Source organism: Somniosus microcephalus, unplaced genomic scaffold (genome assembly GCF_052327205.1).
Source record: "Somniosus microcephalus isolate GS21.2 unplaced genomic scaffold, FLI_Smic_1.0 unresolved_chr1, whole genome shotgun sequence".
Lineage (NCBI taxonomy): Eukaryota > Metazoa > Chordata > Chondrichthyes > Squaliformes > Somniosidae > Somniosus > Somniosus microcephalus.
Genome location: NW_028225179.1, coordinates 69,731,441 through 69,803,339, shown reverse-complemented (window position 1 = coordinate 69,803,339; position 71,899 = coordinate 69,731,441). Strand labels below are relative to the sequence as shown.

The window sequence follows — 71,899 nt, the reverse complement described above, 5'->3', positions numbered from 1 at the left end:
GATGACGTCATCGGTGTGCGCAGCGTCCCGGTTGCCATGCCGACGGGCCCCAGCGCCGAAATTCAGTTGCGGCCGCCTCGCCCGTGACAGCCGCAACTAAGACTCTGGCAACAGAGTCTTACGAGTCTTTGCGCCGGCGCATTAAAGGCCCCGCGGCGGCCGGCCGCTTTCCCGCCGGCCGCCTGGCCGCAGCTCCCTCCCCGGACTTCCCCCCGCCCCCCCCCCGGAACAGAAGCAAGCCCGGCACTTGTCCGAGGTGCCGGGCTCATTTTTTAAAAGATTTTCGCGGGCCGCGATCGGGTGCAGGCAGCTCCTCCTTAAGGGAAGGAGGAGGCCTGCACTTCCCGAGCCTGCCGCACCGCATCGGGTGCCGCAGCGCCGGAATTGCGGCGCGAAACGGCAGTTAGCGCCGATGTACCGCCGCAAAGACCCTTCAGTAGCGCCGGCAGCCGTTTGGGCGCGGCCCTGCTGAATTTTTGGCGCGCGCAGGGGGACTTAGCGCCGGCACTAACTTCCGGCGCTAAAGCCCTGGCTAAGCCAAAACTCAATTTCTAGGCCTTAGTCTTTATCTATTCCATGCTGAACCTGCCCTGGGAGTGTTTGATGGGGCAGTGTAGAGGGAGCTTTACTCTGTATCTAATCTGTGCTGTACCTGCCCTGGGAGTGTTTGATGGGACAGTGTAGAGGAAGCTTTACTCTGTATCTAACCCGTGCTGTACCTGCCCTGGGAGTGTTTGACAGGAGAGCATAGAGAGAGCTTAACTCTGTATCTAACCCGTGCTGTACCTGCCCTGGGAGTGTTTGATAGAGGCAGTGTAGTGATAGTTTCACTCTGTATGTATCCCATGCTGTACCTGCCCTGGGAGTGTGCTTGACGGGGACAGTGTAGAGGTAGCTTTGCTCTTTATCTAAAATAGAAACATAGAAACATAGAAGATAGGAGCAGGACTAGGCCATTCGGCCCCTTGAGCCCGCTCCGCCATTTAATGAGATCATGGCTGATCATCCCAATTCAGTACCCTGTCCCTGCCTTCTCCCCATATCCCTTGATCCCTTTAGTCTTAAGAATTATATATTTAACTCATTCTTGAATATATTTAATGAATTGGCCTCAACTGCCTTCTGTTGTTGAGAATTCCACAGGTTCACCACTCTCTGGGTGAAGAAATTCCTCCTCATCTCTGTGCTAAATGGCTTACCCCATATCTTTAGACTGTGACCCCTGGTTCTGGACTCCCCGACCATTGGGAACATCCTCCCTGCATCCAGTCTGTCCAGTCCTGTTAGAATTTTATAAGTTTCAATCAGATCCCCTCTCGTTCTTCTAAACTCCAGCGAATATAAGCCCAATCGACACAATCTCTCTTCATACGTCATTCCTGCCATCCCAGGTATCAGTCTGGTGAATCTTCGCTGCACTCCCTCCATGGCAAGAACATCCTTCCTCAGATAAGGTGACTAAAACTGCACACAATACTCAAGGTGTGGTCTCACCACACCTGTACAACTGCAGCAAGACATCCTTGCTCCTGTACTCAAATCCTCTCGCTATGAAGGCCAACATACCATTTGCCTTCTTAGCCGCCTGCTGCACCTGCATGCTTACCTTCAGCGACTGGTGCACAAGGACACCCAGGTCTCGTTGCACTTCCCCTTCTCCCAATCTATTGCCATTCAGATAATAATCCGCCTTCCTGTTTTTGCCACCAAAGTGGATAACCTCGCATTTATCCACATTGTACTGCATCTGCCATGTTTCTGCCCAATCACCCAACCTGTCCAAATCATACTGGAGTTTCTCGGCAGCCTGCTCACAGCACACACGCCCACCCAGCTTTGTGTTGTCTGCAAACTTGGAGATATTACATCTATTTCCCTCGTCTAGGTCATTAATATACATTGTGAATAGCTGGGGTCCTAGCACCGATCCCTGCGGTACCCCACTAGTCACTGCCTGCCACTCGGAAAAAGACCCGTTTATTCCAACTCTTTGCTTCCTGCCTGCCAACCAGCTCTCTATCCAAGTCAGTACCTTACTCCCAATCCCATGTGCTTTAACTTTACATGCTAATCTCTTATGCGGGACCTTATCGAAAGCCTTCTGAAAGTCCAAATACACCACATCCACTGGCTCTCCCTTATCTATTCTACCAGTTACATCCTCAAAAAATTCCAGTAGATTAGTCAAGCACGATTTACCTTTTGTAATTCCATGTTGACTTTGTCCAATCCTGTCACTGTTTTCCAAGTGCTCTGCTATTACAACTTTTATAATGGACTCTAGCATTTTCCCCACTACCGATGTCAGGCTTTTTCTCTCTACCACCTTTTTTGAATAGTGGGATTACATTAGCTACCCTCCAATCCATGGTAACTGTTCCAGAGTCTATAGAATTTTGGAAGATGACCAGCAATGCATCTATTATTTCTAGGGCCACTTCCTTAAGTAGCCCAGGATGTAGATTATCAGGCCCTGGGGATTTATCAGCCTTCAATCCCGTCAATTTCCCAAACACCATTTCCCTACAAATACTGATTTCATTCAGTTCCTCCCTCTCATTAGACCCTACATTCTCCAACATCTCTGGGAGGTTATTTGTGTCCTCCTTCGTGAAGACAGAACCAAAGTATATATTTAATTGGTCTGCCATTTCTTTGTTCCCCATTATAAATTCCCCTGATTCTGACTGCAAGGGATCTACTCTTGACTTCACCAATCTTTTTCTCTTCAGATATCTACAGAAGCTTTTACAGTCAGTTTTTATGTTCCCTGCAAGCTTACTCTCATACTCTATATTCCCCCTCTTAATTAATCTCTTTGTCCTCTTTTTTGAATCCTAAACTGCTCCCGATCCTCAGGTTTGTTGCTTTTTCTGGCCAATTTATATGTCCTCTTCTTGGATCTTATGCTATCTCTAATTTCCCTTGTTAGCCACAGTTGAGTCACCTATTTTGTTTTATTTTTACGCCAAACAGTGATGAACAAATTCTGTAGTTCATCTATGTGATCTGTAAATGTTTGCCATTGCCTATCCACCGACAACCCTTTAAGTAACCTTCCTGAATCCATCCTAGCCAACTCACGCCTCATACCATCGTAGTTTCCTTTATTTAAATTCAGGACCCTAGTCTCTGAGTCAAATACTTCACTCTCCATTTTAATGAAGAATTCTATCATATTATTATCGCTTCTCCCCAAGGAAGGTGCTGTACCTGCCCTGGGAGTGTTTGATTGGGCAGTGTAGAGGGAGCTTTACTCTGTATCTAACCAGTGCTGTACCTGCCCTGGGTGTGTTTGATGGGACAGTGTAAATGGAGCTTTACTCCTTACTATCCCATGCTGAGCCTGCCCTGGGAGTGTTTGATGGGACAGTGTAGTTGGAAATTTAATCTGTATCTAACCCGCGCTGTACCTGCCTTGGGAGTGTTTGATGGGACAGTGTAGAGGGAGCTTTACTCTTAGGCTAAACCGTGCTGTACCTCCCCTGGGATTGTTTGACGGGACAGTGTAGCGGGAGCTTTACTCTGTATCTAACCCGTGCTGTACCTGCCCTGGGAGTGTTTGACGGGACAGTGTAGAGGGAGCTTTACTCTGTATCTAACCCGTGCTGTACCTGCCCAGGGAGTGTTTCAAGGGACAGTGTAGAGGTAGCTTTACTCTGTAACTAATCCGTGCTGCACCTGTCATGGGAGTGTTTGATGGGAGTGTGTAGAGAGAGCTTTACACTGTATCTAATCCTGTGCTGTACCTGCCCTGTGAGTGTTTGATGGGACAGTGTCGAGGGAGATTAACTCTGTATCTAACCTGTGCTGTACCTGTCCTGAGAGTGTTTGATAGGACAGTGTCGAGGGAGCTTTACTCTGTATCTAACCTGTGCTGTCCCTGCCCTGGGAGTGTTTGACGGGACAGTGTAGAGGGAGCTTTACTCTGTATCTAATCCATGCTGTACCTGTCCTGGGAGTGTTTGATGGGACAGTGTAGGGGTAGCTTTACTCTGTATCTAAGTCATGCTGTACCTGTCCTGGGAGTGTTTGATGGGACAGTGTAGAGCATGCTTTACTCTGTATCTAACCCATGCTGTACCTACCCTGAGAGTGTTTGGTGGGACAGTGTAGAGGGAGCTTTACTCTGTATCTAACCCATGCTGTACCTACCCTGAGAGCGTTTGGTGGGACAGTGCAGAGGGAGCTTTACTCTGCATCTAACCCGTGCTGTACCTACCCTGGGAATGTTTGATGGGAGCGTGTAGTGGAAGCTTTACTCTGTATCTAACCCATGCTGTACCTACCCTGGGAGTGTTTGGTGTGACAGTGCAGAGGGAGCTTTACTCTGTATCTAACCCATGCTGTACCTACCCTGAGAGTGTTTGGTGGGACAGTGCAGAGGGAGCTTTACTCTGTATCTAACCCATGCTGTACCTACCCTGAGAGTGTTTGGTGGGACAGTGTAGAGGGAGCTTTACTCTGTATCTAACCCATGCTGTACCTACCCTGAGAGCGTTTGGTGGGACAGTGCAGAGGGAGCTTTACTCTGCATCTAACCCGTGCTGTACCTGCCCTGAGAGTGTTTGATGGGAGCGTGTAGTGGAAGCTTTACTCTGTATCTATCCCGTGCTGTACCTACCCTGGGAGTGTTTGATGGGAGCATGTAGTGGAAGCTTTACTCTGTATCTATCCCGTGCTGTACCTGCCCTGAGAGTGTTTGATGGGAGAGTGTAGAGGAAGCTTTACTCTGTATCTAACCCGTGCTGTACCTGCCCTGGGAGTGTTTGATGGGACAGTGTCGAGGAAGCTTTACTCTGTATCTAACCCGTGCTGTACCTGCCCTGGGAGTGTTTGATCTGTAAGGGGTGGTGTGTGCGGTCAGCTTCACCTCTGACTCCCTGAGCAGTTTGAATCGCTCCCACTCCCCTGGTTCTAGACTTTGGACTTATTTGGGGGTTGTAATGAAATTGCCGCAGACACCTGAGTTGGTCAAAAGAATTGAGATTTTTATTTTGAGACAGGAAAATAGACACGACAATAAATCTTATATTCTAAAAGGGGGGAACACTTTGGAATATGCGAAGGAGAATGACAATAGACAGAAATACCTTACCCTCCCAATCCCACTACACTAACTAGGTTGAATTCCAGAGGACCAGGAAATGCTCACCAAACAACTTTCTTGACAGATTGTAGAGGTTCACGGTTTTGGGGTTCTCTTTAGTTGCGGCGGTTGGGGCCTGCCGTACCCCGGACGCGGTGGAAGACTGCACCTGTGTTGGGTTTTCAGTCTTCGCCTGTCTGCTGATGTGGTTGGATGCGTAGTTGGATTTATCGGGTAAGTACCCAATTTCCTTTGGTTAGGTATAGTTTTTAGAGTCTTTTGTGTCAAATCTTACCCAGGGGTAAGTCAGGCTCGCTTGTAGAGTGGAAACAAACTTGCGAAGTTTCGACTTCTTGTTGGTTGGTTTCTTGTTGGTCGCGGTGGCCCAATATTACCTCATTCGTGGTAATATTGTTAGTTGTTGGTTTCTTAAGGCCTTTGGTTGCCGCGATTTCCTTTTCCTTCCGTTTCGTTCTTCTTTCCTCAAGTCTCCGATCCTCCGACTATGTACGGTGATGATGATAATGAGTAATACCTTTTTCTGAACTGTACTTTCCCTCTCCTATACTGAACTTGAACCTTCTTGAGCTGTGTCCTCAACTGACTCTCTCAACTCGAACTGCACTGTCGAACAGTCTTCTTTCTCAACTGCCTGTTTCAACTGTCTTTTCTGAACAAGCAGGCCTCAATTATACTGTGTTGAGGCCTGGCTTATCTGACCAACAAATCTCCTCTGGTCCATTGTTAATTTTGGCAGGCTCGTTAATTTTAAGATGTTTAAATTCTCATCGAGTTTCGGGCTGGTCCCATCTATTTTTAATTGGTCTTTAACTGGTTTCGGGATTGCTTTGAAATCAGTTTAAATGTGCAAAGAGTTTTTGGAAATCTTTCTGAGTGGTTTTTAAACTGTTGTTTGATTGTTTTCTCCTGCTGAGGCCAGGGTCTCTTTTGTTGACTAGTGGTATGTATTGTATTATTCATGTTCTTGGTGGCCCTGTAGGTTTCGGCGGGAATAGTCTTTTCCTTGGGCTTATTGTCTGAATCTGTATAATGGGACAGTGTAGAGGGAGCTTTACTCTGTAACTAACCCCATGCTGCACCTGCCCTGGGAGTGTTTGATGGGACAGTGTAGAGGATGCTTTACTCTGTATCGAACCCATGCTGTATCTGCCCTGGGAGTGTTTGATGGGACAGTGTAGAGGGAGCTTTACTCTGTATCTAACCCATGCTGTACCTGCCCTGGGAGTGTTTGACGGGAAAGTGTAAAGGGAGCTTTACTCTGTGTCTAACCCGTGCTGTACCTGCCCTGGGAACTGTTCTGTCCGTGTATAATAAGACACAGACTGCGGAGAACGGTACAACAGGTGTTTACTCAACGTGGCTCACACTGCAACTGACCTGTACAGATTACTACTCAGGGCTATATACAGGTGTGGCCACTGCCGGTACTGCAGTATACATGAGCTGTAAAAGATAGTTCCCCACTTAAAGGTATATACATTACAATTCCTCCCCTTTTAGATTAACAGTACCATAACACTCATTTAACAATTAAATATCAAACTAATTACAATGAACATTTTTAACATGCAACATTAGCTGAAAATAGTCTATTTATATATTCAGTCTTTGGGGAGGCTTCCTGATCCTTTCTGGATTGCGCCTTTCCCGAGTGTCTTGCTCTTGGTGCGGAGGCGATTCTGGCCCCCTGTCGTCGGTTGGTTCATCAGCTTCCGATGCTACTGTTTCTGGGGTAGATGCGACCTGTACGTCGGGTTCATCACCAGGTACGTATGGGCGAGGCATGGGGTTGACTTGTTCCTGTGACTCTAGGATCTGGTCAGCATGGCGTCTCACGATGCTCTCCCCAATGTCCACTGTGTACATTAGTGGGCCCTGCCGTGTGCATATCGTTCCTGGCTGCCATTTTTCTGTTCGGTAGTCGCGGGCCAAGACTGGTTGCCCTACATTGAAGCTCCTTGTTGGCTTCTCATGGATGTGCTGGAATTGCTTACTCTCAACATCTCTTCGTACGTTTGGTCTGAGCAAATCCAGGCGAGATCTTAACCTTCGGTTAAAGAACATCATGGCTGGGGCCTGGTTGGTGACTGCATGTGTCGCATTCCGGTAGGTGAACAGGAAATTGTCCACCTTGTGCTGCAGTGGAATTTTTTCATTGTACATAGCCTTTATTGCCTTCTTAAAGGTTTGTACGAACCTCTCAACCAATCCATTTGTGGCTGGATAATACGGGGCGGGTGTGTAATGCCGTACCCCATTCTTTTTCAAGAACCTCCGGAACTCTTCGGACACAAACTGTGGTCCGTTGTCAGAGCAAATCTGTTCTGGCAAGCCATTCCTGGCAAAAATGGTCCGTAGGACTGCAATAGTTTTCTCCGTGGTGGTGGAGGACATTTTGATGACCTCAGGCCATTTCGAGTGCGCACCCACGGCTATTAAAAACATTGAGTCCATGAATGGACCAGCAAAATCAATATGCACCCATTGCCATGGAGATGAGGGCCACTCCCATGGGTGTAGAGGGGCCTGTGGTGGTGCATTTTGGACTTTCTGGCATCCTGAGCAGCTCTTGGTCAGGTCCTCGATTTGGTTATCGATTCTCGGCCACCACACATAAGCCCTGGCTAGGCTTTTCATTTTTACCCCTCCCAGATGACCCTCATGAAGCTCATTGAGCACTCTATCCCTTAACTTGGGTGGAATTACCACTCGGGATCCACACATCAAGGTCCCCCGGCACACTGACAGCTGTTCTCTCCTTGTCGAGAATGCTGGCAACAGTGAGTCGCCATGTGCTGGCCATCCCTTCACCGTCAAATCATATACCTGAGACAGTGTCGGGTCATTTCGGGTTTCATTTTCGATACAAGCGTTAGTTACCGGTAGGTATTCAACTATAGTCGAATGGAATATTTCGACAGGATCCACTGCTGGTGCTTCCTCCGCAGTAGGCAGTGGCAGGCGTGATAGCCCATCAGCATTTCCATGCTGTTTCGTGCCCTTATATTCAATCTCATAGTGGTGCGCCCCTAGAAAAAATGACCATCTTTGTAGCCGTTGCGCAGTCATCACCGGAACGCCCTTGTTCGGATTAAAAATGGAGACAAGAGGCTGGTGATCAGTCAGCAAGGTGAATTTCTGCCCGTGCAGATAGTGATTGAACTTTTTCACTCCCCACACTAGGCTGAGGGCCTCCCTGTCAATCTGGGCGTAGTTCCGCTCGGCTGAGGTTAGTGATCGTGACGCAAAGGCTATTGGCCTCTCTGAGCCGTCCGAGAATTTGTGCGACAGCACCGCTCCAATGACGTAGGGTGACGCATCACATGCCAACCGAATTGGTAATGCTGGGTTGTAATGGGCCAATACCTCTTTCGATGTGATTAGTGCTTTGCTCTTCTGGAAAGCTCATCTACATTTGTCACTCCACTTCCATGGCACCCCAGTTTGCAGTAGGGTGTTCAGTGGGTGTAGTATTGTAGACAAATTTGGCAAGAACTTATGGTAGTAGTTTACCAGCCCGAGGAACGACCTCAGTTGTGACACATTTTCCGGTGCTGGAGCCTTGACTACTGCCTCAATCTTCTCTGGGGACTTATGTAACCCCTCTTTATCGATAACGTGGCCACAATATGAGATCTGTTTTCTAAAAAGCTCGCATTTGGGGCGGTTAGCTCGGAGCCCATATTCCTGCAATCTAGTGAGCACCTGCTCCAGGTTGGCAAGGTGATCACTGTCATTTTCGCCCGTGACCAGGATGTCGTCCAAATAACACTGGGTCCCTGGGATCCCTTGCAGGACTTGTTCCATTGCCCTCTGCCAAATAGCCGGAGCTGATGCTACCCTGAATACCAGCCGGTTGTATTGGTAGAGACATTTATGGGTGTTGATTGTGAGGTATTTTTTTGATGCTTCTTCTACCTCCATTTGCAGATACGCCTGGGCCAGATCAATCTTAGTGAAGCATTTCCCTCCAGGTAGCGAGGCGAAAATATATTCAATCCGCGGAAGTGGATATTGTACGGTATGAAGGACTGGGTTCACTGTTACCTTAAAGTCCCCACAAATGCGAACGTTCCTCGGTTCCCCAGGCGTGCTGCTCAACGACTTTTTCATCACAGGGACGATGGGTGTAGCCCACTCGTTCCAGTCTACCTTGGACAGTACACCTGAATGTTCCAGACTCTCCAGCTCTGCTTCGACGGCTGGGCGGATCGCATAAGGTACCGGTCTGGCCTTAAAAAATTTGGGCTTGCGTTTTCTTCAATTTTAATCGTCGCTGTCATGCCTTTTAGTGTTCTGAGTCCTTGCTGGAACACTTCTTTCGCGTCAGTTAGGATCTTTGACAGTCGCCCAGGTGTGACGTCGTCATCCTTTTTGTCAGCCACAGTCAGTGCCTGTATGGAATGCCAATCCAGTTGTATTTTCTGGATCCATTCACATCCCAGTAATGGTGGTCTTCCATCTTGCAATACATACAGGTCTAATTTTGGTGTTTCCTTACCGTTATATATAACGGTCACCCTTATTTTTCCTTTGGGATAGACTTTTTGCCCCGTGTACATCTTCAAAATAATTTTTGTGTCTCTCAAGGGTATGTGTGAGAATAGCCGCTCGTAGTCCCGTCGGTTTATGACTGTTAGGGCTGATCCTGTGTCCAATTCCATCTTTACCTGGACTCCTGCTATCTTCAGATTGACCCAAATGGTTCGGTGATCCTCCGTTGTGATCACATTATGTAGTTTCAGACAACTCAGTTCCCTGCTTTCGGAGTCGTTATCACTCTTTTGTTCGTCTGAACTATTCTCCGTCATCTTATGTACCTTCTTGTACTTTTCATTGATAGGTTTCTTATTGCTGGTTTTCTTTCCCGACCTGCAGACTCGTGCTATGTGTCCTACTTTTCCACACTGTCTGCACACTTTGTCTTTGAACAAGCAATCATTCTGGTCGTGTGTTGTTCTGCCGCAGCGACAGCACTTCTCTGTTCCATATGACATTTTGTTTGTGCCATATTCTTGCGGTCTCTGTTGTATCTCTGCAGCGCCCCGTGCTGCTGCTTCATATGATACCGCAATACTGAAAGCCTTTTCCAGCGTAAGGTCCTTTTCAGATAAAAGCCGTTTCTGGGTTCCTTCACTTTGAAGCCCACACACAAACTTGTCCCTTAAGGTATCTGCCAGTCCCGCTCCAAACTGGCAGTGTTTTGATAGTTTGCGCAGTTCTGTTAAATAATCAGCATTGCTTTCATCCTTATGCTGGTTCCGTTTGTGAAACTTGAATCTTTCTGCTATCAGCAGCGGTGTGGGGTTTAAATGTTCCTTTAGTATCGTTACTATGTCTTCAAAACTCTTTTCCATTGGCTTCGTTGAGGTTACTAGATTTCGTAATAAACCATACGTCTTTGCACCCATTAAATTTAACAATACCGACGCTTTCTTGTCATCTAACACCTCATTTGCCTTGCAGTATACCTCTATTCGTTCAACATATGTAGTCCAATCTTTAACTTCATTGTCAAATGCGGTGATACTGCCACTCTTCGGCATTTTGGGTGTGGTTTAAAATGGCGTCTCCCAATGGCTTAAAATAGCATCTCCCACGCTTTCCTTCCTCCCCCGCTGCTGCCAACGCCGCTCCCGGTGGTTCTCGTGGCAATGGCGGCGCCCTGTAGGTTTCGCGCGCTTCTCCTGCGCTGCTGCCAGCGCTGCTCTTGGCGGTTCTTGTGGCAATGGCGGCGCCTCGCGGGTTTCTGCGCATCTCTCTCTCCCTCTCTCTGACGCTGCTCAGCCCCTGAACACCGGCTGCGCCCTGTGCGCTCTGCCCTCTCTCTCTCTCCCTCTCTTCGACGCTGCTTGGCTCCTGAACACCGGCTGCGCCTTGTGCGCTCTGCCCTCTCTCTCACTCCCCCGTTGACGCTGCTCAGCCCTTTGCTGTGCTGCTCGGTCGGGCTCTAGCCCGCTGCTGTCCGGGAAGGGTCTGTGCACTACCTGTTGCCAGCCCGTTTCGCTGGACCACCTCGACTGGAAAGCCAAGCCTGGCTCTCGACAGCCTCCCCCGCAATTCTCGAGTCTCTGCTAGATGACTGGGCGGTTGCCCGTGGTCGACGCCCGAGTCTCTGGCCTTGACCTCCAATCCACTGATCTCCAGGAACGAATCCCCGGGAGGTGATGCAGAGTTGCAGGTAGGTTCGAACTTGCCTCGTCGTCAATGTTGTGTCCGTGTATAATAAGACACAGACTGCGGAGAATGGTACAACAGGTGTTTACTCAACGTGGCTCACAGTGGAACTGATCTGTACTGATTACTACTCAGGGCTATATACAGGTGTGGTCACTGCCGGTACTGCAGTATACATGAGCTGTAAACGATAGTTCCCCACTTAAAGGTATATACATTACAGGAACGTCTGATGTTGCGATGTATTTTAGTCGGGTACACGTGTACAGGAAGTAGTTGAGCTTCGCCTTTCACACCTTGGCCCTACCCTTCACTGGAAATAGCAGCAATTTGTTTAATGAGTTCGACCATTAAATGATGAACGTTCTTTGACCCGAAGGCAGCGAGCAGGACGTTCCGGGCTTGCAGGCCAATCTTTGGGTGTGACTGATTCAGAAATTTCCTCATGTTAAAGCAAGTCTGCCAACCACTCCCCCCGCTACCACAATCGATTGTTTTCAAGGATTAAGTTACGAGGAGAGATTACACAAACTAGGGTTGTATTCCCTAGAATTAAGAAGGTTAAGGGCTGATCTGATTGAAGTTTTCAAGATATTAAGGGGAACAGATAGGGTAGAGAGAGAGAAACTATTTCCGCTGGTTGGTGATTCTAGGACTAGGGGGTATAGTCTAAAAATTAGAGCCAGACCTTTCAGGAGTGAAATTAGGAAACACTTCTACACACAAAGGCTGGTAGAAGTTTGGAACTCTCTTCTGCAAACGGCAATTGATGCTGGATCAATTGTTAATTTTAAATCAGAGATTGGTAGCTTTGTGTTAACCAAAGGTTTTCAGGGGTATGGGCCGAATGCGGGTATATGGAGTTAGGTCACAGATCAGCCATGATCTGATTGAATGGTGGAACAGGCTTGAGGGGCTGAATGGCCTCCTCCTGTTGCTATGTTCCTATGTTTGTTCCCAACCTTGGAATGGGGGGAAAGATGGACTGGCAGCATTAGGGAGATTATACAAATCCGTCCGGATAGGGGCAATGCCCAGCCTCTAGAGATTGATCCCCAGGGAGTGGGAACAGGGGCCAACAGGCGGTGAGCACAGACGGGTTGGAGGAATGGGTTGTTTCAATTGCAGTGCGATGGGCGAGGCTGTGGTAACCGGTCATATAGCTCATTCCCTTGTATTTCTAAATCAACTTCCACGATCTCAGGACGTCCCAAAGTGCTTCACAGCCAATGATGTACATTTTTTTTCAAGTGTGGTCGCTGTTGTGATGTAGGAAATGCAGCAGCCAATCTGCGCACAGCAAGATCCCACAAACAGCCATGAGATAAGTGATCAGATCACCTGTTGTTTTTAGTGTTGCTTGGTCGAGGGATACATTTTGGCCCCAGGACACCGGGGAGAACTCCCGCTGCTCGTCTTCCAATAGTGCCCACGGGATGTATTAACGTCCAACCTGAGAGGGCAGACGGGGCCCTTGGGTTTAGCGTCTTACCCCGGAAGACGGCAACTCCGACATTGCGGCGTTCCTCAGTACTACTCCTCCGACAGTGCAGCACTCCCTCAGCACTGCCCCTCCGACAGTGCGGCGCTCCCTCAGTAATGCTCCTCTGACAGTGCAGCGCTCACTCAGTACTGCCCCTCCAACAATGCAGTGCTCCCTCAGCACTGCCGCTCCGACAATGCAGCGCTCCCTCAGTACTGCCCCTCCGACAGTGCAGCTCTCCCTCAGTACTGCCCCTCCGACAGTGCGGCGCTCCCTCAGTACTGCCCCTCCGACAGTGCAGCTCTCCCTCAGTACTGCCCCTCCGACAGTGCGGCGCTCCCTCAGTACTGCCCCTCCGACAATGCAGCGCTCCCTCAATACTGACCCTCCGATAGTGCGGCGCTCCCTCGGTACTGACCATCCAACAGTGCAGCGCTCCCTCAATACTGACCCTCCGATAGTGCGGCGCTCCCTCGGTACTGACCCTCCAACAGTGCGGAGCTCCCTCTGTACTGCCCCTCCAACAGTGCAGCACGCCCTCATTACTGGCATTCACTGGAGTGTTGGCCTGGATTTTGGAACTCAAATTTCTGGATTGGCCTCGAATCCACAATCTTTTGCCTTGCAATCACAAAACTAACAGTATTTTGGCACCACCCAGTGGCTGATGTCTAATATTCAGTCCATAACCTTGGCTCCCATGTTTCCTTTTCTCTCTCACATGGCAGCTGTCGATCATTCTGCCATTGCCATTTACACCTCATCTAGCATCCCCTTTTGCCTTGCACCATCACCCCTTTTGTCTTTTAATCTCTCCTGCCTTCCAGCCTATCACAGACCTTCCCCTTTTGTTCTTTCCATCCCTCCCCCCTTTCCCTGCCTCTGCACTTCCTTAAAAATCTCTAACTTTTTCCATTTCTGACGAAAGATCATCGACCTGAAAGGTTAACTCTGTCTCTCTCTCCACAGATGGGGAATTCAGAAGAAACTTCTTTACCCAGAGAGTGGTGAGAATGTGGAACTCGCTACCACAGGGAGTGGTTGAAGCGAATATTATAGATACATTTAAGGGGAGGTTAGACAAGCATATGAGGGAGAAGGGAATAGAGAGTTACGCTGATAGAGTTAGATGAGGAAAGACGGGAGGAGGCTCGTGTGGAGCATAAACGCCGGCATGGACTGGTTGAGCCGAATGGCCTGTTTCTGTGCCGTATATCCTATGTAATCCTATGATGCTGCCTGACCTGATGAGTGTTTCCAACATTTTCTGTTGTTTCAGATTTCCAGCATCCGCAGTATTTGGCTATTGTATATTATTCAGTGTTTGACTGAGCCCACACAGAGCCGGAAAGGCCCAGGCTCCATCCCTGGCCTAGTGCTGAGTGAGCTGATCTCACCCGGTGTGGGACTGAGCCCAACACACACAGAGCCGGAAAGGCACAGGCTCCATCCCCGGCCTAGTGCTGAGTGAGCTGATCTCACCCAGTGTGGGACTGAGCCCAACACACACAGAGCCGGAAAGGCACAGGCTCCATCCCCGGCCTAGTGCTGAGTGAGCTGATCTCACCCAGTGTGGGACTGAGCCCAACACACACACAGAGCCGGAAAGGCACAGGCTCCATCCCCGGTGTGATGAAATATATTCCATTCATCACTGCCTGCTTTCTGTGTCTTTTCCCTTCCCCCAGTCCTCATGTATTATGTATTGGAATGTGCTGGAACTGGTTGTGTGCAGGGCTCCGCCCATACCTGGCTCCTTTGTAATCTAAGTTCAGTCGGGCATCAGCCTCCTGAAGGAAGACATCTCTCTATTTTACGTGTTATGTTCTGAGTTAATAAAAGCCTTACTTTTGTTCTGCTAACTTCGAGTCTCGGAATAATTGAGGCACATCACCCGGCCTGTGCTGAGTGAGCTGATCTCACCCGGTGTGGGACTGAGCCCAACACACACAGAGCCAGAAAGGCCCAGGCTCCATCCCCGGCCTAGTGCTGAGTGAGCTGATCTCACCCGATGTGGGACTGAGCCCCTCACAGAGCAGGAAAGGCCCAGGCTCCATCCCCGGCCTAGTGCTGAGTTAGCCTGATCTCACCCGGTGTGGGACTGAGCCCCTCACACACACACACACAGAGCAGGAAAGGCCCAGGCTCCATCCCCGGCCTAGTGCTGAGTGAGCTGATCTCACCCGGTGTGGGACTGAGCCCCTCACAGAGCAGGAAAGGCCCAGGCTCCATCCCCGGCCTAGTGCTGAGTTAGCCTGATCTCACCCGGTGTGGGACTGAGCCCCAAACTCATACCCACACAGAGCAGGAAAGGCCCAGGCTCTTAAAGGAGGAGAGAGAGGTGGAGAGGTTTAGGGAGGAAATTAGCAGAGCTTAGGGCCCAGGCAGCTGAAGGCACAACAACAACTTGTATTTATTTAGCTCCTCTCACGTTGCAAAATGACCCAAGGTGCTTCACAGGAAAAGAAAGACTTACATTTATATAGCGTCTTTCACGACCACTAGATGTCTCAAAGCGCTTCACAGCCAATGAAGCACTTTTGAAGTGGAGTCACTGTTGTAATGTGGGAAACACAGCAGCCAATTTGCGCACAGCAAGCTCCCACAAACAGCAATGTGATAATGACCAGATAATCTGTTTTTTTTGTTCTGTTGGTTCAAGGATAAATCTTGCCAAGGACACCAGGGATAACTCCGCTGCTCTTCTTTGAAATAGTGGCCATGAGATCTTTACATCCACCTGAGAGAGCAGATAGGGCCTCAGTTTAACATCTCATCTGAAAGACAGCACTTCTGACAACACAGCACTCCACTGGAGTGTCAGCCTAGCTTTATGTGCACAAGTCCCTGGAGCAAGACTTGAACCCACAACCTTCTGACTCAGAGGCAAGTGTGCTACCAATTGAGCCACAGCTGACACAACTCTGAAGTGTTAGCATACAAAATTTGACACCGAGCCACATAAGGAGAGATTAGGGCAGATTACCAAAAGCTTGGTCAAAGAGGTAGGTTTTAACATAGACATAGAAACATAGAAGATAGGAGTAGGCCATTCGGCCCCTCGAGCCTGCTCTGCCATTCAATGAGATCATGGCTGATCATCCAAATTCAGTACCCGGTCCCTGCTTTCTGCCCATTTCCCTTGATCCCTTTAGCCTTGAGAAATATATCCAACTCCTTCTTGAATATATTTAATGAATTGGCCTCAACTGCCTTTTGTGGTAGAGAACTCCACAGGTTCACCACTCTCTGGGTGAAGAAATTCCTCCTCATTTCTGTCGTAAATGGCTTACCCCTTATCTTTAGACTGTGACCCCTGGTTCTGGACTCCCCGACCATCGGGAACATTCTTCCTGCATCTAGTCTGTCCAGTCCTGTTAGAATTTTATAAGTTTCAATGAGATCCCCTCTCATTCTTCTAAACTCCAGTGAGTATAAGCCCAATCGATCCAGTCTCTCCTCATACGTCATTCCTGCCATCCCAGGTATCAGTCTGGTGAATCTTCGCTGCACTCCCTCCATGGCAAGAACATCCTTCCTCAGATAAGGCGACCAAAACTGCACACAATACTCAAGGTGTGGTCTCACCAAGGCCCTGTACAAGTGCAGCAAGACATCCTTGTTCCTGTACTCAAACCCTCTCGCTACGAAGGCCAACATACCATTTGCCTTCTTAACCGCCTGGTTAAGGAGGAGAGGGAGGAAAGAGAGGCGGAGAGGTTTAGGCAGGGAATTCCAGAGCTTAGGGCCTAGGCAACAGAAGGCACGGCCACCAATGGTGGAGCGATTATAATCAGGGATGTGTAAGAAGCCAGAATTAGAGGGGCCCAGATATCTCGGGGGGGGGTTGTGGGGCTGGAGGAAATTACAGAGGTAGGGAGGGGCGAGGGCCATGGAGGGATTTGGAAACAAGGATGAGAATTGTGAAAGCGAGGCGTTGCTTAACCAGGAGCCAATAGAGGTCACCGAGCACAGAGGGTGATGGGTGAACGGGACGTGGTGCGAGTTAGGACACGGGCAGCCGAGTTTTGGATGACCTCAAGTTTACGTAGGGTGGAATGTGGGAGGCCAGCCAGGAGTGCGTTGGAATAGTCAAGTCTAGAGGTAACAAAGGCATGGATGAGGGTTTCAGCAGCAGATGAGCTGAGGCAGTGGCAGAGACGGGCGATGTTATGGAGATGGAAATAGGCGGTCTTGGTGATGGAGCGGATATGGGGTCAGAAACTCAGCACAGGGTCGAATAGGACGCTGAGATTGCGAACAGTCTATTTCAGCCTCAGACAGTGGCCAGGGAGAGCGATGGAGTCGGTGGAGAGGGAACGGAGTTTGTGGCGGGGACCGAAAACAATATTAAGTCAGAGGAGGTCCCAGAATTACTGAGAGAGAGAGAGATGGTAAAATTCAACTCAACTATTTCCCGAAGCTCAGGGCTGCTCTTGTAATGTCTTGTTCTCCCTCAATTTCTCAAACACAAAGGTCAATCATTCGCCCCATTCCCACCATCGTAGATTAGAGGACCAGGGGGGAGAAATTCAGTTTCGCCCCGTTTGGGGCGCGATTATCGGCCGGGCACAAAGTATAGCGCCAGCTGCTAATTATCGCCTCCAACTGCAAACTTGGCTTTTATCGCCACTGGAGGTGATTGGAGCATTAAATCAGGTGCTACACACCTCTCTTAAGGCGCAAAGGCCGAGGAGCGAGGCGCTACCTCAGAGCGCTGGCGAAGCTCATGTGATGTCAGTCAGCAATGGAACACAGACACACTGGCGCCGGCCAGTTCGTAAAGGGGAGGGTCGATCTTGCGCTCCATCCACATCCTGCTCATTGCAACCTTGAATCTTGGCCTGGAGAGACTGTAAGATTCACAAAATTTGAACATTGTCCTATAAGGGTCTATTGGCAGAAAAGGCCTTAACTTTTAAAGACTGTTTTAAAAGAAGCCCAGAAAAAGGGACACACAAAATGGCCGCCAGGTCCCGTGACCAGCTTTTGGGACACTTTAAATTGGTTCCTGCAGTCCCCAGACAGCTTTTGTGGATTCAGCCCACAGTAAGTTCTGGAAGGCAGTTTCAGGGAAAACGAAACCAGACAGAGCCCCATACATATAGATTGGATGCAGATCCGATCAGATCGGCCTGCAGATAAAGGCCATCTAAATGTTTACCCAGACAAAGGGAAACAGTTTTGAATTCATAGGGGGAACATCAAGACCCGTTAAAGACATCAAGAGGACATTAAAGACAATACAAGGTCATTCCAGACCAGAGATGGCAGTTACCGGCCATCCCGAAGATACTTTTAAAACAAAGACTACCCCGCTGTGCTACAAGCCCGCCAAAAGTTAAACAAAGACTAACCTTGATTTGGCGGGAGATATGGGCCTCTTTGAGAAGTATAACTGGAGTCCCGGGGTAGCCATCGGGAGCTTTTTGGGAGCTTTTGCAGCGTTTGCAGCTTTCGGTATGCTTCTTAGCCTTGGGAAGGCTTGACAATCGGAGAAGGTGGTTCGAAGAAGAAGAAGATGAGACCCGGGGTAGTCATCGGGAGATCATCGACAAAGCTGTTGACGAGAAGAAGAGGAGACGAGACGCCCTACCGATCGGGTAGCCAGCGTCGAGCGCAGGAGCACGGAAAAATCAAGGCGGTGGCCACCATCGTCGTCTGCAGGAGCACCGAGAAGACAGCCGGTGGGCGAAACGATGGACGGCGAGTCCTGCTGACTTAAGGTGGTCGAGACGCCATCAGCCTGGGCCGCCCGCTGCGCCTACAGCCCACTGACCACGTGGAGACAGGACGCCTGAGAGGATCAAAACGCAGACCTCAAAACCTCTATGTTTCTAACTGGGATTGGTGAGCATGTTTCTGGCCCCTCGTAATCTAATCTAGCTAGGCTTAGGGGGTGGGCATTTTGGGTATAATTAACAATGAATTGTTGTCCCTCGATGTTCCGTGTGTTTCCCCATTTCGTGATGACTTTTGTAAAGTATATTATGCCTGTATATATCTTGGTTAGTACTGTATTATGATTTGTTTTTCCCTCCCATGTACGCTCTTATTTGCTTGCAGTGGATTTGTTCCTTTTGCAATAAAATTTCATTTTGTTTTCATTAAACTTGGTCTATAAGAGTATTCTCTGCATTGTAGTTCCTGCCTCAAAGTCCAGTGTATAGAACCTAAGGGGTGAGTGGGTCGAACCACTCGAAAGTTTACTGTGCAAGAGAGAAAGGCCTCTGGAGAGAGAAACCTCTGCGATCTAAGAACCCCTTACAAGACCTGTACATCAAATCTGTTGGAAAGAACAATGGAGAGGCCCAGGGAAAGAGCTCAGAGTGCAGCCCCCATTGTCTCTTCTAAATCGATGCAAGGAAGATCAAATAAAAAAGAACCTGCAAAGTGCCGCACAGTACCCAAAACTCCTCAACACAGCTTTGAATATCTCTTGCAGTCGCTCTCTCTCACTCAGAATGCGTGGTGAAAAAATTTGGCCGACAAAAACAGGCAGGACGCGGTCACCTTTAAATAGCGCACCCCCAGTCCCTTCCCGACTGCAAAACGCTTCCCTCAACCTGTTGTTGCTAGCGGCAGGCGGCAAGACAGGGGGCGCCACTCAATGTCCAGTCCAGGGTGCTACCGGGGCATTGCACGCTCGACTGAAGTCACGATCTGTGAGCGCAGGAGATCGTGGCGGTAGTGTTTAGCTGCAAAATGTCTAGTCAATTTCATAAGCGGTGCAAACATCGCCGCGCACGGGCGCTAGTAGCTTTGCGCCACATTAGCGCCCACATAAGGCGCTAAAGAGAGACGCAAACCAACTGAATTTTTCCCCCGAGGTCCCTGAATCCTGAAACTTTCTCACTGAAAATCGCAAGCACCAGCATCGATGCAGATATCTGTACACTAACTGATATCTCTCAGTCTCTCTCTCTCTCTCAGGAAGATATCTGTATACTGACTGGTGTCTATCATTCCCTCTCTCTCTGAGAGAGATATCTGTGCACTGACTGGTGTCTATCATTCCCTCTCTCTCTCAGGGAGATATTTGTACACTGATTGGTGTCTCTCAGTCCCCTCTCTCTCAGGGAGATATCTGTACACTGATTGGTGTCTCTCAGTCCCTCTCTCCCTCAGGGAGATATCTGTGCACTGACTGGTGTCTCTCAGTCCCCTCTCTCTCAGGGAGATATCTGTACACTGATTGGTGTCTCTCAGTCCCTCTCTCCCTCAGGGAGATATCTGCACACTGATTGGTATCTCTCAGTCCCTCTCTCCCTCAGGGAGATATCTGTGCACTGACTGGTGTCTATAATACCCTCTCTCTCTCAGGGAGGTATCTGTACACTGACTGGTGTCTATCATTCACTCTCTCTCTCAGGGAGGTATCTGTGCACTGACTGGTGTCTCAGTCCCCTCTCTCTCAGGGAAATATCTGTACACTGCCTGGTGTCTCACTCCCTCTCTCTCAGGGAGATATCTGTACACTGACTAGTGTCTCTCAGTTCCCCTCTCTCAGGGAGATATCTGTACACTGATTGGTGTCTCTGAGTCCCCCCCCCCCCGCTCAGGGAGATATCTGTACACTGCCTGGTCATAGAGTTATACAGCACGGATAGAGGCCCTTCGGCCCATCGTGTCCGCGCCGGCCATCACGCCCTGTCTAATCTAATCCCATATTCCAGCATTTGGTCCGTAGCCTTGTATGCTATGGCATTTCAAGTGCTCATCCAAATGCGTCTTGAATGTTGTGAGGGTTCCAGCCTCCACAACCCTTTCGGGCAGTGAGTTCCAGACTCCAACCACCCTCTGGGTGAAAAAGTTCTTTCTCAAATCCCCTCTAAACCTCCCGCCCTTTACCTTGAATCTGTGCCCCCTAGTTATTGACCCTTCTACTAAGGGAAAAAGCTCCTTAGTATCCATCCTATCTATGCCCCTCATAATTTTGTACACCTCAATCATGTCCCCCCTCAGCCTCCTCTGCTCCAAGGAAAACAAACCCAATCTGCCCAGTCTCTCTTCATAGCTGAAGTGTTCCAGCCCTGGTAGCATCCTGGTGAATCTCCTCTGCACCCTCTCCAAAGCTATCACATCCTTCCTGTAGTGTGGTGACCAGAACTGCACACAGTATTCCAGCTGTGGCGTAACCAGTGTTTTATACAGCTCCATCATAACCTCCTTGCTCTTATATTCTATGCCTCGGCTAATGAAGGCAAGTAGCCCATATGCCTTTTTTACCACCTTATCCACCTGTTCCGCCACCTTCAGGGATCTGTGTACTTGCACACCCAGATCCCTCTGACACTCCGTCTTGCCTAGGGTCTTACCATTCATTGTGTATTCCCTTGCCTTGTTAGTCCCCCCAAAGTGCATCACCTCGCACTTTTCCGGGTTAAATTCCATTTGCCACTGTTCCGCCCATCTGACCAACCCATCGATATCGTCCTGCAGACTGAGACTACCCTCCTCGCTATTTACCACACTACCAATTTTTGTATCATCCGCGAACTTACTGATCATACCTTTTACATTCATATCCAAGTCATTAATATAGACCACAAACAGCAAGGGACCCAGCACCGATCCCTGTGGTACCCCACTGGCCACAGGCTTCCAGTCACAAAAACAACCTTCGACCATCACCCTCTGCCTTCTGCCACTAAGCCAGTTTTGTATCCAACGTGCAGATATCTCTCAGGGAGATATCTGCACACTGACTGGTGTCTCTCAGTCCCCCTCTCTCAGGGAGATATCTGTACACTGACTGGTGTCTCTCATTCCCTCTTCCTCAGGGAGATATCTGTACACTGACTGGTGTCTCTCAGTCCCCTCTCTCTCAGGGAGATATCTGTACACTGACTGGTGTCTCTCAGTCCCCTCTCTCTCTCAGGGAGATAACTGTACACTGACTGGTGTCCCTCAGTCCCTCTCTCTCAGGGAGATATCTGTCCACTGACTGGTGTCTCTCAGTCCCCTCCCTCTCAGGGAGATATCTGTAAACTGACTGGTGTCTCTCAGTCCCCTCTCTCTCAGGGAGATATCTGTACACTGACTGGTGTCTCTCAGTCCCCTCTCTCTCAGGGAGATATCTGTACACTGACTGGTGTCTCTCAGTCCCCTCTCTCTCAGGGAGATATCTGTACACTGACTGGTGTCTCTCAGTCCCCTCTCTCTCTCAGGGAGATAACTGTACACTGACTGGTGTCTCTCAGCCCTCTCTCTCAGGGAGATACCTGTCCACTGACTGATGTCTCTCAGTCCCCTCCCTCTCAGGGAGATATCTGTAAACTGACTGGTGTCTCTCAGTCCCCTCTCTCTCAAGGAGATATCTGTACACTGACTGGTGTCTCAGTCCCTCTCTCTCAGGGAGATATCTGTACACTGCCTGGAGTCACTCAGTACCTCTCCCTCAGGGATATATATATGTAAACTGACTGGTGTCTCTCAGTCTCTCTCTCTCAGGAACTTATCTGTACACTGACTGGCATCTCTCAGTCCCTCTCTCTCAGGAACATATCTGTACACTGACTGGTGTCCCTCAGTCCCTCTCTCTCAGGGAGATATCTGTACACTGACTGGTGTCTCTCAGTCCCCACTCTCTCAGGGAGATATTTGTGCACTGATTGGTGTCTCTCATAAGAACATAAGAACATAAGAAATAGGAGCAGGAGTAGGCCAATCGGCCCCTCGAGCCTGCTCCACCATTCAATAAGATCATGGCTGATCTGATCCTAACCTCAAATCTACTATCACTCTACATCCCTCCCGAACCCATGTGATCTCCTGGGAGAGGTGAAAAACCAGGTAAAAAATCCAATGGCCAATTTGGGAGAAAAAAAATCTGCGAAATTCCTCTCCGACCCATCTAGGTGATCAAAACTCGTCCAGGAGATCACTGACCCTATATTTTCTACAGTACTTACCTTCTGTAAAATGTGATCTCCACCCCAGCCAGGAACAGGAATAGTACCATCTCCTGAAATCTAACACATAATTAGAACACAAGAAGTAGGAGCAGAACCAGGCGACACGGCCCCTGGGCCCGCTCCGTTACCCACAGGGCCACAACCGTTCCGAACATAGACTCATGTCTAATTTCCTGCCTGCTCCCCGTAACACCTAATTCCCTTTACTTCTAAGAAACTGTCTATTTCTGTTTTAAATGTATTTAATGATGTAGCTTCCACAGCTTTTTGGGGCAGCAAATTCCACAGACCTACTACCCTCTGAGTAAAGAAGTTTCTCCTCATCTCAGTTTTGAAAGAGCAGCCCCTTATTCTAAGATTATGCCCCCTAGTTCTAGTTTCACCCATCAGTGGGAACATCCTCACCACATCCACCCGATCAAGCCCCTTCACAATCTTATATGTTTCAATAAGATCGCCTCTCATTCTTCTGAACTCCAATGAGTAGAGTCCCAATCTACTCAACCTCTCCTCATATGTCCACCCCCTCATCCCCGGGATTAACCGAGTGAACCTTCTTTGTACTGACTCGAGAGCAAGTATGTCTTTTCTTAAGTATGGACACCAAAACTGTATGCAGTATTCCAGGTGCGGTCTCACCAATACCTTGTACAACTGCAACAATACCTCCCTGTTTTTATATTCTATCCCCCTAGCAATAAAAGCCAACATTCCATTGGCCTTCTTGATCACTTGCTGCACCTGCATACTAACTTTTTGAGTTTTGTGCAGCAGGACCCCCAGATCCCTTTGTACGACAGTACTTTCCAGTTTCTTGCCATTAAGATAATAACTTGCTCTATGATTTTTCCTGCCAAAGTGCATAACCTCACACTTTCCAGTATTGTATTCCATCTGCCAAATCTCTGCCCACTTACTTAGCTTGTCTATGTCCCTTTGCAGGTTTTTTATGTTCTCCTCACTCACTACTTTCCTTCCCATCTTTGTATCATCTGCAAACTTTGATATGTTACACTCGGTCCCCTCCTCCAAATCATTAATATAGATTGTAAAGAGTTGGGGACCCAGCACTGACCCCTGCGGAACACCACTAGTTACTGATTGCCAGTCTGAGAACTGTAGTGTATGTGCCTTTAAGTCAGAACTACTTTTTACAGCTCCTGTATACTGTAGTACCGGCAGTGACCACACCGGTATATAAGCTGTGCGCATGCCTCTGTACCCCAGTCTAGAGATTACCCTCCTCCAGTAAAGACCTGTTATTTGTTAATGTACAGCATCCGTGTGATTATTTATCCACTGAACCATGGATCTAACAGTGGCGACGAGTGTCAATTCGAATCTACCTGCAACATAAAAAAAAAAATAGTCAAGTCCAGGAACACGGGCGTCGACCGCGAGCAACCGCCCAGCAGTCAGGCAGAGATCCAACTTCGCTGGGGAGGCTGTGGAGAGCCGGGCTTGGTTCCCCAGCCACAACGAGCAGTGAGAGACCGACGACAGTTCCAGAGCAGACCCTTCCCGAGCAGCAGCGGCTGGAGCCGACCGACGGCAGAGAGAGAGCCGAGCAGCGTCGACGGGGTACGAAAGAGGGTGAAGAGAGCAGGGCGCAGCCGGGGGTTGATCACCGAGCGGCGTCGAGGAAAAATACTGCAAACCGGAGAGAGAGAGGGTAAGAAACAGCCGGGTTCTAGACTAAGCGGCGTCGACACATATCAAGAGAAGAACGCGCAGAGCACAGCCAGGGATCACGGGCTGATCAGGGTCTGCGGGGCGAAGCAAGGGGAGACGCCATTGAGACGTGGAGAAGCAGGGAGAGCGCGGGAGACGCCATTGAGCCGCGGAGAAGCAGGGAGAGCGCGGGAGGCGCCATTGAGCCGCGGAGAAGAAGGAAGGAAAGCGTGGGAGACGCCATTTTGTGCCAGCGGAGAAGAAGGGGAAGCGCGGGAGGCGCCATTGGTGATAGTTAATGCACAACCAAGGATGCCGAAGAGTGGCAGTATCTCTACGTTCGACAATGAAGTCGAAGATTGGGCGACATATGTGGAATGTATTGAGGTGTACTGCAGGGCGAATGAAGTGCCAGATGCTAATAAAGCACTGGTTCTGTTAAATTCCATGGGTGCAAAAACTTATGGGTTACTGCGAAATCTAATAACCCCAGAGAAGCCGGTAAACAAGAATTTTGAAAGCATAGTAGAAATCCTACAGGACCACTTAAACCCCACACCGCTGCTGATAGCAGAACGATTTAAGTTCCATAAAAGGAACCAACACAAAGATGAAAACAATGCTGAGTACCTAACGGAACTGCGCAAGCTATCGAAATACTGCCAGTTTGGAGCGGGACTAACAGACACGTTAAGGGACAAGTTTGTGTGTGGGCTACAAAGTGAAGGAACCCAGAAACGGCTTCTATCAGAAAAGGACCTTACGCTGGGCAAAGCTTTCAGTATGGCAGTATCACACGAAGCAGCCGCAAGGGGCGCTGCAGAGATACAACGGAGACCGCAAGAATATGGCACCAACGAAATGACCTATGGAACAGGGAAGTGCTATCGCTGCGGCAGAACAACACATGACCAGAAAGATTGTTGGTTCAAGGACCAAGTGTGCAGACAGTGTGGGAAAGCAGGACACATAGCAAGAGTCTGCAGGTCTGGGAAGAAAACCAACAGTAAGAAATCTCCACAGGAGAAGTACAAAAAGGTGCACCAGGTGGTGGACAGTGGTTCAGACGAACAGAAAAGTGACACAGACTCCGGAAGCAAGGAGCTGGGTTGTCTGAAACTACATAATGTAACCGAAATGGAGGATCACCAGACTATCTGGGTTACACTCAAGATAGACGGAGTCCAAGTGGAAATGGAATTGGACACAGGGTCAGCTCTAACAGTCATAAATCAAAGAGACTACAAGCGGCTATTTTCACACATACCCTTGAAAGCTACAGAGATTGTCTTGAAGACGTATATGGGGCAAAAAGTCTACCCCAAAGGGAAAATAAGGGTGAAAGTGACATATAAAGGTCAGGAAATACCTAAAATGGATATATATGTATTGCCAAATGGAGGACCACCACTGCTAGGACGTGAATGGATCCAAAAGATACAATTAGATTGGCATTCCATACAGGCACTGAAGGTTGAGGCCAAAAAGGATGACGACGTCACACCTGGACGACTGTCAAAAATGCTAACTGACGCAAAAGAAGTGTTCCAGGAGGGACTAGGAACACTAAAAGGAATAACAGCAACAATTAAAATAGAGGAAAATGCAAGCCCAAAGTTTCTGAAGGCCAGACCAGTGCCTTATGCGATCAGACCAGCGGTTGAAGCAGAGCTGGAAGGGTTGGAACGTTCAGGAGTACTGTCCAAAGTGGACTGGAGTGAGCAGGCTACACCCATCGTTCCTGTAATGAAGAGGTCGTTGAGTAATATGCCTGGGGAACCAAAGAAGGTCCGCATCTGTGGGGATTTTAAGGTGACAGTGAACCCAGTCCTTCACACGGTGCAATATCCGCTTCCACGAATTGAGGATATATTCGCCTCGCTATCTGGTGGTAAACGCTTCACCAAAATTGATCTAGCCCAGGCGTACTTGCAAATGGAGGTAGAAGAAGCTTCAAAATATTACCTTATGATCAACACCCATAAAGGTCTCTATCAATACAACCGGCTGGTGTTTAGAGTAGCCTCGGCTCCGGCTATCTGGCAAAGGGCGATGGATCAGGTCCTGCAAGGGATTCCAGGGACCCAGTGTTATTTGGACGACATCTTGGTCACGGGCGAAAATGATGGTGACCACCTCGCTAACTTGGAGAAGGTACTCGCCAGGTTAAAGGAATATGGGCTACGAGCTAATCGCCACAAGTGCGAGTTTTTCCAGAAACAGATCTCGTATTGTGGCCACGTCATTGATGAAGAGGGGTTACATAAGCCCCTGACAAGATTGAGGCAGTAGTCAAGGGTCCAGCACCGGAAAATGTGTCACAACTGAGGTCGTTCCTCGGGCTGGTAAACTACTACCACAAGTTCTTACCAAATTTGTCTACGGTATTACATCCGCTGAACACCCTACTGCAAACAGGGGTACTGTAAGATTCGAAATTTTCAGTAATTTAATCACGCAAGAAAACAGGGTTAATAAGACAGTTTTATTGACCAAGAGAAGCTTGTACAGAAAAACCTTTGAAAAAGGGGGCATACAAAATGGCCGCCGGACCTCGTGATCAGTTTCTGGGACCATTTGATTTCGGTTACTGCAAGCCAGACAGGCTTGTGGATTGAGGACAGTAAGCCCGCGAAAGCCAGTATCGGGAAACCGAAACTCGGGGAACTGAGCATACATATTAATTGGATTCTAAGTACAAGACAGTTTCAGGTAACAGGATGGGGCCCATCAAGATATGGGCGGACAATTGAATGAACACTTAAACCCATTTACTGTACAAAGGAAAGACCGTTTAACAGCCATCAAGGGCAATCTCCAGACCGATCAATATGCGAACCGAGTTACGGTGACAAAGTAAAAGACATTATCGGCCAGGAAGGCCAGTTAAGCTATCACCGGCTCCCGTTACAAAACAAAGCACCCCTGCAGAGATTTCTGCCCGCCAAAAATATTACAAAGACTGGACTATGATCTGGCGGGAGATAAGACTGTCCCAAAAGAGTATAATTATGGATTGAAAAGTCCATCAGTGGTTTTTTAACGCTTCAGAACTTCGTCAGGAGGCTTAACGCTTCACGATCCAGGATTCACGCTTGGGGAACACGATTCAGCAATTGCGATTCAAAAATTCGGGACGGACTCTTCGGTTAAGCACTTCGGTTTCGGAACGTGGTCGGTGTTCGGCCAGGCAAGGCTCGGCCACGACGGGAAGACGAAGGAGGGTGGCCCGGGTACTTTTGTCGGGAGATCATCGACGACCCAGGCCGAAGGAGAAGGCACCCTCAGGAAGAGCCGACGAGCCAGGCGGGAAGGAGAAATAAAAGGACACTCCAGTACCTCAACATCCCATCCGGTAGCGGATTTTTTCCATGTGCATCCATCTCTACAACATCACATCGGTGGCAGATTCTCCCATGTATCCAGTTCTTCAACAACTGGTAACGGATTCAGTCATGACGAGCGCTCATCGAGGCTGTGTCCACTGCCTCATCGCCTGAGAGAGAAAAACAAGCTGCTCCAGAAGTTTCCAAATCCACGTGACGACGGAAAGCTGTGCCAAAAGGCTGCGAACCCCCTCTTTTGCGAATCTGAAAGTGGTGAGCATGATTCCGAGTTCCTCAAGTCGAAACTTAGTCTAGGTCTAGGGGAGGGGGTAAGGGTAATCGTAATGTGTTTCCCCTTTTACGATGTGCCGTGTGTTCCCCATTTCCATAGAGTTAAGTTTATAGATATGTGTATGCTTGTAGTTACATTAATCTGTGCTTATGACATGTATTTCTTAATGCTGCAAACTGTTTAATAATAAAAGCATCCATTTCGTGCTATTCAACCTGGTCTATTGAGTCTTTCTCTGCACTACAGTTCCCTGCACCTAAGTCCAAGGTCTAGAACCATAGGGGAGAGTGGGTCGAACCACTCAAGGGTAATTATTGCACGAAGCCTGGTAGGAGACCAGAACGAGCAAGAGAAACCCCCTACAGAGATGGCGACCGCGGCAGGACATTGGCAGCAGGAATGTAGTGTGTTAGATCAAGGTCTGAATAAACGAAATGTGATGGATGAGAGGATAGCGGATTATGTTTTTGGGAAGGTAAACCTTACAAAACAGTGGATATCTGACCTATTGAGAGATAGGCGCCCGCTAGACGCAGCCATCAAGTGGACAGAAAGTAAAGAGCATAAGAAATCGGTAGAAAAGGCGGTCTGGCTGATGTGTTACAAGAAGCAAGTCCAGCTTTTGGACCAGGCCGTTGTAGCACAGACAGCCCAGATCAAAGGGCTGCTTACAGAAGTAGAGGAAAAGGTTGAGGGAGGTCAGAAACTGATTCAATCGCTTAACGCACTGAATCAGGAGCGCCAATCCGTAACTCACCGCCATGAGACCCGGATAGAGTATTTGGAATGTCAGGTCATTGAGGCCAAGGCCAGTGAAGGTAGAATGAAAGAGAGGTGTTTCCGCCTAGCTAAGCAGGTAGCGACACAGGAGGAAAGTATCTTGGGGGCCAGGGCAGCTTATAAGATGGCCATGGAGGATAGGTCTGAGAACACCGATCACAGTGCTTGTCACAGGGAGCTAGAGGACCTGAGAACAGCCCTAGCAAAGGCAACCGGCTTGGTGTGTCTCATAAACCCGCCAGCGAGCCAGTTACTGTTAGCCAAGGAATCAACAAGACCAATTCCACAGGAGGCAGTTAGGGTACCAACCCCCGAGCCCTCAGCACCTCCCGCCTATACCGAGTCTTGGACTCCGGGGGAGGAAACGGAGAAGTCAGACACAGAGGTTCTTGAGGTAGAGCAACACCAGGTAGTAGGGTCGGGACCGGCGCCGATGTGTCCAACTCGACACCAGAGGCTCGGTCCGAACGAAGACAATGGCGATGATGGACCCCTTGTGAATCAGATCATAATGCCCCATAGCGCACGACAGCTAAGGGAAATGATCAGTAACATCCCGAAACTCTCCGAGTCAGGAGATCCCTCCGTGCATTTTAGGGACGTGGAGCAAACCGTAGCAGTTAATGACTGCGACGGGGCCGAACTGTCCAAAATGCTGCTGTTCTCCCTGGACAGCTCGCTCCTCCAGTGTCTCCCTGACGAGAGCAAGAGAGGGCGCAAGACGTACGAGGAGATACGGGACGAGATCCTGGAGATTATAGGGGAGGGTGACGGAACTCCGTTCCTCCGATTGGAAAGGACGGTACAGCTAGAGGGAGAACCCCCACGGGTTTGCGCCAGAAGGTTGTGGCCAGTGTACCGGCGCAGCTGCCCGGGAGGACCAGACCGGAACGCGCTAAATGATGACCAAAGGGCTCATTGGCTCCGGTGTCTGGTCGCCAATTGCTTGCCGCCGGTGAGGGAGCAGGCCAAAGCATGGTTTGACCCCACTAACCCCCGCTCCACGAAGGACGTAGTACTTGATCAGCTCACGATAAGTTACAGGAACAACAAGTGTAGGGATGTGCCTTCCTCAAAAGGAAAGGTGCATGAGGCGAGGCCTGCAGCTCCTGCTAAAAAGGAATGGCATCAGGAGGGGAATCGCGCCCCCCAAGCCAAGAGCAGTTGTTACGGGTGTGGAAAGGAGGGTCATTGGCGCCGAGACTGTAGAAATCCCTGGAAGGATTTAAAGGGAAAAACTTCCCCAGCCCCAGCCCAAGCGCCCGTCCGGGAGAGGGGAGCCGATGTGTCGATCCATCCCGATACGATCGAGTCGGTTTTAGAGGCAATGCGGTCTCTAATGACCTCGCAGGGGAAGGTGGCAGTCGTCAACAGCCCTGTTGCTTCCCCAATCCCAACCGAAGCGCCCAAATGACTGAAGCCCGCGCAGCCCGTCTACCTGTGTCCGCTCCGCTATGACGCGTGGAGAAGACCCATTGTGGAGATGGGGGTGGAGAAGGAAAAGGGTAGTTACCTGTTGGATACGGGAGCATCATGCACCGTGATCCACACAGCTAAGCCTTTTGCCTCACCTCTATCTACCCAGGCTCCATTCTCAGTAGCGGGTTTCACAGGCAGAGAACAGGCTGGCGCGTACTCCATCCCGCTCTCCATTCATTTGGGAGCACTCCACACCACATGGACGTGCATCCTATTGAAGTGGAATGACGGGGGTGGGAAAGGCATCCTCGGGGCTGATTTCTTGGTGGAACACGGGATCCTCATGGACCTTAGAAATCACTGTCTCTGGGGAGCCGGGAATGGGTTGGGCAAGGTAGTTGTAATCCCAGGGAAGGGAGAAAAGGGGACCCTGTGCACCATGAAGCCGTCAGGGGGTTACGACCTCGAGCTTCTGGTCGCGGACGTCCCAACGGACTTGCAAGCGTGTGTGTCGGAAAACCTGACCGTGTTTGCCACCCACAAGCACAACTGTGGGAGGGTCACCGGATTTGAGGTCAGCGTAGACAGGGACCCCATGATCCGACCCCAAAAACAGTATAACTTCCCCAAGGAGGCAGAACCTGACATGGAGACAGCAATATCTTCCTTGGTGCAGCAGGGCGTGTTGAGACCAATAGCCACTCACGTGAACTCCCCATTATGGCCGGTAAAGAAGCCGGACAATTCGTGGAGAGCCACGGTGGACTATAGAGTCCTCAACAGTAACATCCCAGCCTGCGCGCCCACGGTAGCAGCAGTTGCCGACCTAATAGGGAGTATTCCAGCATCCGCGACCACGTTCACGGTGCTGGATATCTCGAACGGTTTCTGGTCCATTCCACTGCGGCGGGAGGATCAGTACAAGTTTGCCTTTACTTTTAAAGGGCAACAGTACACTTGGAACTGCTTGCCACAGGGTTTTCACAACAGCCCCAGCATTTTCCATCAATGCATGGCAGGAAGTTTAAAAGAATTTAGCCAGCCCAATCAGATAGTACAATATGTGGACGACTTGCTCCTGTTCACGGACTCAAGGGAGGAGCACGGCCCACTATTAGCCGAGTTATTGGAGCTGCTGGAAAGAAAGGGTTTTAAAGTAAACCCAAAGAAAGCACAGATCGGCCAGCAGGAGGTGAAATTCCTGGGTCTGGCCATCCGCGCTGGAGAAAGAGCCATAGATAAGGCTAGACGGGAATCGGTGCAAGATCTACCGATCCCTAACACAGTAATGGGTGTAAGATCCTTTTTGGGGTTGACCGGGTACTGCAGGGATTTCATCGAGGACTATGCAGCCACAGCAGCCCCGCTACTCCGACTCTTACACAAGGGAGTCGAGTGGTCTTGGGATGAGGGGTGTCAGGCAGCATTCGAGAAGTTGAAAAGGGATCTGCAGACCGCGCCAGCCCTAGGGGCCATAGATGGGGGGAGGAGCTTTTCCTGGAGGTGGCCGCTAGTGGGGACAGCCTGAGCGCCGTGCTGCTCCAGGAGTGACACGGCAAGCTGAGACCAGTGGTCTATTCCTCCAGGGTGCTTACGGATGTGGAGAGGAGTTTTTCCAATTGCAAACGGCATCTCCTGGCCACGCATTGGGCTGTGAACAGATCAGTGATCTTCACAGGAACCTCTCCCATCACTCTCCTCACCCATCACACCCCCACAAAGATGCTTCTGGATGGAAGGATTAAGGATGGGACTGTAAGCAGCGCTCGGATTGCACGCTGGACCCTCCTCCTTTCCCAGATGGATCTCAAAGTTAAAGGTCTCTGCGAGCCAAAGCTCGCAGCCAACATGGTGTATCCCGGAACAGCCCATCGGTGTTCCGTCGAAGGGGTATGGGAGGTTAACATAGGTTTATGGGCCGGGATACACCCCACAGGCCGCGAGATCTATGTAGACGGTTCCAGCACGGTATCTGCTGGCGAACGACTCACAGGGTGTGGAGTTTATGACCCTACGGCAAACATTGCCTTGGCAATTAAGCTCCCCAGCACTATGAGCGCACAGCAAGCTGAACTGTCCGCGGTGGCGTACGTGGTTACCCACCCCGAGATCTTCCCAACCCCCATACACGATTTGCTCGGACAGCATGTTCACGTGCAATTCGTGTACGGAATACCTCACCATCTGGTCCCGCCGCGGATATACCTCCGCGGATGGACGGCCTTTAACAGTTAAGCCCTTGCTGGAAAAGATCCTGGCAGCTGTGGGGGAGGAAGGGGAGGTGTTCATCCACAAGGTGAAGGCTCATTCCACCACAGAACCCCGCAGTCAGGGCAACCAGCAGGCGGATGCGCTGGCCAGGGAGGGTGCCCGCAACGGCATTTTCTGGGACCCCTATGGACCCGGACCCGTGGCAGCGATCCGAGATGGGGAGAGAGCTCCAGGGAACACAGGGGTGACACTACCCCTAGACCTAAAAACCGTCCAGACCCTGGATCCCGCCCTAAAAACAGTCCTCAAAGCCATTACTGAGGGCAAGCAGGTAGAGGGTCCGTACAGTATGGCAGCCCTCTCAGTCAAGGAAGGCATGCTGTTCCGAGAGGAACAGTGGGTTGTGCCGCAGCAGCACCGGAGGGAATTCCTTCAACTGGCCCATGAGGGTCCAGGGGCAGGACACCCCGGGCCTGAGGTTACCTGGCAACGGGTAGAGCAGGCGGGATGGTGGCCGGGACTTAGAGACGATGTCCGCGAGTTCTGTGCGAGCTGTCTTGTGTGCGCTGCAAACAACCCAGACCCCCAGAAAAGGAAGGTGCCCATGGGGCACATCAGGAGGGTAGAGGGACCATGGCAGTCGATTCAGGTCGACTACATAGGGCCCCTGCCTGCCGCCCAAGGCGGCTATATGTATTGCCTTGTCCTGGTGGATGTGTTCACCAAATGGGTAGAAGCTTTCCCGTGCAGAACAGCTACGGCGCTGGGTACTGCCAAGATCTTGATCCGGGAAGTGTTCTCACGGTGGGGGCTCTCCCGTTTTGTTGAGTCCGACCAAGGGAGTCAGTTCACCGGTCAAGTGATGCAGAACACCCTCATGCTCTTGGGCATTGAAGGGAAGTGGCACGTAGCGTACAATCCCCAGTCATCCGGGCCAGCTCCAAGAGGTGAAGCGAGACAAGTTCGTCCAAACCCTTTTGGAGCGCCTGAAACAGGTTTATGAGCAAGCGGCTGGGAACATGGGGAGACAGCATCAGGGAAATCGACCGCTGTTGGAACCTCGTAAGCAACAAGAGTGGGAAGTCGGAAACCAGGTCATGGTTAGGAACTATGCCCGGGTGGGGAGTTTTGAAACACTGTACATGGGGCCTTACAGCATTGTAGACAAGGCCAGCCCCATGGTTTATGCAGTGAAGGTGCCCCAAGTACTAAATGGTTTCACATTAACCAGTGCAAACTGTTTAAGTCGGGTGCACAAGGGCCAACAACAGTGGCCAGGTCTGAGGACAAAAATCCTCAGCCTGCGACAGGGTCACAGACCACACAGGCTGGAACAGTGGCCTGCGTGAAGGGAGGAGTCATCCCATTGGAGTGGGAGGTCTCCCCTCTGATTTGGGATTCGGACGAGGAGGAGCCCGAACGGCTCGGCCCTGCCCTTGACCCGATCACGGAGGAGGATGAGTCAGAGGACAAAGATCCCGCCCTCGACTCAAGCTTAGGGGAGGTAGGGATTGGGGGCGGAGACTCACTGCCTGTAGGGACAGGTGAGGTGGAGTCGGATGCCACAAATCCCGGCCCCGGGGGTGCGGAGCCTGAGGGAGGGGAGCCGGAGCCGGCAGCTGTGGTGGAACCACAGGCTGTGACGGTGAAAGTCCCAACCCCCGGTCCGTCAGCCCTGGGAGCCTCACCCAAGGCAGCCCCTCGTAGGTCGACTCGAACGCCCCAGCCCAGAAACAATGGCCAAATTCTCCCTATCTTCCCCAACCTCGGTCCAGAGCAGCCCAAGAAAGGCACGATTCCCGTTCAGCAGCAACAGGCTGCGGGGGATCAAAGCCGAAGGTCAGTGCAGCCCCGCCACAAGAAGCGGCACGCTGCAGCCCTCACAGGAATTAGGTAAGCTGCCCGAAGGAGGGCGGCGCTGTACATAGGTGTTAGGTAATGATAAGTTAAGTTAGGTAATTGTAATGATAGTTTAAGGTGTGTAAAGTTTAAGGTGATGGGATGTTTAAAAGGTAGTTTTCGGAGTCTGCCCAGAATGTGTGGTTGTTTGGAAGCGGGGTCAAGGGATCCGCGCGTTCGTTTGATTGAGCCAGCACCTGTTGGGAGCCTGGCTACATCATCTTATCGATTACAGAAACCAGGGATACAATGGAGAGGATTCTCGTGATGCTCGCGGCGATCGGGTGCGGGCTGGCCTACCGGGGCCGCACCAAGGACGTCATCGTGTTCGGATGTTCCGGGGACACAGCCCCCGTCGCGACGGATGGGATGGGGAAGCGAGAGGTTGACGAAACCGCCACCTACTTCCACCAAGGGAGATGGCCAGGTTGGCTGGGAACGAATTCTACGGAATACTCCAGCAATTTCGGTTTCGCCTACCAAGAGACTTCGTTAATGTGCCCTCGGGTGAGGATCCTTGCACCCAGAGTCAGCGTTACCGTGGGAAAGAGGATCTGTTTGGTGTGTAATGGGAACGTACCACTAAGTAGATGGTGGTGGTTACGAAAGCTGGGGAAGGACATGAAGAACTCTACCATCGAGTGGGAACGACTGGGTAACAATACCCATCGGACAATTACGGGGACTCACGGACAATTACGTGTGTGTTGGGACAAATGGTGGGAACCAGATGAAGGCATATATGTCTGTATGTGGGGTTCAAAACGCGTTTGCCCCAAGGGCGTATCCATCTTTTTCCAGAGGCAGTGGCAGGATGAAGGAAAGGGGATGAGATGGGATGTCAGCACTCGGGCGTGCGGAGCCCCATACTCCCCGATTCCAGTAAACGCCACTGAACTCATCACCCGCCCACGCAAGCCCCTGCCCACGATTCCGGTAGCGCTGGCCCAGAAGGAAGGGTGCCCCACCACCACAAAGGGACCCGGGAACGGTCTAGTATTGGTACCCACCGGACAGGTGCTGTACCAAGGGGTACACTACGCGGTGGCCTCAGTGATTTTAAACCTCACTGAGGTACGATTGCCTGAGTGATGTCCCAGGGAAACGGAACAGTTGTACCAGGTACTGTTAACCCGAATGTTCAGACAATTTTACGAGTTTGACTTTGCCGACATCGACAAGGCCAAATTATACACCACACCACAGGAAGTTTTGGATCGGGTAGGAAGGCAAAGAAGGGGTACTGTAAATGACATTTTCACTGCTTTTAACACCGGAACGTCTGTTGTCAATGCTCTAGACAACGTGGAGCTGCAGACACAGATCAATGGTTTAAAGGCCCAGTTAAGGAACATACTGACGAGCGAGAATAAGGTAGTGGGTTCTGAGCTACATGAGGACTAAGCCATGACACTACACTTAAAGGAAATAATTGCTGAGCTAGAGAAACACGCTAGAACGGTAAATGCGCTCATTAAGGGGGATTGGAATGCGTCCGATCAGGCTGCGCAGAACGAGGCCTGTGTGCTATACGGGGCGTGGTTACTGGGCGAGGGCCGCAGTAATCTGGAGGATTTAAAACAAGGTTTGGTCCCGTCCTGGATCAGCAACAAGCACTTGCAAGCGCTCCACCCTTTTGACAACGCATTAAGCCCGTGCCAGCTCAGACTAGCTGCAGAAGCGTACCCAGTCCCAGTGGACTGCGGACGCTCAAACCACACTATCATGGGAATAGTGGTGAGGATGCCGGTGTTGGGTCCCGCAGCAAAGCCCGCCCCGGTATACAGGGTGGAGAACATTGGAGTCATTCAGGGGGGTGCGCACATTCGTTACGCAGTGGTCCCGCCTTATGTCATCAGATGGGAGCGTACGATGACAGGCACCGACCTCTCGGGGTGTCGAAGCCGGGGAGCACACATCATCCTGTGTCCCCAGCATTTGAATGCCTTTTTGAAACCACAGTGCGGGTTCAGAGCCGCTAGCGCAAAGCCGATAAATTGCACCATGGAGGCAATGGCAAAGGACCATGTGCCCCCGCAGGTGGCATATATCGGAGGTGGGACATACTGTGTCACCACTGCAGCGCCTCACTACCGCCATGGACAGCACGAGTGGTGTCCGGTCAGTGACAGCAGTTTCTGTTTCAAACCCAGGGCTGAAGTTCAAGTGGCACAACAACGGATTGTTCCCATTCCTGCACCCTCCACCGTTCACCTCACAGTAAAAGAGAATTTCACGGACTTGCAGCGATTCATCGCGCATTTTGGTTATGTCATTCCCCCTCTCCCCGAACACCTCACCAAGATTTTAAAAGCCGTTATAGTTTCACAGAAGCATTTCTACACACTGGAGCAGAAGACATTAGAGATAGCGAAGGACATATTGGACATAGTCACCCCACCATGGTGGGACCTGTTCACCAATATAGAGATCCCGGCCTGGATTAGAATAGCATCCCACATCCTAGTAGTGTGTCAGGTTTTAATTGTAATATTTTTATTATTCGTGCATTGCAAGAGAGGCAAACGCCTCCAGAGGCACGAGAACACAGGAGAATGGAGAGAACGCTATGTACGAGTGGGGGAAGAGGACACCCCAGTGTAAGCGGCTAGTATTAAAAGTTAAAGCGGCCCTCCATTTTTGGATTTCAGCCACTGCATGATTTAAGTGTGTGAATACTGTAATGTTATAGCCGTTGGTGAAGTTTTGTTTTGTTTGATTAATAAAAGGTGTATGCAGATGGTGCAAGTGGCATGGGCCCCCTTCACATCTGAATAACTGAATGTGTTATAGTATAAGGTAATACTGCCTATGATTGTCCAACTGTACACAAGGTAATTTTTCCGAAATGGGAACTGCATGTGTCGTGAGGGTCATAGATAGTTAATTATCAGGAATGTTTGGACATGAGGAATCAGGGAAAATTTGCTCACCGAGGATTATTGATACTTTAAGCAAGCTATCAGTATCACAGGGGGGACTGTAAGATTCGAAATTTTCAGTAATTTAATCACGCAAGAAAACAGGGTTAATAAGACAGTTTTAATGACCAAGAGAAGCTTGTACAGAAAAACCTTTGATAAAAGGGGCATACAAAATGGCCGCCGGACCTCGTGATCAGTTTCGGGGACCATTTGATTTCTGTTACTGCAAGCCAGACAGGCTTGTGGATTGAGGACAGTAAGCCCGCGAAAGCCAGTATCGGGAAACCGAAACTCGGGGAACTGAGCATACATATTAATTGGATTCTAAGTACAAGACAGTTTCAGGTAACAGGATGGGGCCCATCAAGATATGGGCGGACAATTGAATGAACACTTAAACCCATTTACTGTACAAAGGAAAGACCGTTTAACAGCCATCAAGGGCAATCTCCAGACCGATCAATATGCGAACCGAGTTACGGTGACAAAGTAAAAGACATTATCGGCCAGGAAGGCCAGTTAAGCTATCACCAGCTCCCGTTACAAAACAAAGCACCCCTGCAGAGATTTCTGCCCGCCAAAAATATTACAAAGACTGGACTATGATCTGGCGGGAGATAAGACTGTCCCAAAAGAGTATAATTATGGATTGAAAAGTCCATCAGTGGTTTTTTAACGCTTCAGAACTTCGTCAGGAGACTTAACGCTTCACGATCCAGGTTTCACGCTTGGGGAACACGATTCAGCAATTGCGATTCAAAAATTCGGGACGGACTCTTCGGTTAAGCACTTCGGTTTCGGAACGTGGTCGGTGTTCGGCCAGGCAAGGCTCGGCCACGACGGGAAGACGAAGGAGGGTGGCCCGGGTACTTTTGTCGGGAGATCATCGACGACCCAGGCCGAAGAAGAAGACACCCTCAGGAAGAGCCGACGAGCCAGGCGGGAAGGAGAAATAAAAGGACACTCCAGTACCTCAACATCCCATCCGGTAGCGGATTTTTTCCATGTGCATCCATCTCTACAACATCACATCGGTGGCAGATTCTCCCATGTATCCAGTTCTTCAACAACTGGTAACGGATTCAGTCATGACGAGCGCTCATCGAGGCTGTGTCCACTGCCTCATCGCCTGAGAGAGAAAAACAAGCTGCTCCAGAAGTTTCCAAATCCACGTGACGACGGAAAGCTGTGCCAAAAGGCTGCGAACCCCCTCTTTTGCGAATCTGAAAGTGGTGAGCATGATTCCGAGTTCCTCAAGTCGAAACTTAGTCTAGGTCTAGGGGAGGGGGTAAGGGTAATCGTAATGTGTTTCCCCTTTTACGATGTGCCGTGTGTTCCCCATTTCCATAGAGTTAAGTTTATAGATATGTGCATGCTTGTAGTTGCTTTAATCTGTGCTTATGACATGTATTTTATAATGCTGGAAACTGTTTAATAATAAAAGCATCCATTTCATGCTATTCAACCTGGTCTATTGAGTCTTTCTCTGCACTACAGTTCCCTGCACCTAAGTCCAAGGTCTAGAACCGTAGGGGAGAGTGGGTCGAACCACTCAAGGGTAATTATTGCACGAAGCCTGGTAGGAGACCAGAACGAGCAAGAGAAACCCCCTACAGTACCATGGAAGTGGGATGACGAACGTAGATGAGCTTTCCAGAAGTGTAAAGAATTGATCACATCAAAAGAGGTGTTGGCCCATTTCAACCCAGCACTACCAATTCGTTTGGCATGTGATGCATCACCGTACAGCATTGGAGCGGTGCTGTCGCACAAATTCCCAGATGGGTTGGAGTGGCCAGTAGCCGTTGCGTCTCGGTCACTAACCTCAGCCGAGCGCAACTACGCCCAGATTGACAGGGAGGCCCTCAGCCTAGTATGGGGAGTAAAAAAATTCAACCACTATCTGCATGGGCAGAAGTTCACCTTGCTGACTGATCACCAACCACTTGTCTCCACCTTTAATCCTAAGAAGGGCGTGCCAGTAATGACTGCACAGCGGTTACAAAGATGGTCCCTGTTTTTAGGGGCGAATCAATATGAAATCTATATATATTTAAAGCGATGCTTCTGTCTGTCTATCCTTCTGTCTGTCTGTCCTTCTGTCCTTCTGTCCTTCTGTCTGTCTATCCTCACGTGTGCGTCTGTCTGGTATGCGATCGAAAGTTATAGAGCGTACCTACGCGTGTGTTATGTCGAAAGAAAGCTTACCTTTCCAAAACGGGCTTAAGCGTATTTACGTTTCGGCCGGGCAAAAATCGCGCCCGCGATATCCGAAAAACCTTCAACATTCCGCTCATTAGCATCTCATTATCCGCTCATTAGCGACAGAGTGACCTCGAGGTGTTATCGTTTTGAACCGAGGTGAGTAGCCGCCATCTTGCATCCATTCTTTTTCCTGCTTTCTGCGTCTTTCTTTTCAAATATACATTTCCAGCAAAATAAAATTGAATTTATTAAATTGTTTTAAAAAAAACTTCATTCATTTGTAAATATTTTCTCTAACCTGAAGATTCTTTTTCCTACCTTTCCCCGTTTTTGTTAGGCCTGAAAGCCTGGGTGTTTCTTGCCCAGCCAGGCCCGACCTAGGTAATTCTCCCACGGCTTCTGCTAAGCTCCTCACCCCGCCGCCCCCCCTCCGTGTCATGTTACCCGGGGCAACGGCATCAGCCACGAGGGTCAGGGTGCGCGCGCAGCAGGAGCAGCTGAGACGCGGCGTCTCTCTCTATTCCACGCTCGGCTCGGGCGGGGGGGGGTGCGGGGCTCTCGGGAGTGCGGATCTCGGCCGGGGCTTGGTGAGCGGGAAGGGTTACCCCGGCAACCGGGCCCGCCGGCCGTCTCTCACAGACGCAATCGGCGGACTTCAAGCCGGCTCGGCCGGGGGGGCGGGGCTCGGAGAGCGGGGCTCTCGGGAGTGCGGGGCAGGGCACGTGGGGCTCTCGGGAGTGCGGGGCGGGGCGGGGTGGGGCTCGGAGAGCGGGGCTCTCGGGACTGCGGGGCGGGCGGGGCTCGGAGAGCGGGGCTCTCAGGAGTGGAGTGCGGGGCGAGGCAGCGCGGCCAGTGCTCGGGAGGACGGGGGCTTCGAAGCGGGGGAAGGATTACCCCGGCAACCGGGCGTGGCCGTCTCTCAGCCTCAAGCCGGCTCACGCCTGTTCTCGGGGCTTGGCTGCATTTGCGGCCACGGGCCACTCGCCCTCTCTCTCTCCTTCCCTCTGTCTCTCTCCCCCCCTCCTCACCCCCCTCCTCCCCGCCCCCCTCCCCACCCTCCCCCCCTGCCCCCCCACTTCCCCCCCCCCACCCCTCCCCCCCCTCCCCTCTCCCCCCCTCCCCTCCCCCCCCTCCCCTGCCCCCCCTCCCCTCCCCCCCTCCGCCCCCCGCCCTCCCCTCCCCCGCCCCCCCCTCCCCGCCCTCCCCCTCCCCCCCTCCCCGCCCTCCCCTCCCCCCCTCCCCGCCCTCCCCCTCCCCCCTGCCCTCTCCCTCCCCGCCCTCTCTTCCCCCCAGTCGCTCTCTCTCTTCCCCCCAGTCGCTCTCTCTCTTCCCCCCAGTCGCTCTCTCTCTTCCCCCCAGTCGCTCGCTCTCTTCCCCCCAGTCGCTCTCTCTCTTCTCCCCAGTCGCTCTCTCTCTCTCTTCCAACAACAACATGCCCTCGGAAAAGCCTCGGCACCGCCGGGCACTTCAGCTAGTAGAATATAAAGGCACAAAACAGCATGGGAGCGCTGATGGGCTATCGCGCCTGCCACTGCCTACGGTGGAGGAAGCACCAGCAGTGGAACCTATCGAGATATTTTATTCGTCGATAATTGAACGATTGCCAGTAACAAACGCGGATATAGAGAAGGAGACCCCCAATGATCCGACGCTGTCACGGGTATATGAACTGACGGTGAGGGGATGGCCAACACATGGTGACTCACTGTTGCCAGCATTCTCATCCAGAAGAGAACAGCTGTCAGTATGCCAGGGGACAGTGATGTGTGGATCCAGAGTGGTGATTCCACCCAAGTTAAGGGAGAGAGTGCTAAATGAGCTACATGAAGGTCATCTGGGGGGAGTGAAAATGAAAAGCCTTGCTAGGGCTTATGTGTGGTGGCCGGGAATCGATCAACAAATCGAAGACCTAACTAAGAGCTGCTTAGGATGCCAGAAGGTCCAAAATGCACCACCACATGCCCCTCTACACCCATGGGAGTGGGCCTCCTCTCCATGGCAACGGGTGCACATTGATTTCGCTGGTCCATTCATGGACTCAATGTTCTTAATAGCAGTGGATGCTCATTCAAAGTGGCCTGAGGTGATAAAGATGTCTTCAACCACTACAGAGAAAACGATTGCAGTCCTACGGACGATATTTGCCAGAAACGGTTTGCCAGAGCAGATCTGCTCTGATAATGGACCACAGTTTGTGTCCGACGAGTTCCAAAAATTCATGAAATGGAATGGGGTAAGGCATTACACATCCGCCCCGTATCATCCAGCCACCAATGGATTGGCTGAGAGGTTCGTACAAACCTTTAAGAAGGCGATAAAGGCCATGTGCGATGAGGAAATTCCACTACAGCATAAGCTGGACAATTTCTTATTAGCCTACCAAAACGCGACACATGCAGTTACCAACCAGACCCCGGCCATGATGTTCTTTAACCGAAGGTTGAGATCTCGTCTGGACTTGCTCAGACCAAATGTGCGATGAAATGTTGAGGACAAACAATTCCAGCACATCAGCGAGAAGCCGACAAGGAGCTTCAGTGTAGGGCAACCAGTCTTGGCCCGGGACTATCGAACAGAGAAGTGGCAACCCGGAACGATATGTACAAGGCAGGGGCCATTAATGTACACAGTGGATGTCGGGGAGAACATTGTGAGACGCCACTTCGATCAGATCTTAGCATCACAGGGATGCGTCAACCCCATGCCTCAAGTACCTGGGGATGAACCCGACATACCGGTAGCATCTACTTCAGACCCTGTAGCAGTGGAACCCGATGAACTACCCGATGAAAAGGGGTCAGAATTGCCTCTGCACCAAGAACAAGAATCTCTGGAAAGGCGCTATCCCGAAAGGGTCAGGAAGCCGCCCCAAAGACTGAATCTATAAATGGACTTTTGTTATTGAATGTATATGTAAAAATGTAATTGTTATTTGAATATTAAGGGGGTATTATTGTGGTGATTATTCTTTATGTTTAGTAAGAAGTATTGTGATTGGTTGTTTGTTTCCTGCCTTGGGATATATGCTGTAATCTCATTGGTAGTTGATGTCATGTGATTTGTGGTGGCCATCTTAAATTCAGTTCTTTCCAGCCTTTAGTTGGGACTGGGTGTTGAAGATGTGCTACAGGTTTTTAAGTTAATAAAGCCTAGATTAGAAAGGCAAATCTATTCTTTATTTCAATTTATTAACTTTATGTCAGAATGGAGCGATATCTTCAACCAGAACGATTCAATGCTGACCCTAATTCTGCAGGAGTGGATGATAAATGGAAACATTGGTATTGTACATTTAAAAACTTTTTGGGCGTGTTGGATCAAGAGTCTCTAAATAAGCTGAATATGCTGATCAACTACATTGCTCCGGATGTGTATAAGTACATTTTGGACTGTAAAACTTATGAAGTGGCTATTTCTACATTGGAAAAGATTTTTGTTAAACCAAAGAATGAGGTATTTGCACGTCACCTTCTATCTGCCCGTAGGCAGCAGGTGGGAGAATCTTTGGATACTTATTTACAAGCACTTCGGTGCCTTAGTGTTAACTGTAATTATAAGGCCGTGACGGCTGAAGAATATAAGGAAGAATCGGTACGGGATGCTTTTATTAATGGATTACTGTCTCGATCAATTCGTCAGCGGTTGTTAGAAAATAAGACTTTGGATCTTAAGAGTGCTTTTGAGCAAGCTTCTACATTGGATGTGGCTCAGAGAAGTTCGGATTCTTATGCTCTTTTTAATCGGCCTGTGACTGTGGTTTCGGCAGTTCCGGATGAAAAGGAATTATGTGGACTTAATAGGAGTGGTTTACTAGATTCTGAAACAGTTTCTACTTCAGCGGCTGTTGCCTCTAGGATTCAGAAGTGTTATTTTTGTGGGAACGTCCGGCACCCTCGTCTGAAGTGTCCTGCTCAGGAGGCTGTGTGTAGTAAATGCGGCAAGAGAGGTCATTACGCACGTGTGTGTAAATCATTAGGTTCAATTACCTCCTCTGTGACTATTCAGCCTTTAGATAGGGCGTTTATTGCATCAATTTCTGCTGCATTTGCTCATGGCCTAAACAAAGCTATAGTTACGGCCCAAGTTAATGGGTTGGAAGTGAAGGCCCTTATAGATACGGGCAGTACTGAGAGTTTTATAAGTCTTCAGTTTGTAAAGGAGAAGCATTTGAAAATTTCGCCTGTTTCCTATCAGGTGTGTATGGCTCAGACAACTCTCACTTCACAAGTAGCTGGTTGTTGCCTTGTGAAATTGATTCTTCTAGGTAATACGTATACTGATATACGCCTATCTGTTTTGCCTAATCTCTGTGCGGATATTTTGATTGGTCATGATGTGCTTCCGTTACACGAGTCTCTCAGTCTTTCATTTGGCAGGACTAAGCCACCTTTATCTATTTGTGGATTAACCTCTTTATCCATTTCTCCATTATCACTTTTTTCCAATTTGATGCCGGATTGTAAGCCAATTGCTACCAAGTCAAGAAGGTATAGCAGTCAGGATAGAGAATTTATTAATTCTGAAGTTCAACGTCTCTTATTGGAAGGAATCATTGAACCTAGTTGTTCGCCTTGGCGGGCACAGGTAGTTGTCATGACTAACGAGAGACATAAGAAATGAATGGTGATAGACTATTCCCAAACTATTAATAGGTATACTCAATTAGATGCGTAACCTTTGCCAAAGATTGATGAGCTTATCAATAAAGTATCTCAGTATAAGGTTTTTAGCACTATTGACCTAAAGAGTGCTTATCATCAGATTCCTATTGTTAAGAAGGATCAACCATATATGGCCTTTGAGGCTGGTGGAAAGCTGTATCAGTTTTGCCGAATACCATTTGGTGTTACTAATGGTGTTGCTTGTTTTCAACGGGCAATGGATGCTTTTATAAGTGATAACTCTCTCTCTGACACCTTTTCATACTTAGATGACATCACGGTGTGTGGCAAATCAAGGGTGGAGCATGATTCTAATTTAGAAAGATTTCTTCAAGCTGCGGAAAAAGTTGGTTTAACTTTCAATAAAGAGAAGTGTACCTTTTTGACCACTGAGGTAAATCTACTGGGGTACATTATCTCGGGAAACAAGATTAAACCAGACCCAGAATGTCTGCGACCATTGATTGATTTACCTTGTCCTACTAATTCTAAGGCTTTGCAACGAGTTGTTGGACTGTTTTCTTACTATTCTAATTGGATTGCAAATTTTTCACAGAAGATGCGGCCTCTTATTCGGGTTACGACAGATCCTCTATCATGGGAGGCCAGGACATGTTTTGATCATTTTAAAAAGGATATCCTTGGAGCAGTTGTGCATTCTATTGATGAGCAGGTTCCTTTTGTGATTGAGACGGACGCTTCTGATTTTGCAATTGGGGCTACTCTGAACCAAAATGGAAGACCTGTGGCCTTTTTCTCACGTACCTTGAACAATAGTGAAAAAAGGCATTCTTCAATAGAGAAAGAGGCGTATGCAATAGTAGAAGCACTGCGTAAATGGAAGCATTATTTATTGGGGCGACATTTTACGTTGGTAACTGATCAAAAGTCTGTGTCCTTTATGTTTGATGTCAAACATTTTGGAAAGATTAAGAATGATAAAATAATGAGGTGGAGGATTGAGTTGGCATGTTACCATTTTGATATAGTTTATCGTCCGGGGAAGGATAATGTTGCTGCTGATGCGCTGTCGAGGGCTTATTGTTCTGTGATTCACGGAGATACGCTTATTAATCTTCACAATGCCTTATGCCATCCTGGGGTTACGAGGATGATACACTTCGTACGCAGTAAGAATTTGCCCTTTTCAGTTGAAGACGTCAAGCGGATGACTTCATCATGTTCTATCTGTGTTCGGTGTAAACCGAATTTCTTTAAGCCTCAACGAGCTCATCTTATAAAGGCTACTTCTCCTTTTGAACGTTTGAGCGTCGATTTTAAGGGGCCTCTTCCTTCAACTACTCAAAACCGATATATATTTACTGTTGTGGATGAGTTTTCAAGGCTCCCTTTTGCTTTTCCTTGCGCAGATGTATCAGCTGTTACAGTTATCAAATGTCTGACTCAACTTTTTGTCATCTTTGGGATGCCTGCGTATATCCATTCGGATCAGGGAAGTTCTTTTATGTCTTCCCAGTTGAAGGAATACCTTCAGAGTCGGGGAATTTCTACTAGCAGAACTACCCCGTATAATCCCCAGGGTAATGGACAGTGCGAACGATACAATGGGGTGATCTGGAAGGCAGTTATGTTGGCTTTGACATCCCGGAACCTTAAGAATACACAGTGGGAAATGGTACTGCCTGATGCCCTGCATTCCATTAGATCATTGCTTTCAACGGCTACTAATGTGACCCCCCATGAAAGGCTCTTTAACTATCCGCGGAGATCTACTACAGGATATTCGGTACCTTCATGGCTTACTATGCAGGGACCTGTGCTGCTTCAACGCCATGTTAGATTGTCAAAATATGATCCTTTAGTGGAGGAGGTGGAGCTGTTGGAGGCAAATTCCCAATATGCTCATATTCGATTCCAAGATGGGAAAGAAAGTACCGTTTCAATTAAAGACTTGGCTCCTTGTGGTGGCCAGCCCTCTTCTGAGGATATTAACAATAGTCATGATTCAGATAATGTGGATGCTGTTACAGATACTACGAATATTTCCAATCCGACTGCAGATAATTATACTTCTATTAGTCAGCCCTCGATGGATGTTCATGACCGTCCCAGTTTACCTCCTGATGGGATTTCTAATCCGGAAACCGTTGAAAACCGGGATATGGATAGCCTTCCTGCAGAAGATACTTCTGTGTCTCCTGGTGTGGGAGGGCAAGGAACTCCACCAAGGTTGAGAAGGTCGACACGAACAAGATATCCGGTCGACCGATTGAAAATGGACTTTTAAATTGATAGTAATGTTTTAAAATTGTTGAAATATTATATTATATTGTTTTAGTTGAGAGATACTTAATACTTATGTGCAATGTTACTATTTGTTGTTGCTCACTTAGTATTGTGTCATGTTGAATAGTTATTTTGTCTGTGCATAGTTTTAGTTGTAAATAATTAATTATAAATTGTAACGGTTACTTAGGTTGGAGTATATTTTAAAAGGAGGGGTGAATGTGGTGATTATTCTTTATGTTCAGTAAGAAGTATTGTGATTGGTTGTTTGTTTCCTGCCTTGGGATATATGCTGTAATCTCATTGGTAGTTGATGTCATGTGATTTGTGGTGGCCATCTTAAATTCAGTTCTTTCCAGCCTTTAGTTGGGACTGGGTGTTGAAGATGTGCTACAGGATTTTTAAGTTAATAAAGCCTAGATTAGAAAGGCAAATCTATTTTTTATTTCAATTATTAATCTAAAAAGGGAGGAATTGTAGTGTATGTGCCTTTAAGTCAGAACTACTTTTTACAGCTCCTGTATACTGTAGTACTGGCAGTGACCACACCGGTATATAAGCTGGGCGCATGCCTCTGTACCCCAGTCTAGAGATTACCCTCCTCCAGTAAAGACCTGTTATTTGTTAATGCACAGCATCCGTGTGATTATTTACCCACTGAACCACGGATCTAACAAGAACGAACCATTTATCCCAACTCACTGCTTTCTGTTAGATAGCCAATCCTCCACCCATGCCAGAATATTACCCCCAATCCCATGATTTTTTTTATCTTGAGCAATAATCTTTGGTGTGGCACCTTGTCAAATGCCTTTTGGAAGTCTAAATACACTACATCCACTGATTCCCCTTTATCTACCCTGTATGTTACTTCCTCAAAGAACTCAAGCAAGTTTGTTAAACATGACTTCCCCTTCATAAAACCATGCTGACTTTGTCCTATTAAATTATGTTTATCCAAATGTCCTGTTACTGTCTCCTTAATAATGGACTCTAAAATTTTACCAACCACAGATGTTAGGCTAACAAGTCTATAGTTTCCAGCCTTCTGCCTACTACCCTTTTTAAATAAGGGTGTTACATTAGCAGTTTTCCAATCTGCCGGGACCTTTGCTGAGTCTAGGGAGTTTTGGAAAATTGTTACCAATGCATCCACAATCCCTACCGCCACTTCCCTCAAGACCCTAGGATGTAAGCCATCAGGTCCAGGGGATTTATTCGCCTTGAGTCCCATTATTTTACCAAGTACCACTTCCTCAGTGATTTTAATCGCATTTAGCTCCTCCCCCCCTAGAGCCCCCTGTTTGTCCAGTGTTGGGATATTCTTAGTGTCCTCTACTGTAAAGACTGATAAAAAAATAATTGTTCAGCGTTTTTGCCATCTCCATGTTTCCCACCATTAATTTCCTGGTCTCATCCTCTAAGGGACCAACATTTACTTTAGCCACCCTTTTTCTTTTTATATAACTATAGAAACTTTTGCTATCTGTTATTATATTTTTTGCTAATTTACTTTCATAATCTATCTTCCCTTTCTTAATCAATCTTTTAGTTATTTTTTGCTGTCTTTTAAAGACTTCCCAATCTTCTATCCTCCCACTAGATTTGGCTACCTTATATGCGCTTGTTTTTAGTCGGATACTATCCTTAATTACTTTACTTAACCACGGATGCCTATCTTTTCTTTTACACCCTTTTTTCCTCAGTGGAATATTTTTTATTTGGAAGTTGTAAAATAACTCCTTAAATGTACATCACTGATCATGTACCGTCTTACCCTTTAATCTATTTTCCCAGTCCACTCTAATCAATTCCGCTCTCATACCTTCATAGTCTCCTTTATTCAAGCTCAGAACGCTTGTTTGAGATCCAACCTTCTCACCCTCTAATTGAATATGGAATTTAAACATGTGATGGTCACTCATTCCAAGGGGATCCTTTACTAGGACATTTTTAATTAATCCTCTCTCATTACACAGGACCAAATCTAAAGTTGCTTGCCCCCTGGTCGGTTCAGTTACATACTGCTCAAGAAACCCATCCCTAATACACTCAATGAACTCATCCTCAAGGCTGCCCTGGCCAATTTGATTTGTCCAGTTAATATGATAGTTAAAATCCCCCATAATTATAGCTGTTCCCTTATTACAAGCCTCAATTATTTCCTGATTAATACTCCATCCAACAGAGTTGCAACTGTTCGGAGGCCTATAGACTACGCCCAGTAATGTTTTTTCCCCTTATTACTCCGTATCTCCACCGAAACTGTTTCACTACCCTGATCCTTTGACCCAATATCATTTCTCTGTATTACAGTGATTCCTTCCTTTATTAACATAGCCACCCCACCTCCCCTTCCTTCCTGCCTGTCCTTCCTGATTGTTAAATAACCTGGTATATTTAATTCCCAGTCATGGTCACCCTGCAGTCTTGTTTCTGTAATGGCCACAAGATCATACCCATATGTAGTTATTTGTGCCGTTAACTCGTCCCTCTCACTCAGGGAGATATCTATACACTGACTGGTGTCTCTCAGTCCCACTCTCTCAGGGAGATATCTGTACACTGACTGGTGTCTCTCCGTCCCACTCTCTCACGGAGATATCTGTATACTGACTGGTGTCTCTCAGTCCCCTCTGTCTCAGTGAGATATCTGTACACTGACTGGTGTCTCTCAGTCCCCTCCCTCTCAGGGAGATATCTGTACACTGACCGATGTCTCTCAGTTCCCTCTCTCTCAGTGAGATATCTGTACACTGACTGGTGTCTCAGTCCCCTCCCTCTCAGGGTGATATCTGTACACTGACTAGTGTCTCTCAGTCCCCTCTCTCTCAGGGAGATATCTGTACACTGACTGGTGTCTCTCATTCCCTCTTTCTCAGGGAGATATCTGTACACTGACTGGTGTCTCTCAGTCCCCTCTCTCTCAGGGAGATAACTGTACACTGACTGGTGTCTCTCATTCCCTCTTTCTCAGGGAGATATCTGTACACTGACTAGTGTCTCTCAGTCCCCTTTCTCTCAGGGAGATAACTGTACACTGACTGGGGTCTCTCAGCTCTCTCTCTCTCAGGGAGATATCTGTTCACTGACTGGTGTCTCTCAGTCGCCTCTCTCTCAGGGAGACATCTGTACACTGACTAGTGTGTCTCAGTCCCCTTTCTCTCAGGGAGATAACTGTACACTGACTGGGGTCTCTCAGCCCCCTCTCTCTCAGGGAGATACCTGTAGACTGACTGGTGTCTCTCAGTACCTCTCCCTCAGGGATATATATATATGTAAACTGACTGGTGTCTCTCAGTCCCTCTCTCTCAGGAACTTATCTGTACGCTGACTGGCGTCTTTCAGTCCCTCTCTCTCAGGAACATATCTGTACACTGACTGGTGTCCCTCAGTCCCTCTCTCTCAGGGATTTATCTGTACACTGACTGGTGTCTCAGTCCCTCTCTCAGGGAGATAACTGTACACTGACTGGTGTCTCTCGGTCTCTCTCTCTCAGGGAGATATCTGTACACTGACTGTTGCCTCAGTCCCTCTCTCTCAGGTAGATATCTCTACACTGACTGGTGTCTCTCAGTCCCCACTCTCTCAGGGAGATATCTGTGCACTGATTGGTGTCTCTCAGTCCACTTTCTCTCAGGGAGATATCTGTACACTGACTGGTGTCTCTCAGTCCCTCTCCCTCAGGGGGATATCTGTAGTGTATGTAACCTGTACCACCTTAAGAGGATACCTTAAGGTGATGAACTACTTTTTGATGGCTCCTGTACATTGTAGTACTGGTGATGACCACACCGGTATATAAGCCCTGTGGAGCAAAGTGTATTCCAGTTCAGCCCTGACCCTCAATTACTAAAGACCTGTTTAATTATTTCTGTAGTCTGTGTCCAGTTATTCAGCATAACTACATTTGGAAACACAGACTCAACAGTGGCGACGAGTCTGATCTTACCTAGTGGCAGTTGCATCAAAGGAAGCTTCGCCTCTGAAACGGGCGTCGATCAAGGACATCCACCCTCAACATCCTGCTGGGCACTGCATAGCACGGGAGCCAATCGGGAACCCAGGTTGGTTTCTGGCCATGAAGTCAAACATCAGTGAACATCCCTTCGACGACAGCGGCGGGTAAGCCCGATCGAGCGGCACGGGGGGGAAGTCGGCTGAGTTGTCAGTAAGAGAAGGGGAGGGAAACGACGAAAAGGGCGGAGAACACGACCGCAGCCAATGTCAGGGGCCGGACTGCAATCGGGGCAAAGACGCGCAGCAGCCAGAAAAGCGTTTATGTCCACAAGGACCGCGGGAGCGGCGGGGAACAAGAGCAGCAGCGTAGGGGAAAATAAAGGACCGCTGGGAGGTGAGAACGGCAACAGCGCGGTAATCACCATTTTGAGTTGGCGGGGGAAGAAGACCAGCGCGGGAAAAGCCGCCAAGCGCGGGAAGCCGCCATTTTGAAAAAAAATAAAATAAAATAATAATCATATCCGAAGGAAAGGAAACTCAACAAGGATGCCAAAAACGGGTAACATCACTGCTTTTGATAGCGATGTGGAAGATTGGGCCACTTATGTGGAACGCGTCGAAGTTTACTGTACAACGAATGAGGTACCGGAGGATAAGAAAGCACTAACCCTATTAAACTCGATGGGTGCGAAGACGTACGGGTTATTAAGGAACCTTGTAACACCAGATAAACCGGTAGGAAAGAGTTTCGCGGATATTGTTACTATCCTGCAAGAGCATTTAAACCCCACGCCACTGCTGATAGCGGAACGATTTAAATTCTACAAAAGAATTCAACTTAAAGGGGAAAGCAACGCTGAATTCTTAATCGAACTGCGCAAGTTATCAAAGTACTGTCAGTTCGGTACAGGACTAGCAGACGCACTGAGAGATAAGTTTGTGTGTGGGCTCCTAAGGGAAGGAACCCAGAAGCGACTGCTAGAGGAAAAGGATCTTACGCTGGACAAAGCTTTCAGCATTGCAGCATCACATGAGGCAGCAGCACGAGGCGCTGCAGAGATACAGCAAAGGCCATTGGAATTCAGCACCAATGAAATAGCATTGGGCGCAGTAAAGTGCTATCGTTGCGGAAGGGCAACGCATGACCAGAACCAGTGCTGGTTCAAAGATAAAGAATGCAGGCAATGTGGTAAACTTGGTCACATAGCGAGAGTATGCCGGTCAGGAAAGAAGACCAGCAGCAAAAAGTCGCCGCAGGAGAAGTACAAAAAAGTACACAAGGTGACAGAGAACAGTTCGGATGAACAGAAGATGGATTCAGACTCCAGCAGTAAGGAACTGGGTTGTCTGAAAATACATAATGTGGGTAACACAGCAGACCACCAAACTATCTGGGTCATGCTTTGGATAGCAGGAGTCCAAGTGAAGATGGAATTAGACACTGGATCGGCATTGACGGTCATGAATAAGCAAGATTACAAAAGGTTATTCTCGCACATTCCCCTGAGGGATACAGAGATTGTATTGAAAACATACACGGGGCAAATAGTATACCCCATCGGAAAGATAAAAGTAAATGTGGTCTACAATGGTAAAGAAAGTCAGGAAATGGACTTGTATGTGTTACCTGATGGAGGTCCGCCACTACTGGGACGGGAATGGATCCGGAGAATAAATGTGGACTGGCATTCCATACAAGCACTGACTGTAGATTCCTGTAAAGAGGACGACGTCAAACCTAAACGACTGTCCAAAATATTGGACGATGCTAAGGAGGTGTTCCAACAGGGATTGGGAACACTGAAAGGAATTACGGCAAACATCAAGGTTGAAGAACATGCAAACCCAAAATTTTTCAAAGCCAGACCGGCACCTTATGCGATACGACCTGCTGTGGAAGCAGAGCTGGAAGGGCTAGAACGTTCAGGAGTACTGTCAAAGGTGGACTGGAGCGAATGGGCCACACCCATTGTTCCTGTCATGACGCGTTCGAAGAGCAACAAGCCGGGGGAACCTGGGAAGGTTCGCATCTGTGGCGATTTCAAGATCACTGTTAATCCGGTTCTTCACACGGTGCAATATCCGCTTCCGCGGATTGAAGATATCTTCGCTTCGCTGTCTGGCGGGAAACACTTCACCAAGATAGACCTGGCGCAGGCGTACCTACAGATGGAAGTTGATGAAGCGTCACGCCAGTATCTCACGATCAACACACATAAGGGCTTATATCGATATAATAGACTGGTTTTTGGAGTGGCATCGGCTCCAGCGATTTGGCAAAGGGCCATGGAGCAGGTATTACAGGGAATTCCAGGCACACAATGCTACCTGGACGACATTCTGATTACAGGAGATGATGATAAGGATCACCTCGCGAATTTGGAGCAGGTGCTCACCAGATTGAAAGAATATGGGCTCAGAGTTAATCGCCAGAAATGTGAGTTCTTTCAAAAGCGAATCTCGTACTGCGGCCACGTCATTGACCAGGAGGAGCTCCATAAGTCACCTGACAAGATCGAAGCTGTTGTGAAAGCTCCCGCTCCGGAAAATGTATCCCAGTTGAGGTCGTTCCTTGGGTTGGTTAACTATTACCACAAGTTTCTTCCAAATTTATCCACGGTGTTACACCCGCTGAACACTCTTTTGCAAATGGGAATACCATGGAAGTGGAGCGATGATTGTAAGCGGGCTTTTCAAAAAAGCAAGGCACTGATCACCTCTAAGGAAGTGTTGGCTCACTTTAACCCAACGCTGCCTATTCGCTTAGCTTGTGATGCTTCTCCATATGGTATCGGGGCAGTGCTCTCACATAAGTTGCCAAATGGCTTGGAAAGGCCAGTCGCGTTCGCATCCAGATCATTGACCTCCGCAGAGCGCAACTATGCTCAGATAGATAGGGAGGCTCTCAGCCTCGTGTGGGGAGTTAAGAAATTTAACCATTACCTGCAAGGCCAAAGGTTTACGCTGCTGACAGATCACCAGCTGTTGGTTTCCATTTTTAACCCTAAGAAGGGTGTTCCGGTTATGACGGCGCACAGGCTTCAGAGATGGTCCCTTTTCCTAGGGGCACATCAATATGATATCGAATTCAAAGGTACAAAGCAACATGGTAATGCTGATGGGCTGTCGCGCCTGCCACTACCTACAGTGGAAGAGGCACCGGCAGTTGACCCTGTCGAGATATTTCACTCGACCATCATCGAATGCTTACCAGTCACCAATGCGGGTATTGAGAGAGAGACCCGAAACGACCCGACACTGTCTCGGGTCTATGATTTGACAGTGAAGGGATGGCCAGCACATGGCGACCCACTGTTACCAGCATTCTCAGCCAGACGAGAACAGCTGTCCGTCTGTCAAGGAACATTGATGTATGGAACAAGGGTGATTATTCCTCCTAAATTAAGGGAGAGAGTTCTGAAGGAATTGCATGAAGGTCATCTGGGGGGAGTCAAGATGAAAAGCCTTGCTAGGGCTTATGTGTGGTGGCCAGGTATCGACATACAAATAGAGGATCTGACTAAAAGCTGCTCAGGGTGCCAAAAAGTTCAAAACGCACCTCCAATTGCACCGCTGCATCCGTGGGAATGGCGTTCAACCCCATGGCAACGTGTGCATGTCGACTTTGCAGGTCCATTCATGGATTCCATGTTTTTGATAGCAGTAGACGCACATTCTAAATGGCCAGAAGTGATTAAGAGGTCGACCACTACCTCTGAAAAGACGATCGCAGTTCTAAGAACCATATTTGTAAGGAATGGGTTGCCGGAACAAATATGTTCAGACAACGGACCACAGTTCGTGTCAGAAGAATTCCAGAAATTCATGAAAAAGAATGGGGTGAAACACTATACATCTGCCGCATATCATCCGGCTACAAATGGGTTGGCCGAGAGATTTGTACAAACGTTCAAAAAGGCGATAAAGGCCATGAGCGAAGACCATATTCCACTACAACACAAGGTGGACAATTTCCTGATGGCATATCGAAACGCCACGCATGCAGTGACAAATCAAAGCCCTGCCGTAATGTTCTATAACAGGAGGTTGCGGTCCCAGTTGGATTTGTTAAAACCCAATGTGCGACGGGAAGTCGAAAACAAGCAATTCCAGCACGTAAATAACAAGGCCACTCAGAGTTTCGAAATAGGACAACCAGTGTTGGCCAGGGACTATAGGAATGATAAATGGCAATCCGGAACAATTCGTGCCCGTCAAGGACCATTGAGGCACACGGTAGACGTTGGAGAGAACGTAATACGACGTCATGCTGACCAACTTGTGGAATCGAGAACAAGGGTCGACCCCATGTCTATGGCAGAGACACCAGTTGAAGAAGTTATTGAGCCTGTAGCATCTACCTCAGACTCGAACGTACATGATGATGTTCAATCCATAGGAGATCAAATGGATGAGTCACCCCAGCAACGAGAACCAGAGACCCCTGAAAGGCGTTATCCGGCCCGGATCAGGAGGCCTCCTCAGAGACTGAATCTTTGAATAGTTTTGTGTGAAAGTTGTATATATGTTATCCATGTAATGTTTAAATTGGGGTGTACACTGTTAAGCTAAAAGGGGAGGAATTGTAGTGTATGTAACCTGTACCACCTTAAGAGGATACCTTAAGGTGATGGACTACTTTTTGATGGCTCCTGTACATTGTAGTACCGGTGGTGACCACACCGGTATATAAACCCTGTGGAGCAAAGTGTATTCATAAAAAGAGGACCCTCAATTACTAAAGACCTGTTTAATTATTTCTGTAGTCTGTGGCCAGTTATTCAGCATAACTACATTTGGAAACACAGACTCAACAATATCTGTACACTGACTGGTGTCTCTCAGTCCCTCTCTCTCAGGGAGATATCTGTACACTGACTGGTGTCTCTCAGTCCCTCTCCCTCAGGGAGATATCTCCACACTGACTGCTGCCTATCATTCCCTCTCTCTCAGGGAGATATCTGTACACTGACTGGTGTCTCTCAGCCCCTCTCCCTCAGGAAGGTATCTGTAGGCTGACTGGTGTCTCTCACACACCTCTCCCTCAGGGAGATATCTATACATTGACAGGTGTCTCTCACTCCCCTATCTCTCAGGGAGATATCTGTACACTGACTGTTGTCTCTCAGTCCCCTCTCTCTAAGGGAGCTATCTGTACACTGACTGGTGTCTCTCATTCCCGTCTCTCTCAGGGAGATATCTCTACACTAACTGGTGTTTATCATTCCCTCTCCTGCAGGGAGATATCTCTACACTGACTGCTGTCTATCATTCCCACTCTCTCAGGGAGATATATGTACACTGACTAGTGTGTCTCAGTCCCCTTTCTCCCAGGGAGATATCTGTACACTGACTGGTGTCTCTCAGTCCCCTCTCCCTCAGGGAGATAGCTGTACACTGACTGGTGTCTGTCAGTTCCCTCTCCCTCAGGGAGATAGCTGTACGCTGACTGGTGCCCCTCAGTCCCCTCTCCCTCAGGGAGATATCTGTAAACTGACTGGTGTCTCTCAGTGCCCTCTCCCTCAGGGAGATATCTGTACACTGACTGGTGTCTCTCAGTCCCTCGCTCTCAGGGAGATATCTGTACACTGACTGGGGTCTCAGTCCCTCTCTCTCAGGGAGATATCTGTCCACTGACTGGTGTCTCTCAGTCCCCTCTCTCTCAGGGAGATGTCTGTACACTGACTGGTGTCTCTCAGTCCCCTCTCTCTCAGGGAGATATCTGTACACTGACTGGTGTCTCTCAGTCCCTCTCTCTCAGGGAGATATCTGTACACTGATTGGTGTCTCTCAGTCCCCTCTCTCTCAGGGAGATATCTGTACACTGACTGGTTACACTCAGTCCCCTCTCCCTCAGGGAGATATCTGTACACTGACTGGTGTCTCTCAGTCCCTCTCTCTCAGGGAGATATCTGTACACTGACTGGTGTCTCTCAGTCCCCTCTCTCTCAGGGAGATATCTGTACACTGACTGGTGTCTCTCAGTCCCCTCTCTCTCAGGGACATATCTGTACACTGACTGGTGTCTCTCAGTCCCCTCTCTCTCAGGGAGATATCTGTACACTGACTGGTGTCTCTCAGTCCCCTCTCTCTCAGGGAGATATCTGTACACTGACTGGTGTATCTCAGTCCCCTCTCTCAGGGAGATATCTGTACACGGACTGGTGTCTCTCAGTCCCCTCTCTCTCAGGGAGATATCTGTACACTGACTGGTGTCTCTCAGTCCCCTCTCTCTCAGGGAGATATCTGTACACTGACTGGTGTCTCTCAGTCCCCTCTCTCTCAGGGAGATATCTGTACACTGACTGGTGTCTCTCAGTCCCCTCTCTCTCAGGGAGATATCTGTACACTGACTGGTGTATCTCAGTCCCCTCTCTCTCAGGGAGATATCTGTACACTGACTGGTGTCTCTCAGTCCCCTCTCTCTCAGGGAGATATCTGTACACTGACTGGTGTCTCTCAGTCCCCTCTCTCTCAGGGAGATATCTGTACACTGACTGGTGTCTCTCAGTCACCTCTCTCCCATTATCTTAATGTGTCTCAGGAGTAAACGCCCCCACAAGATTCTCGCTTCCTCTAGTCCCCTTTGACCCTGTGTGACAATAATACAAATGGAAGACAGGTCACAATGGTTGAGTGGGTGTCACCTGCTCAGCATGGAGTGTGACAGGAGCAAGACAGAGAGATAACTGTGTGTCGAAATGGCAGGGAAAGGATAGACTAAGTCAGGACATCAAACGATAAGGGATTCTGGTGAGTATGTAGATGGTCCCGTTGGAGAGAGGGGACTCTTACCATGATGGTTGTGTTCCAGTTACTCTCTGTTATTCGGGACGTGTTTGCAGGGCACATAGCAAATCATAGTATGTTTAGGCATTGTCAACACGGTTTGATGAAAGGGTTTCACCATGCGGACTGCAGATGTTAAAGAAGGCGGCTCACCACCACCTTCTCAAGGGCAATTAAGGATGGGCAATAATTGCTGGACTTGCCAGCGACGCCCACATTCCAGGAACGACTACAAAAACAATCATGTTTGACAAATCTGTTAGAGTAGGATATAACTAGCAGGGTAGATCAGGGGGCAGAGGAAACGCTTCAAGGACACCTTCAAAGCCTCCTTGAAAAAGTGTAACATCCCCAACGACACCTGGGAATCCCTGGCCCAAGACCGCACAAAGTGGAGGAGAAGCATCCGGGAAGGCGCCGAACACCTCGAGTCTCTTCGCCAGGAGCAAGCGGAAGCCAAGCGCAGGCAGTGCAAGGAGCGCACGTCAACCCAAGCACCCCACCCACCCGCCCCTTCAACCACTGTCTGCCCCACCTGTGACAGAGACTGTAGGTCCCGCATTGGACTCATCAGTCACCTGAGAACTCATTTTTAATGTGGAAGCAAGTCATCCTCGGTTACGAGGGACTGCCTAAGAATAAGAATGTAAGAAGTCACACAACACCAGGTTATAGTCCAACAGCTTTGCATTTCTCCACTTCACCTGACGAAGGAGCAGCGCTCCGAAAGCTTGTGATTTCAAATAAAGCTGTTGGACTATAACCTGGTGTTGTGTGACTTCTTACATTTGTCCACCCCAGTCCAACTCCGGCATCTCCACACTAAGAATAAGAAGATCGGGGGAACCAGTGGATGTAGTATATTTGGATTTTCAGAAGGCATTCGATAAGGTGCCACACAAGAGGTTATTACACAAAATTAGGGCTCATGGGTTTGGGGGTAATATACTCGCACAGATTGAGGATTGGTTAACGGACAGAAAACAGAGTAGGAATAAATGGGTCATTTTTAGTTTGGCAGGCTGTAACTAATGGTGTACCGCAAGGATCAGTGTTGGGGCCTCAGCTACTCACAATCTACATCAATGATTCGGATGAGGGGGATGAAGTCTAATGTATCCACGTTTGCTGACGATACAAAGCTAGCTGGGAAAGTAAGCTGTGAGGAGGTCACAAAGAGGCTGCAAAGGGATATAAACCGGTTAAGTGAGTGGGCAAGAAGGTGGCAGATGGAGTATAATGTGGGGAAATGTTAAATTGTCCACTATGGTAGGAAGGTTCACTAGATTGATTCCTGGGGTGAGAGGGCTGTCCTATGAGGAGAGATTGTGTAGAATGGGCCTGTACACTCTGGAGTTTAGAAGAATGAGAGGTGATCTCATTGAAACATACAAGATTCTGAGGGGGATTGACAGGGTAGATGCTGAGAGGTTATCCCCCTGAGAGAGAGGGATTGAGAGACACCAGTCAGTGTACAGATATCTCCCTGAGAGAGTGGGGAATGAGAGACACCAGTCAGTATATAGATATCTCCCTGAGAGAGTGGGGAATGAGAGACACCAGTCAGTATATAGATATCTCACTGAGAGAGAGGGGGCTGAGAGACATCAGTCAGTGTACAGATATCTCACTGAGGAAGAGGGGACTGAGAGATACCAGTCAGTGTACTGATATCTCCCTGAGGGAGCGGGGACTCAGGGACACCAGTCAGTGTACAGATATCTCCCTGAGAGAGAGGGACTGAGAGACACCAGTCAGTGTACAGATATCTCCCTGAGGGAGCGGGGACTCAGGGACACCAGTCAGTGTACAGATATCTCCTTGACACTGAGGGACTGAGACACCAGTCAGTGTACAGATATCTCCCTGAGAGAGAGTGAATGAGACACCAGTCAGTGTACAGATATCCCCCTGAGAGAGAGGGACTGAGGGACACCAGTCAGTGTACAGATATCTCCCTGAGAGAAGGGACTGAGAGACACCAGTCAGTGTACAGATATCTCCCTGAGAGAGAGGGGACTGAGAGACACCAGTCAGTGTACAGATATCTCCCTGAGAGAGAGGGGACTGAGAGACACCAGTCAGTGTACAGATATCTCCCTGAGAGAGATGGACTGAGAGACACCAGTCAGTGCACAGATATCTCCCTGAGAGAGAGGGGACTGAGTGATACCAGTCAATGTACAGATATCTCCGTGAGAGAGAGGGGACTGAGAGACATCAGTCAGTGTACAGATATCTCCCTGAGAGAGAGGGGTGACTGAGAGACACCAGTCAGTGTACTGATATCTCCATGAGGGAGAGGGACTGAGAGACACCAGTCAGTTTACAGATATCTGTAACGTCCGAGTATAAATAATACATGGACTGCAGGAGAACAATAAAACAGATATTTACTTGAACAGAGGGTAACTTAAGACTGAAATACAGAAGCCTGCTATGGCTTTATATACAGGGGTGGTCACTGCCGGTACTGCAGTATAGAATCAGTTCTTCCCTTAAAGGCACATACACAACAATTCCTCCCCTTTTAGATAAAGAGTACATAACATTCATTTAACAACTAAATAATAACTAATTACAATTACAATTTTCTCTGTACTATATACATCAACTGAAATAATCATGAATAAGTTCAGTCTTTGAGGAGGCTTCCTGATCCTGACTGGATAGCGCCTTTCTCGAGTATCCTGTTCTTGCGGCGGAGTCGATTCTGACTCATTGTCATTGGTTGGTTCGTCAACTTCCAATACCACTGCTTCTGAGGTAGACGCAATCTGTACTTCGGGTTGATTACCAGGTGCACCTGCTTGTGGTATGGGTTTGGCTTGTTCCTGTGACTCTACAATCTGGTCAACATGGCATCTCACGATGCTCTCTCCAACGTCCACTGTGTACATTAGTGGTCCCTGCTTTGTGCATATCGTTCCTGGCTGCAATTTTCTGTTCGGTAGTCGCGGGCCAAGACTGGTTGCCCTATCTTGAAGCTCCTGGTTGGCTTCTCATTTATGTGCTGGAATTGCTTATCCTCAACATCTGTCTTATGTTTGGTTTGAGCATATCCAGGTGACATCTTAGCCTTCGGTTGAAGAACATTATGGCTGGAGCTTGGTTGGTGACTGCATGTGTCGCATTCCGGTAAGCAAACAAGGAATTATCCACCTTGTGTTGTAGTGGTATGTCGTCATTATGGCGTTGCCTTTATGGCCTTTTTAAAGGTCTGAACAAACCTCTCAGTCAATCCATTTGTGGCTGGATGATATGGGGCAGATGTGTAATGCTTCACCCCATTATTCCTCAGAAACCTCCGGAAATCCTCTGACACAAACTGTGGCCCATTGTCGGAGCAAATCTGTTCTGGCAAGCCATTCCTGGCGAAGATGGTCCGTAGGACTGCAATAGTTTTCTCCGTGGTGGTGGAGGATATTTTGATGACCTCTGGCCATTTCGAATGGGCGTCCACAGCGATTAGGAACATTGAGTCCATAAATGGACCAGCAAAATCAATGTGTACCCGTTGCCATGGAGATGAGGGCCACTCCCATGGATGTAGCGGGGCCTGTGGTGGAGCGTTTTGGACCTTCTGGCATCCTGTGCATCTCTTGGTCATATCCTCGATTTCTTTATCGATTCCCGGCCACCACACAAATGCCCTGGCTAGGCTCTTCATTTTTACCCCTCCCAGATGACCCTCATGAAGCTCATTAAGCACTCTATCTCTCAACTTGGGTGGAATTACCACTCGGGATCCACACATCAAGGTCCCCTGGCACATTGACAGCTGTTCTCTCCTTGGCGAGAATGCTGGCAACAGTGAGTTGCCATGTGCTGGCCATCCCTTCACCGTCAAATCATAGACCCGAGAGAGTGTCGGGTCATTTCGGGTTTCCTTCTCTATACTTGAGTTTGTAACAGGTAGACATTCGACTATGGTCACATGGAATATCTCTACAGGGTCCACTGCAGGTGCTTCCTCTACCATAGGCAATGGTAGGCGCGACAGCCCGTCAGCGTTTCCATGTTGTTTCGTACCTTTGTACTCTATGTCGTACTGATGTGCCCCTAGAAAAAGTGACCATCTTTGCAGCCGTTGCACCGTCATCACCGGAACGCCCTTCTTTGGGTTAAAAATGGAGACCAGGGGCTGATGATCAGTCAGTAGGGTGAATTTCTGCCTGTGCAGATAGTGATTGAACTTCTTCACCCCCCACACCAGGCTGAGGGCCTCCCTGTCAATCTGGGCGTAGATACGCTCGGCTGAGGTTAAAGAGCGCGACGCAAAGGCTATTGGCCTCTCTGAACCGTCAGGGAATTTGTGTGACAGCACCGCTCCGATGCCGTAGGGAGACGCATCACATGCTAACCGAATCGGTAGTGTTGGATTGTAGTGGGCCAATACTTCTTTTGAAGTGATTAGGCATTTACATTTCTGAAAGGCACGCTTACACTCATCACTCCATTTCCATGTTACTCCAGTTTGCAGTAGGGCGTTCAGTGGGTGCAGAATTGTAGATAAATTCGGCAAGAACTTATGGTAGTAATTCACCAACCCGAGGAACGACCTCAGTTGCGGCACATTTTCCAGTGCTGGAGCCTTGACTACAGCCTCAATCTTGTCCGGCGACTTACGCAACCCTTCCTCATCAATCATGTGGCCACAATACGAGATTTCTCTCCTGAAGAACTCGCATTTGGGGTGGTTGGCTCGTAGCCCATATTCCTGCAATCTAGTGAGCACCTGCTCCAGGTTGGCAAGGTGTTCACTGTCATTTTTGCCCGAACCAGGATGTCGCCCATATAACACTGGGTCCCCGGGATCCCTTGCAGGACTTGTTCCATCGCCCTCTGCCAAATAGCCGGGGCTGATGCTACCCCGAATACCAGCCGATTGTACTGGTAAAGGCCTTTGTGAGTTTTTATCGTGAGGTATTTCCTAGACGCTTCTTCCACCTCCATTTGTAGATACGCTTGGGCCAGATCAATCTTTGTAAAGCGTTTCCCTCCAGATAGTGAGGCGAAAATATCTTCTATCCGTGGAAGTGGATATTGTACTGTGTGCAGGGCTGGGTTCACATTTACCTTGAAGTCCCCACAGATGTGAACCTTCTTCGGTTCCCCAGGCGTGCTGCTCAATGATTTCTTCATTACAGGAACGATGGGTGTGGCCCACTCGCTCCAGTCCACCTTGAACAGCACACCCGAACGCTCCAGACTCTCCAGCTCTGCTTCAACGGCTGGGCGGATCGCGTAAGGTACCGGTCTGGCCGTAAAAATTTTGGGTTTGCGTTATCTTTGATTTTTATCGTTGCCGTTACTCCTTTTAGAGTCCCAAGTCCTTGTTGGAACACCTCTTTCGCGTCAGTTAGAATTTTTGACAGTCGTCCAGGTGTGACGTCATCATCCTTTTTATCAGTCACAGTTAGCGCCTGAATGGAATGCCAATCCAATTGTATTTTTCGGATCCATTCACGTCCCAATAATGGTGGTCCTCCATCTGGTAGTATATATAGATACAGTTTCTGTGTTTCCTTGCCGTTGTATTCAACTGGCACCCTTATTTTTCCTCTGGGGTAGACTTTTTGCCCCGTGTATGTCTTCAATACAATGGACGTGTCCTTCAAGGGTATGTGTGAGAATAGCCGCTCATAGTCTCGTCAATTCACGACAGTTAGGACTGATCCTGTGTCGAATTCCATCTTTACTGGGGACCCTGCTATCATGAGGGTGACCCAAATGGTTCGGTGATCCTCCTTTGCGATCACGTTGTGTAACTTTAGACAACTTAGTCTCCTGCTCCTGGAGTCCTTATCACTCTCCTGATCTTCCGAACTACTGTCTGTCAATTTCTTTACTTTCTTGTACTTTTCCTTAGTAGTTCTTGTAGTGTTGGTTTTCTTTCCCGACCTGCAGACTCTTGCTATGTGTCCCATTTTCACACATTGCCTGCATACTTTGTCCTTAACCCAGCAGTTCTTCTGATCATGGGTTGTTCTGCCGCAGCGATAGCACTTTTCTGCTCCATACGCCATTTCGTTAGCGCTGTATTCCTGTGGTTTCTGTTGTATTTCCGCAGCTCCCCGTGCTGCTGCTTCGTAGGATACTGCCACGCTGAAAGCCTGTTCTAGCATCAGGTCCTTTTCCGAAAGTAGTCGTTTCTGGGTTCCTTCACTCTGGAGCCCGCAGACAAACTTATCCCGCAAGGTGTCTGCCAGTCCTGCTCTGAACTGGCAGTGCTTTGATAACTTGCGTAGTTCCGTAAGATAGTCAGCATTGCTCTCATCTTTGTGCTGGTTTCTTTTATGGAACTTGAATCTTTCTGCTATCAGCAGCGGTGTAGGGTTTAGGTGTTCCTGTAAGATATTAACAATCTCTTCAAAACTTTTCTCCATTGGTTTAGCTGGGGTAATTAAATTCCGCAATAGGCCGTACGTTCTCGCACCCATCAAATTTAATAATACCGACGCCTTCTTTCCATCGGCCACCTCGTTTGCCTTGCAGTACACTTCAATTCTTTCCACATACGTGGTCCAGTCTTCTACCTCATTGTCAAAAGCAGTGATACTGCCACTCTTCGGCATCTTGAGTGATTTAAAATGGCGCCTCCCGCGCTTTTTCTTCTTCCCCAATGGAATAAAATGGCGCCTCCCGCGCTTTTCCTTCTTCCCCAATGTAATAAAATGGCGCCTCCTGCGCTTTTCCTTCTTCCCCTTGCTGCCACGCTGCTCCTAGCGTTCTACAGGGTAATGGCGGCGACCCGCGGCTTCGGCTCGTATCACTTTTCCTTCCCCGCGTTCTATCCTCTCCACGCTGCCCTGTTCTTGAGCACCGACTGCGCCCTGTGCACTCCACCCTCTCTCTCTCCCTTCCTCCCGACAACGCTGCACAGCCCCTTTGCAGAGCCGCTCGATTGAGCCCGAGCCCGCCGCAGTCCGGAAGGGTCACCGCATTACCTGCTACCAGCACGACTTGCTGGAACACCTCGACTGGGGAGCCTGGCCCAGCTCTCCACAGCCTCCCCTGCAACTCTCCGATGGATCCCTGGGCGGTTGCCCGCGGTCGACGCCCGCCGTTCTGACTTCGACCTCCAAGAAGCTTCTCTTCAGGGAAAAGATCCCGTGAGGTGATGCAGTACTGCAGGTGAGTTCAAACCTGCCCGTCGCCAGTGTAGTGTCCGAGGATCAATAATACTCAGACTGCAGGAGAACAATAAAACAGGTATTTACTGAACAGAGGATAACTTAAGACTGAAATACAGAAGCCTGCTATGGCTTTATATACAGGGGTGGTCACTGCCGGTACTGCAGTATAGAATCAGTTCTTCTCTTAAAGGCACATACACAACAATATTTCCCTGAGGGAGGGGGTCTGAGACACCAGTCAGTGTACAGATATCTCCCTGAGAGAGAGGGATTGAGAGAAACCAGTCAGTGTACAGATATCTCCCTGAGAGAGAGGGATTGAGAGAAACCAGTCAGTGTACAGATATCTCCCTGAGAGAGAGGGACTGGGAGACACCAGTCAATGTACAGATATCTCCCTGAGAGAGAGGAACTGAGACACCAGTCAGTGTACAGATATCTCCCTGAGAGAGAGTGACTGAGCCACCAGTCAGTGTACAGATATCTCCCTGAGAGAGAGGGGACTGAGGGACGCCAGTCAGTGTACAAAATATCTCCCTGAGGTAGAGGGGACTGAGAGACACCAGTCAGTGTACAGATATGTTCCTGAGAGAGAGAGACTGAGAGACACCAGTCAGTGTACAGATATATCCCTGAGGGAGAGGTACTGAGAGACACCAGTCAGTGTACAGATATCTCACTGAGAGAAAGGGATTGAGAGACACCAGCCAGTGTACAGATATCTCCATGAGAGAGAGGGACTGAGAGACACCAGACAGTGTACAGATATCTCCCTGAGAGAGAGGGACTGAGTGACACCAGTCAGTTTACAGATATCTCCCTGAGAGAGAGGGACTGAGAGACACCAGTCAGTGTACAGCTATCTCCCTGAGGGAGAGAGACTGAGAGACACCAGTCAGTGTACAGATATCTCCCTGAGGGAGAGGGGACTGAGACACACCAGTCAGTGTACAGAAAACTCCTGAGAGAGAGGGATTGGGAGACACCAGTCAGTGTACAGATATCTCCCTGAGAGAGGGACTGAGAGACACCAGTCAGTGTACAGATATCTCCCTGAGAGAGAGGGGATGGAGTGACACCAGTCAGAGTACAGATATCTCCCTGCGAGAGAGGGACTGAGAGACACCAGTCAGTTTATAGATATCTCCCTGAGAGAGGGTCTGCGAGACACCAGTCAGTGTACAGATATCTCCCTGAGGGAGAGGGGACTGAGAGACAAAAGTCAGTGTACAGATATCTCCCTGAGGGAGAGCGGACTGAGAGATGCCAGCCAGTGTACAGATACCTACCTGAGATAGAGAGACTGAGGGACATCAGTCAGTGTACAGATATCTCCCTGTGAGAGAGGGACTGAGAGACCCCAGTCAGTGTACAGATATTTGAGCAAGTCTGTCATTCCCCAGTGAATGTTGGGATAATGTGTTTGGTTTGATTAATCAATATCCCTATTCCTGGAGCTTTGTTCCGTTGCCCTGGTGATTGACCTCTTTTTGGGATTGTTTGTGTTTCCCCCCGCCAGGTATTAGGGAGATGCAGTGGGAGCAGGTTCCCAACCTCCTCGTGAATTGAATGTCGCTCAGCATGGAACCGATGCACAGATCGGGGATGAGGAGCACCAAGGTCCCCCCTCCCGGCCCGGCCATCGATGAGAGGAGATCCCACCCCGGCTCCAACGCTGCCTTCCTCCCCGCGCTGCAGTTGCACCCAGCTGCGGGAACCTTGAGCCTCTCGCCAGACGGGCGGCTCCTCGGACCGGCCAACTCAGTCTCCACCGACACCTCCTGGTCGAGCAGCTCCAACACCGCCGAGGCCGCGCCGCGCCCGGGGGCGGCGGAGGAGGAGGAGGGGGGGAGGCCTACGGCGCAGTATTCGCCCTTGACCAAAGAGGAGTGGGCAAACTCTCCGAAGGCCCCGGAGTCCAAGCTGACGCACAGGAGGTCGAAGAACGGTCAATCCGGTCAAGAGTCAACGCTTTGGAGACCAATGGTGGCCCAGTCTGCCCTTCGGCAACTCCTGGGAAGCCGATAGAAGCACAATCCGGGCATGGGTCACTACTTCGGAGGCGAATGGAAGCCCAATCAGCTCAAGGCTCAGTGCTTCCAAGGCCAATGGTGGCCCAGCCTGCCCAAGGGCCAACTCGTGGGAGGCCAATGGACACCGAATCAGGTCAAGGGTCAATGGTTGGGAAGCCAACAGAAGCCCAATCAAGTCAAGGGTCAACACTTCAGAAACCAATCGATGCCCAATCAGGTCAAGGGTCAACGCTGTCACCCAACGAAATCGCGACGGCACAGTCAAGGTCAATTGAGCCGGACGTGCCCTTGCGGCTTTTTCAACTGTCAGTGGAGCCAGAGGTCATGGTGGCCGACAGCCCACCATTCGCCCACTTGTACCAGCCGCTCTCGTCCCACTCGGCCCCGACCATCCTGGACGGCGACAAGACCGAGCCCAGTCCCCTCCAGGCTGCCGTCTACCCGCCCCGGGACAGCCCGATGACCAACCTCTGGAGGACGCCTTTCTGGATCATCGATGACTTCCAGGCCCCGTGCCAGCCCTGCCGCCACGGCGATGAATTTCCGCCCGCCACACCCCAAGCTGAGACCGGGCCCGAGCCCACAGAGGAGCCGGGCTTCCAGGACAACCAGCGGCCACCTTACTTCGACCTGGAGCCCGAGGACCTGGCCAACTTCTTGGTCTTTCACCCCAATCCCGAACCGTGCGTGAGGGACAGCGAGCTTATGGACGTGCCGGACGACGACCTCGAGTTCTGGGGCAGGTTCTACTTTGCCGGGGTGGACACAGCCCGTGAGCTGCTCAGGCAGCGACGCAGGCTTCAGAAATAAAAATACAGTGCAGTCAGACCGTGTCCTCGTGCGCCTGCTTTCCTTCCAGCATGCACGCAACATCGCGTCACACGCAGCGTGGGATCAGGAGTTTCAAAGCACACAAAAAAATAACGGAATATTCAGAGGGAAGCTGCAAAAAGTTTGTTACTGGTTATAATATAATAATACACCGTGCGTCACTGGGTATAACGCTCCTGTATCTATCTATCTAAAAATTATAAAATTCCGCTCATTATCCGCTCATTAGCATAGAGTGATATTAAGGTCGACCAATCGTACAGTCGAGCGACCTGACGGTCGACCAATCGCTGCGTGGCGGGGGCGGGTCCGTCGCGCGTGCGGGCGGGCCCTCCTAGAGTCGATCGACAGGACGATTGACCAATCCTACGCTTCGGTGACATGACGGCTCGACCAATCGGTCCGTGTGTGGGCGGGCCTTATCGTTCTGAACCATCTTGATTCCAAACTGTTCATTTCTTTTTCCCGCTTTCTGCGTGTTTCTTTTCAAATCTACATTTCCAGCAAAAAAATTTGCTTTTATTAAATTGTTTTAAAAAAAGTTAATTCATTCAGTTCTTTCTGTCAAACAGTTCTTTCTGTCAAACTCATGAATGGACTTTTCCCTCCTCCGATTGGTTGCCCTGTGCTCACGTGATCCCAGCCGACACATCGCACTAAGTACGCCGCTGGATCGCGCAAGCACAGCGTGCCGGGAGCTGGAGCCGGCCGCAGACAGGAAAACCACGCAGGCCCAGGCCTCAACTGCCGGCGCGCTAGCTAAGTGTAGGTCGGGGGCTTGCACCCGCGGGAAGCCCCCGACAAATATCTATATATATAAAAGACCTCTTCTGTCAGTCTTTCTGTCTGTCTGTCTGTCTGTCTTTCTGTCTGTCTGTCTGTCCATTCTCTATACGTTTGAAAGTTATAGAGTGTACCTACACGCGCGTCACGTCAAAAGAAAGCTTACGATTACGGACCGGTTATAGGCGTATTTACGTTTCGGCCGGACAAAAATCGTGCCCACGGTATCCCAAAAACGTCAAAATTCCACTCATTAAATGGCAAAAGTTCCGCTCATTTGCTCATTAGCATTGAGTGACGTGAAGGTTGACCAATCGTGCGGTCGAGCGACCTGACAGTTGACCGACGGTTGACCAATCGCTGCATCTCGGGGGCGGGTTCATTGCGCGTGCGGGCAGGCCATCCTACAGTTGAGTGTTGAGTGACAGGACGATTGACCAATCCTACAGCTCAGTGACCTGATGGTTGACCAATCGGTGCGTGTGTGGGCGGGCCTTATCATTCTGAACCGAGGTGAGTGGCCGCCATCTTGATTCTTCACGATTTTCTTCCCACACTTTCTGTGTGTTAGGGAACTAAGGTAAATATTTGAATTATGTGTTAGGGAATTAAATAACAATTTATTTGAGTAGGAGATGAAGTGATCCCCTGCCCTTCGCCCGGAGGCTCGCCTAATTTGACGGCTTGTTTCGAGCGGCTGTGCCGGCGCCGGACGCGGCCTAGCAGCCCCGGAAGCCTGGGCCTCGAGTTCAGCGCTCCGCTCTAACCGCCGCCGTCGCCCCCCTCCTCCTCACCCTCGCGCAGGGGGGACTCGGGGCTGCTCTCCACCCGCTGCAGGCAGGCCTGAGGCTGAAAATAATTCTCTCTCTCTCTCTCTCCTCTTCCCTCTCTCTCACTCTCCGTCTCCTCTTCCCTCTCTCCCTCTCCTTCCCTCTCTCCCTCTCCTCTCTCTCTCTCCCCCTCTCTCTCTACTTCCCCCCTCTCTCTCCTGCCGTGAGTGCGGGACCGGCAAAACCGGCGCTTTTGAATCAGCTGTCCCCGATCGCAATCAGACACGGGAGTCTGTAGCCCAGCCAACCGGGTCCAGAGGCCCGCAGCGTTCACCAGCAGGAACCCCGGGCTCGCTTCGGAGCGCTGGGCACCCGGCCTCCCGTTGTCGGAGTGACTCCGTTCTGCTACCGAGGTGAGTCCGGCCGGGCCAGAGGCACTAGCGAGGGAGAGGGGAGGCAGGGAGAGAAAGGAAAGGAGGGAGAGGAGAGGAGGAGAGGGTGTGAGGGAGAGTGTGTGAGGAAGGGGGGGGGAGGGTGTGTGAGGGAGAGGGTGGGTGTGTGTGTGAGGGAGAGGGGGGGAGGGTGTGTGTGTGAGGGAGAGGGGGGGGAGTGTGTGAGGGAGGGGGGTGGTGTGTGTGTGAGGGAGAGGGGGGGAGGGTGTGTGTGTGAGGGAGAGGGGGGGATGTGTGTGTGAGGGAGAGGGGGGGAGTGTGTGAGGGAGAGGGGGGGAGGGTGTGTGAGGGAGAGGGTGGGTGTGTGTGTGAGGGAGGGGGGGGTGGTGTGTGTGTGAGGGAGAGGGGGGGAGGGTGTGTGTGTGAGGGAGAGGGGGGAGTGTGTGTGAGGGGAGAGGGGGGGGAGTGTGTGAGGGAGAGGGGGGAGTGTGTGTGAGGGAGAGTGGGGGAGTGTGTGTGAGGGAGAGGGGGGAGTGTGTGCGAGGGAGAGGGGGGAGTGTGTGTGAGGGAGAGGGGGGGAGTGTGTGTGAGGGAGAGGGGGGGAGTGTGTGTGAGGGAGAGGGGGAGTGTGTGTGAGGGAGAGGGGGGAGTGTGTGTGAGGGAGAGGGGGGAGTGTGTGAGGGAGAGGGGGGGAGGTGTGTGTGTGAGGGAGAGGGGGGAGTGTGTGAGGGAGAGGGGGGGAGGGTGTGTGAGGGAGAGGGTGGGTGTGTGTGTGAGGGAGGGGGGTGGTGTGTGTGTGAGGGAGAGGGGGGGAGGGTGTGTGTGTGAGGGAGAGGGGGGGAGTGTGTGTGAGGGAGAGGGGGGAGTGTGTGAGGGAGAGGGGGGAGTGTGTGTGAGGGAGAGGGGGGGAGTGTGTGTGAGGGAGAGGGGGGGGAGTGTGTGAGGGAGAGGGGGGAGTGTGTGTGAGGGAGAGTGGGGGAGTGTGTGTGAGGGAGAGGGGGGGGAGTGTGTGTGAGGGAGAGGGGGGGAGTGTGTGAGGGAGAGGGGGGAGTGTGTGTGAGGGAGAGGGGGGGAGTGTGTGTGAGGGAGAGGGGGGAGTGTGTGAGGGAGAGGGGGGGAGGGGGTGTGTGAGGGAGAGGGTGGGTGTGTGTGTGAGGGAGAGTGGGGGAGTGTGTGTGAGGGAGAGGGGGGAGTGTGTGTGAGGGAGAGGGGGGGAGTGTGTGAGGGAGAGGGGGGAGTGTGTGTGAGGGAGAGGGGGGGAGTGTGTGTGAGGGAGAGGGGGGAGTGTGTGAGGGAGAGGGGGGGAGGGTGTGTGAGGGAGAGGGTGGGTTGTGTGTGTGAGGGAGGGGGGTGGTGTGTGTGTGAGGGAGAGGGGGAGGGGTGTGTGTGTGAGGGAGAGGGGGGGAGTGTGTGTGAGGGAGAGGGGGGGAGTGTGTGAGGGAGAGGGGGGAGTGTGTGTGAGGGAGAGTGGGGGGAGTGTGTGTGAGGGAGAGGGGGAGTGTGTGCGAGGGAGAGGGGGGAGTGTGTGTGAGGGAGAGGGGGGAGTGTGTGTGAGGGAGAGGGGGGAGTGTGTGCGAGGGAGAGGGGGGAGTGTGTGTGAGGGAGGGGGGAGTGTGTGTGAGGGAGAGGGGGGGGAGTGTGTGTGAGGGAGAGGGGGAGAGTGTGTGAGGGAGAGGGGGGGGGTGTGAGGGAGGGGGGAGTGAGAGGGGGGAGTGTGAGGGAGAGGGGGGAGTGTGAGGGAGAGGGGGGGGAGTGTGAGGGAGAGGGGGGAGTGAGAGGGGGGAGTGTTGGGGGAGGGGGGGCGAGGGGGGGAGTGTGAGGGAGAGGGGGGGAGGGAGAGGGGTTGAGGGAGAGGGGGGGAGTGTGAGGGAAGAGGGAGAGGGGGGAGGGAGAGGGGGGGAGGGAGTGTGAGGGAGAGGGGGGGGAGGGGGAGGGAGAGGGAGGGGGAGGGAGGGGGAGAGTGAGGAGAGGGGGGAGGGGGGGAGTGTGGGGGGGAGGGAGTGTGTGTGTGTGAGGGAGAGGGGGGAGTGTGTGTGAGGGAGAGGGGGGGAGTGTGTGAGGGAGGGGGGTTGAGTGTGTGAGGGAGGGGAGTGTCTGTGTGAGGGAGGGGGGAGTGTGTGTGAGGGAGGGGGAGTGTCTGTGTGAGGGAGGGGGGAGTGTGTGTGAGGGAGGGGGGGAGTGTGTGTGTGAGGGGGGAGTGTGTGTGTGAGGGAGGGGGGGGTGTGTGTGAGGGAGGGGGGTTGAGTGTGTGAGGGAGGGGAGTGTCTGTGTGAGGGAGGGGGGAGTGTGTGTGAGGGAGGGGGAGTGTCTGTGTGAGGGAGGGGGAAGTGTGTGTGTGAGGGAGGGGGTAGTGTGTGTGTGAGGGAGGGGGGTGTGTGTGTGAGGGAGGGGGGGAGTGTGTGTGTGAGGGAGGGGGTGTGTGTGTGAGGGAGGGGGGAAGTGTGTGTGTGAGGGAGGGGGTAGTGTGTGTGTGAGGGAGGGGGGTGTGTGTGTGAGGGAGGGGGGAGTGTGTGTGTGAGGGAGGGGGGTGTGTGTGTGAGGGAGGGGGGGAGTGTGTGTGAGGGAGGGGGGGTTGAGTGTGTGAGGGAGGGGGGAGTGTCTGTGTGAGGGAGGGGGGGAAGTGTGTGTGAGGGAGGGGGGTGTGTGTGTGAGGGAGGGGGGGAGTGTGTGTGTGAGGGAGGGGGTTGTGTGTGTGAGGGAGGGGGAGTGTCTGTGTGAGGGAGGGGGGGAAGTGTGTGTGAGGGAGGGGGGTGTGTGTGTGAGGGAGGGGGGGAGTGTGTGTGTGAGGGAGGGGGTTGTGTGTGTGAGGGAGGGGGGGAGTGTGTGTGAGGGAGGGGGGATGCAGTGTGTGAGGGAGGGGGAGTGTCTGTGTGAGGGAGG

At 50.0% G+C, this 71,899-nt stretch overlaps 1 protein-coding gene across 1 annotated transcript; it reads left to right on the top strand.

Annotated features, from left to right (window-relative positions):
- The first annotated feature begins 56,947 nt into the window (after positions 1-56,947).
- LOC147095470 (uncharacterized) lies at positions 56,948-67,069 on the top strand. The gene is made up of 2 exons (XM_085973960.1): positions 56,948-57,035; positions 65,730-67,069. The coding sequence occupies exon 2, from the start codon at positions 66,277-66,279 to the stop codon at positions 67,051-67,053; it is 777 nt and encodes a 258-aa protein (XP_085830086.1). The 5' UTR covers positions 56,948-57,035; positions 65,730-66,276; the 3' UTR covers positions 67,054-67,069.
- The last annotated feature ends 4,830 nt before the right edge of the window (positions 67,070-71,899 follow it).

Bases quoted from the DNA above. Each gene is read 5' to 3' on its own strand.
- LOC147095470 (XM_085973960.1), top strand. From the start codon at position 66,277: ATGGAAGCCCAATCAGCTCAAGGCTCAGTGCTTCCAAGGCCAATGGTG.